Here is a 72,089-nt window from a genome sequence, read left to right on the forward strand (position 1 = left end):
TAACTTCATCTCTATAATTATACTAAAAATCACTATTTTTCTTTTATTTTTAATTAAATAATATTTTTTTATATCTTTATCGTTACATTTTTTCTCTTTCAGTTACAACCACTTTTAAAAATTATTATAAGTTTATAGATTTACTATGCTCCATTCACAACTACTCCATAACTTATAGAAAATGCACTCAAAGTTATATATTTACGGAGGAGGAGTTGTTGTAAATGCTCTAATAAACCTATGAATTAAAAAACAAGTTATAAAAACATAACCTGTAATCTATTATAGTATGGTTTTTACCAGGGGCGGATCCAGCATACAAACGGGTGGTTCCCCGGAACCACCCGAGTTTCGAAATAATAGTGTACGGATATATAGAAGACGCGTAGGAACCACCTTATAAATTAAGAGGGAACCACCTAAAAAAATTCCTGGATCCGCCACTGGTTTTTACCACTTTTATAAGGTGTGGATTCAAAGTTTTAAACCATTACAAATGCAAATATGCAAGGTTAAGTGGTCAATCAAAAACAAAGTAATAAAATACAACAGAATAAAATGAGCCAGCCCAATAACTAACATGGACCGAAGATGTCATCAAACGGCCCCCACACATCCTCTTATAATTTATAAATGGTACTTTGATAGTTTGATCCATTAAATAGTAACAAATTGTAATATACCATTTAATGTTCATATATATAGGTGCATAAAACCGGATTTTCGGTCAAACCGGATCGATTTTGAAATCGTTCTATATTGAGTTAATATAGTACACACCAAACCGACGAAAACTAGCTCGCATTAGAAACAACTCCATGAAGGATAAAACGTGTTTGGATTTAAATTGATTTGAAATTGGTTCCATTTGGTTTTATTGTTTCGATGTAATCACTACGTTCAGGTTAACTTTTGGGCTGTGAAGTGCAGGCCGGTAGCCCAAGTACCGATTCCGGCCCAATATAACTCAATCAAATCTTCAAAAGATGAACCAAAGCAAAGTTATACTACTCATGAACCCAAAAGTCCATTAAATACTACTACCAAATATAATAAACTTCATACAAAAACAAAACCCTTAATTTATTATTTGGAAATCCAACAACACCTATTCATTCTAGGTCTCTTCGCCGTCACTTTGCGCTTTTTGCTTCGATCAACTTCTTTGCGAAAGAAGGCAGACTGAAAGCAGCCGTGTGGATCTATAAAATGCAAAAATAATCAATAAAACATCCAAAAAACGAAACTTTATTAAGATTATTACCTCTTTGTTGTAGAACTTCAATGGCCCTATAGATTTGCCTCTGTTGCCATTTTCGTCTATTGGGTTGATCGGGTTCTTGAAATCAACCTCGGGTCCCTCAGTCGAACACAACATGAACCCAATAACACCACTGCATTCGTATTATGACACACAAATTTTTAATTAAAATATGACTTCGTTTCAAAAACGTATGTAGCACAAGATTACCTAGGATATGTAGGAACGGTTGTCCACGCGTAATTAACAGACCCTTTAAACACCTGGTGACAATTTTGCAACAATATCTTCAATTATGTGCATATGAAGCCATATGCTCTCGGCCTGCGTGCACATAACACCACCGGGTCGAAGCGCTTTAGCAACCGACTCAAAAAACGGCTTCTCAAAAAGTTCTTGTGCGGGACCTGAAGATAGTTGTCATGTCAGCGTATTGAATTAGTTACATAGAGCAGGTGGGCCCGAGTGTGCATACCAACGGGGTCAGAAGAATCAACTATAACCGCATCGTAGCTTCCTTCAGGAGCAGCCTTCAAGAATGCAACTCCTAAAAGAATTAATAATAATAATAATAATAATAATAATAATAATAACAATTCCTACAAGAATTAATAATATTACATAATAATAATGATAATAATAATAATATTATTATTAAATAATAATAATAATAATTCCTACAATAATTAATAATAATAATAATAATAAACACAAAACTTTTAGAAAAGGTATTAAATATGAGAATAATAACAAAAGGTTAAGTATTGTATAAACCATCGCCTATGTGAAGTTTGACGCGCGGATCTTCAAAACCGACAGCTACACCAGGAAAAAACTCTTTAGACACCTGAAAATTGGGAAGAAGTATTTTACATTAGTCGTCTATTTTGAACGGTGTGTCCATATTAAGTTATCAAAAATTTTGAACATAATGAAATTAATTTTTTTTTTTTAAATCATGATTACTCACATCAACGACCATCTTATCGATCTCACAAATATCTATGTGTTCAACAGAAGAATGACGAGCTACTTCACGCAATACACCACCGTCTCCTCCTCCAACAACCAAGACCTACAATTATCATAAAGACAGTCAAGTTTGAAACTTTTGAATTCGTTGACGGTTACAAACAAACACGCATGATTAACGTGACGTTATTATCCATTAAAGATTCAAGTAAATAGTTGTAAACAAAAAAACCGAACCTTTTTAGGGTTTGGGATTGAACAAAGAGGAAGATGAGTAATCATTTCTTGATACGCGCATTCATCTCTCTCGGTAAGTTGAATTACGCCATCCAAAACAAGAACTTTCCCATACGTTGCAGACTGAAACAAAAATCCACATCATTTATACTAAAATGACGAATGAAAAAAAAAGAGCGAAAAAAAGAATGATAAATTAAATACCTGAAATACCATAACTTTCTGGTAATCAGACTTGCCTTCAAACAACACTTTTTCCACCTTCAAAGAGTGTGCTTCTCCTGCAATATCATTAGTTTGTACATTATAACTACTGGATTCATACCATAATATTAAAATCTAAAAAGAAAAAAGTCAAACAGCCATAAAGGAAAAGGTACAATCCCATATTTCATTATTATTGTCCACCTTTTGACTTATGAGTATCAAATGAGAATGCTTTTGAACTTAAATTTTGGGGAGATATGTAATGGTTATGCACTATACAAACCAGACACCGCGTCTAATCTATAAGAGTCGGATACAGGTCATATAGGCACCTACACGAGCCATTTAGCCCTATATGAATCGTATAACACTTATTTTTAAGTTTTATAATTAAAAATTATAACTTTTTAATAGGATTTCAAAACAAAAGTCTAAAAAAAACATAACCTTATTTTTTTTATTTTTATACAATAACTGGCGTCCATACAACTCATAGGCCTATGCACCTTGTATCCTTGTATAGGCGTAACTAACATAGTAGGTATGACACCTCTATACCTATACGAGTCATATATGCCTTGACAAGCTAGTGTCTAGGAAATGGGGCAGGTGTCCGAATATAACATCCCTTTCAAAAAATACCTTAACCCAAAAACCAAGAATCAACAAACCCTCATTAAAAAATGATTTTTTTTTTCAAATTAACCAAATAAACCCCTATAAAGAATCAACCCATGAAGTAAATTAACCACCTTTACATCCTCAAATGATCTAACAATGAAAAGGGTAGTCACTATTAACTCCCAATTCAACATCAAATGAATAAAAATAATAAAATTACATTGTGTAGCTTAACCAAAAAACCAAGAATCAACAAACCCTCATTAAAAGAATGATTTTTTTTTTCAAATAACCAAATAAACCCCTATAAAGAATCAACCCATGAGCTAAATTAACCACCTTTAAATCCCAATTGAAGATCAAATTAATATAAAATGATAATGAATTAAGAAGAATAGTGTTACCAGGCCACATTGGGCTAATTTCTGAAAACCATCCAGAAATAATTGACGGCATATCACCACCGTTGTCGTCCTCTTCTCTCGGCCTCTTCACGGCGGCGCCGGTGGTTTGTTCAGCCATTTTACGTCTGTCTCTGTGTTTGTTAAATCCTGGGGACCAACACCTCAAAATTGAAAGTGTGTGAACAACAAAAACAAGCATATCGATATATACACGATTTTTTTTTCAATTATTAATTTACACTTCATTACCACTATTATCTTCTTACTACAATATGCTCCTTTATATTCCACTAGCCTCAAACTTGCCTTACGAGAGCATCCACAACAACAAACCTAAAAAAACCGTCTTGTCATTCCACGGCAGATTCCAAAGTTTTCTTAAAAACCTACACAAACCTCATTAAAAAAATATTAAAGTTGTGTATATATTATGTGTGTTTGTTTATGTGAGAGAAACGACCACATCATCAGTTTGTTTCTAGTTTGCTTATAGCATCTACAACAACAAAACTCAAGCAAACCGTCATATCAATTCCAAATTTTTCTAAAAAATCTTATTTTATTCCACAACAACAAACCTCATTAAAATATATTAAATGTGTTTATGTGTGTGTGTGTGTGTGAGTATGAGAGAGGGGGTTGCTACATCAGCAGTCTGCTGCAAGTTTGCAGCAACAGACATTCCATGGCGGACTTGGCTTCGCAATGGTGGAGTTTGTTATGTTGTTGTCTGCTGTAGGGCCACCTCACCCGGACCTCAGGGAGTGGTGCATGTTGTGGTTGCTCTTATGCAGACTTTGTAAACAAACTCCACATCCACAACAAGGAGATTTGTGACCAAAATGTATGTCTCTTCAACATGGATTCATATATTGGGCTTTCTGCCCCATTATAGTTGCTCCAATATAAACGTTAAATGAGCATAAGCTCATGTCGAGCTCTTGCAATATCGTAAATGAGCATAAGCTTGGTTGTGCAATATAAATTTAATACATAAAAACATAACAGAGGTAAAAACTTAAAAATATACAACGCTTGTTAAGGCTTGACGAGCCTCTCATACAAGGCTCGAGCTTGATAACTAAACGAGCTTAATTTGATGATCTAACTCCTCGTTTCGAGCTTTTTATTAATCTGAGCTTAAAATACACAAGGCTGGTTAAGACTCCTTGATCATATACGAGCTGCCCATAAAAGCTTTATATGTAGCTCAAGATTTGCCGTTTCAAGCTTTTTTCAAACCGGGCTCTCAAGTTCATGAGCGGCTTGGCGCGTTTGCACACCTAATATCATGTTTGATCACAAATGTATAAAATTGAAATGATATCATGACTATATGTTTTTGGAAATATGTTAATAAACGGTTTATAACAAATTAAATCATAATCATTTAAATTTGAATTGTATATTCGATTTTGGGTTTACTGAATTCAGTTCGGGTTAAACCAAGAAACCCGAATTAAATAGTATTTTCTCTTTAGTGGTTAAATAAATATAATAAATATGCATGTGTGTAACAAGTAGTAATATTATGTATGTGTGTAAGTTAAGAATCAACACTTGTTGGGTTGCAATTAGAATTAGGGTGTAGTTTAGGGGGGCGTAATAAACTAAAGCCATAATCACATTATAATTTTCTCCTAATTGAAGACTTGTAAAGGTTTCATATTCTCACGCCAATTAAAGTAGTCATCATTTATTTAAAGTTACTTTTTTTCTTTAATAATCTAATAATTATGAATAAGCGTGTGTCAAAATCATATAATCATCTTTAACTCTTCTTTTTCTACCTTTTTTTAAATACTTAACATATTTTTTGTTTCTAGTAATCATTACTGATTTGCTATATATTTTAAAATGTTGTTATGGTTTGGTTTTTAAATATAAAAGATATGTTTTAAACTCTATTGTTTGTACCTAAAACAACATTTTATGTGTCTTGTATAAAAATGTGTTATACATAAATAACACGTGCTTGTTTATGTTTGTTTATGTTGTCTATCATTCATTTTGTGTTGTTTACATGACTTTTTAAAATTATTCATTACTTATTAGCAATGTCTATCACACGACTCATCACCCATGTTTATTTACATTCGTTTAGAATATATAAACGAACAAACATAACGAATGAACATGACTGAGATAACCAGATCATTTAATATAATATGTTTTAATTTGTTTAGATAAAGTTATATGAACGAGATGAACAGTCATTTTTTACTTTGTTAGAATCGTATAAAATTTGCAGTTTTCGTCGTTATATTTTCGAAAAGAAACTCTCGACGTGCTTGATACCGGAACTCCTTGTAAAACTTGGTGCAATTCCAACTTAAAGAACTAGACCGGTTAATATGAAAAGTATAAGAGTGCTATGAAAGATCTCAAGAGGCGGTTGGTGGTGATCTAAAGTTCAGGAACCAAAGATGATTTCTTGGTGCCTAAATTTAACTAACGAACATGAACATACGCTTTGTTTGTTCATTTATGTTCATAAAAATCCATTTATGTTTGTTTGTTTATTTACGTTCGCCTTTTGTTTTAATAAATGCATGAGTAGTTATATGTATATAAATAAAAACATAAAAGGGGCTCTTTAAATTATATGTGTGTATGTACATATACTTGGTTATGTTTGGTAATTTATGTTCATTTGTATTCGTGTACATACGTTGATCATAGAAAAAAAACATTTATATTCAATTATCCGTGTGCATATATTAACAACATAAGCTTTAGAAAACAATCCACTACTGTATTTATGATAGATGTGGATAGCAACATAGCATAAGTATTTTGTTACAGTATTAGTATACAATCTTTTTCTTAATATAGAGACTAGACCATGTTTAATGAAGCCTTTGGTGTTAGAGATCCGTCTCGTATAGACATGTCGAGAGCCTTTTCGAGTCCTGCAACCACTTGTTCCATCAACGGCCTTTGTTGCTTAGTCCCGATACACGCAATAGCTAGATTGATCACAAACTCAAACGCCTTCAACGGGTAATCCCCTTTAAGTTTTGGATCCGCAAACTCTGTCATACTCCCACCCTTCGTTAATGTCCTCGCCTAATCATTATTAGGGGGGGGGGGTTAGTTAACAATAATACTTATAAACTTGAATGAGGTAAAACTTATACCATTTTTCCAATAGGCATTGGTCTTTGTAAGTCTATATTTATCACTCGTTGACCCGAAAGAAGCTGTAAAAGCACGATTCCAAAGCTATAAACGTCACCAGACGGGTTGACCCGACTGTTCTTTTGATACTCAGGGTCAACATACCCGAACGTTCCTCTCACTTCCGAGCTAACATGAGATAGACCCGTGTCGATAATCTTTGATAGTCCAAAGTCAGCTAGCTTTGCTTGAAAGTTCATATTTAGAAGAATATTCGTCGGCTGCCAATATTATAAGCGTCAAAAACACGATAGATGTTCAAAAACCAACACTAAAACGGGTTAAACTTATAAACTACCTTTATATCGCGATGAACTATGCATCCTCCAGGGTATGTATGAAGAAACCATAGTCCCCGAGCACAATCTATGGCGATTTGAAGACGTTGTATCCATGTTATAACTTTATCTTTACTAAACAACCATTCCGAAAGGTTTCCCCAATGACAAAGCTCGTAAACAAGAAAACATTCGCCTTCACCTTCACAATGATCCAACAATCTAACAAGATTCGGATGTTTTACGTGAGACAAACTTGTGATCTCCCTAACAAATGTTTCCTTTTCACCATCATTCACAATGTGCTTGATCGCAACATTCTGCCCGTTCGATAGTACGCCTTTATACACTTTCCCTAAACACATCAAAACCATTGTATTCTATAATGTTAGGAAAACACTTATCTATAGAATAATGAAAACCCTGTAAAGTGTAATGTATTATTAATCAACTATATATAGGAGTACAGTATTTATCTTACTGTACTCCTATAAAAGACTGTATTTATCTTACTGTACTCTTATATCAATTGATTGATTGATATAGGAGTACAATAATGAAAACCCCATAATTAGGAGACTGTACTTATCTTATTGTACTCCTATATCAATTGATTAATTGATATAGGAGTACAATAAGATAAGTACAGTCTCCTAATTATGGTAACACTATAATAATAAAACTATAATAATATATTCTCTAATATTATTATATTCTTACCCGCGTTTCCTTCACCGATAAAGTTTGATACTTTGAGATCATTAGTAGCCGCGTAAATGTCCTTAACCATTAGCTTAGTAGTTAATTCTTTCGGGAACGGTGAATCCAACGCACATATACCGTCTTTGCAGCCCTTTGACTTTCCTTTGACCGATTTTCGAAAGAAAATCCACAACGTTGTGATGATTATGATCGTTATTCCTACTAGACCTCCGATCAGAATCCATATTCCTGAAAGTAACCCGTTGTTAGCTTTTTGATGACATGAAAAATACGTTGAAAGTTGGGACTTTCTAAAACATTTCTTAAATAATATTAATCCTGACCAGTAAGTCAAAGTTGAGATTATTAAAATCCAAAATCCTATAAGTTATAACACATCAACACTTACATATAACATATGTAATCAAGTTAACTCACCTATGCACATTTTTTTCTTGCGTTCATGATGACCATCTTCAGCAGTCTGGGATTGAACACTTTGATTCCGACCAAGACACTGATAAACCGCTCGAGCCCATTTCACATGTGAAATCTTTCTATTCACCAACGAAACAAGAACCGCAAATCTACAAATTTCAATTTCTTCCACACTACTATTCTTACTCAAACCACCAATCTTTAACCACCTTTGGTAACAAGAACCACAACCATTTCTTGACTCCACAAGCTCACAATCTTGTTCAAGACCGGTTAACGAGCTTTCTAGCTTATTATCAACATCGGTCAATGAAAAGTCCAAGCAGCTGCCAGAACCGGCTGCTAGCTTTTCAACACCGCAGCTCAAAAGATTTCTTCCGTTGCTACCTTCTAACGATGACCGACAACTCTTTTGTTGACTTGAATTCAAGAAAATCGGTCTGGTTTGGTTCGAATGTTTTGCTAATGCCAATAGATATTCTTCAAAGACTGATTCACAACATCCATAGCCAAGAAATCCATCCCAATTCCCGCTTTCGCAACTTGAAGATGATTGTATATCGAGAACACATTCATTCGTTGAATTTGCAGCCAAAACACTTGACACGAACATGAACATGAACATGAACACGAATATTATACGAAACATTTGAGTATGAATATGAAGAAATGTTTGATGAACTGCAAATTTTATATTTTGGACAGGATATATATTTATGAAAATTTGATTTTTATGGTAATATTTTTGTAATATTCGATGAGGTTAGAAGGTATATATACATAAGAAACTACACAAATGTACAGACTGTTTGATTATATTTGGTTGGATTTATATTTTATTATCAAAGTATGTAATATTTAATGTAGAGTTGATGTGTCAAAACTTTAAAGACAATTGCCGGCCATTTCAGTATGAAAAGGTCTCAATATCCTTTGTTAAGATACAAGTTGGTAAAAAATTGAATTTGTTTATGTAGGAACACTAACAGTGACAGTTTAATATGAACTAAATATGAAGAAAATAAAACTACAGTGAAGTTAGAATCGATATAAAGTAAAAGTGATGATTCGTGTTTGATACATGTTTATGTTTCTTAAAACAGAATGTGCGTCTTACTTCTTTAAAGAGCGTGTTTGATATAATAGTTGAAACAATGTGTATTTAGCGAGAAGTTCGTTATGCTCGTTTATGTTCATTTACATGTCAAATATGTTCATTTGTGTTTGTATAATTATATTTATATACGTTCGTTTATGTTTGGAACTGTTCGTTTAAGATTTTAAATGAACAAACAAACATGAACACAAACATGCTCATTTTTTAAAAGAACGAACATGAACTCAAATATTTATCCGATTAAGTGTTCATGTCCACGTCCGTTTAAAATTAAATGAACAAACATAAACATGCACTTGTTCATATTCGCTCGGTTTGTTTACAGGCGTCAGAAAACCTGCGTCCTTGTGTTTGTTTTAGAGAATGCTAAAAAGGAATTTCAGCTAAGTTGAATAGTTGGTAGTCACAATAAAACAAGTCAATTATTTATCATACTTTACATACATGAAAATGACGGTATTTTTATAAAACAAAAAAAAAAGATTTTTTTAATTTTTAAATCAAAATATATTAAGATGAACCTGTGTGTGGGACAAATTATATGAGAACAAATTAAAGGGATACAATGATATTGTTTTTTTCTCCTCAAGCATATTTCAATTTAGCTTAGCTTTGTATTTAAGGTCTACTTTGACTAGCTTGACTCCTTGTTGTTTATGTATATATTTTGTTTGATGTTGTCTTGTGATTCTTATGCCAAAATCTTATTTACAGATTCCTTGGTATTTTGGTAGGGTGCTACTCTATGTATTGCTAAGTGTCTTTGCTTGTAGGATGTATGTTTACTCTGTTTACCTGTATGTAGCTTTATGAGCCGAGGGTCCCTCTGGAAGCAGCATCTCTATTCTCACGGATAGAGGAAAGACTTGCCTACATCCTACCCTCCCCTGACCCTACCGATAACATGCTATGCGGTGGAATATACAGCGCTTGATTGATTGATTGATTGAAGCATATTTCAACTTAACTTATGCTAAATTTAGGCTAGCCAGAAATTGTTTGGATTGTTGTACACTTGTACTAGGACATTTAATTTGTAAGCAAACTAATTACAACCTATATGTAGCAACCTTTAGTAGAACCATAAGTTTACCAACAAGATTTGCTTGCATTTGATATTGAGTGACAGATCCAGAAATTTACGTGAGGAATGTTGGGATAAAGATAACAACAGTATAAAACAATTTCAGTTCAGCGACAACACACTTGTCTACCCATATATATTAGTATAGTTATGGTATACTTCCATGCAATCTTTGGTTAAGTGCTTCATGGATTTAAGCATCAAGCTATAGGTGTACAAATTTCGGTTTTTCCCCAAACTGGTTCGGTTTGGAATCGGCTATGTTTTGGTTTAACAAAAGTCAGAACCGGTTTAAGTTGGAATTGGGCAGCCCTTTTGAATGGGCTAACCATAAGAAGTCTTTACTTAATTTATGGGCAGCCCATTTGAAGTCTATTTATTATTTTGTATTAAGATTAAATTCAAATATGATTTATCATCCCGGTTTTATTTCATCTAGTGTATCTTATGTGTTTAAGAGGTTCTGTTATCTATAATTGAACTTTTAAAATAACTAAAGAAACAAGAAACATAGATGTGTAACAATTTTACATCTTTAAATTACCAAAATATCATTCCTTATATGTAGATCTTAAAAAGTAGCAAATTCAAAAATTTACGTGTAAATGTGTTTTCAATAATATAAACGGGTTGAGTTTGCGGGTTAGGCTGAAGTATAACATGAGCATATATTAGCTTGTAAAAAAGAAATGATTTAAGAGTCATGAAAATTTAAATAGATAACATGGTAAAAAACTGGAAATAAAAAATATATTATATATATATATATGTCATTATTTTCTGAATATATTATTTTAATGTTATTAAGAGTATATTATCATTTATACGATGGATATGGACCAACTAGAAGATCACAATCATTTTTATAATACTAAAAGCTAACCATTAATCTACAAATAAAAAAAGTATTAACAATTTAGATGTGCCGATTAGAGCATAATATATTACAATTTACTAAATAATATTTTAATAAGATCAAGTATTATATACTTTGTGACCTCCTTTTCTTCCGGTATACTTAATGGTTTCTTGTCTTGGAATGCTAACCATTTACGAGTACGCTAAAAGAAAGATCCCTCCACTTATGCTTGATTTCTAACCTGTCTTCTAACATGGTTGTAGAAATCGTTAGATACTAACAGATCAGTCGATTGTAAAATGGCAAATAATCTAAAAGTATTGATTTATACAACACTAATCTTCAACATGTTAAATGACATTGAATCATTGATGACGACACATGAAACATGAAAGGATGATGTTTTGTGCATATGCTCATGTTTATTGAAAATTTCAATAATATTTTTAATTATGAAATCTTTTATTGTTTCACAAATTTGTAAAACCATATTTAAATACACGTGTTTCATGGTAAAGGTTAAATTAAATAAATGAAACAAGAATATCCATATAAGTATGTCGAAAAGTCAATGTAAATTGGCAATAATGTTAACAAGTGGATGAGTTTGTAACGTGTAATAATAATATGCCACAAATTTTAGTGTTTTGCGTACGAAAAATGTTGAGCAAGATGATTAATTGCTTTATATTTTGATTTTTTGTAGGTTTGATCCATGATTAACATTAACGAAAAAGGAACAAAGAAATAAAAATTATATACATGTCTGTTAGAATATATTGAAGATCATGTATAATTGTAAGATCATTGTTGATACAAAAGGAGGGATTGCGATAATATTTACACGTCCATAAATAACATAATCAAAAAGTACAAGAAATAAGTTGAATAAAAATATACAAAGAAAAAGAAAAGATAAAGATTAGTGGTTGAATTTAAATAGTTCATTTATATAGAAGATAATTGCTAGAGTTAGAGCTATATCTATATTAATTGTGTGTTTAGTATTATTAGGAATTAAAGTTAGAATATAAATAGCATACAAGTTAAGTTTAATGAAAACAAATGAGAACTATAAAAAATTAGTAAATTGAATAAAAAGTTTAAAGGAAAAAAAAAGAAGTTCTTAAAACGACCCATTTTAGGAGTGAGAGTCTAAACATGTAACTTCCAAAATGGCACATCCCAACTTCATCGTCACGTTTAAATTCAAGAGTCAACGATTAGTTTCAAAAACCAATAAAAAAATAACACGTAAACATCCAAACTCATCTTCACAATGAGTTTTGCCCTTAAACTCATTTTCCACATTAAGTTTGTACATCACATGTCATCCTGTCATCGGTAGATGAATCTCCTCGCCCGACACATAACTCTCGTCACCACAATTAAATTGGGACTAACTAACTTGGAATTAAGCAAAATCACGAGTCAAAATGAGAATCTCTCTCCTGACGGAAAAAGAAAAGCTTGAAATAAGCCAAACTTAAAATTAAATTCTCGTAACCATAAGTCAAAACAAGCCAAACTCGAACGTAAGTCAAAACAAGCCAAACTCGAATCCAGATCAACTCGTTAATAATAATATCCAATGAGATATGAAAAACGTGATCCCGGTTGGCAAACGTGCATTTATCATTAACAATAAAAAAAGTAATAATAATAATAACCAACACCCATCTGCTTACTCAACCCACCAATCTCCGGCGATCATGACCACCACCACTTCCTCCGACGAGACCGTCATCCTCCTCCCAAAACCCACCTCCAAAACCTCACAAGACTCCTACCACTTAGCCTACATAACCTACTTCATCCTCGGCGCCGGCTACTTAATCCCCTGGAACGCCTTCATCACCGCCGTCGACTACTTCTCCTACCTCTACCCCTCCGCCTCCGTCGACCGCCTCTTCGCCGTCGTCTACATGCTCATCGGCCTCGTCTCACTCCTCTTCATCGTCTTCTACTCTCACAAATCCAACGCCTTTGTCAGAATCAACGTGGGTCTGTGTCTCTTTGTCGTTTCATTGCTTGTGGTGCCTGTAATGGATGTTGCTTACATCAAAGGTGAAGTTGGACTGTACGGTGGGTTTTATGTGACGGTGGCTGCCGTGGGTTTGTCCGGTGTGGCGGATGCGTTGGTTCAAGGTGGGGTTATTGGGGCTGCCGGTGAAATGCCCGAGAGGTATATGCAGGCGGTTGTTGCCGGTACTGCGGCTTCGGGTAATTTGATCTCATCAAGAGTTTAAATTTATGATTTTTAGTATTGGGTAATTGGAGGTTTTGGTTGCTTTGATCTATAATTGAATTGGGGATAATGTATATTACATACAATTTGATCACCAAATGGCGAATTATATTTGGGTTTAGTTAGGGGTGTAAACGAGCCGAGCGGAACCTGAGATCGGTCGGTTGACTTACGGAGTTAGGGGAGCTCGAGCTTAGGTCGGCTCATTTCAAGCACTTATTTTAAAGATCAAGCTTGGCCCGTGATTTGTTTTTTTGAAGCTCGGGCTCTGCTCATCTTTTTTTATTATTTATTAATTAATTTATATACATTTTTTTTAATTATTTTTATATACTTTGGGTAATTCGGGATTTTGGTTGATCTAATTGAACCGGGGATTATACATACAATTTGATCACCGAATGGCGAGTTATATTAGTTTGGTGTAAACGAGACAAGCAGAACCCGAGTTGACTTACGAGAGCTCTAGCTTAGTTCGGCTCGTTTTAAGATCTTATTCTGAAGCTCGGGCTTGGTTCATGAGTTGTTTTTTTCAAGCTTGGGTTTTGCTCGTTTATTATTTATGAATTAATTTATATGCATTTTTAATAATCTTATATATTTTGAGAAAAAACCTTAAGCGAGGCTAGAGCGCGTTCAGTGCCTTAAACGAGCCAAAGGCCGGCTCGTGTTTTGACTTACGAGAGCTTGAGCTTTGCTCTAAAGCTCGTGTTCGGCTCCTGAGCTGTTTTTTCAAGCTTGGGCTTGGCTTGTTTATAATTCATTAATTAGTTTACATATTATTTAGTTATTTTTATATATTTTGTGAAAACCTTAAAGTTAGGCTCGAGCTTGACTATGCAGTGTTAAATTAATACATTATACATAAAAGTCCAAAAGAGGTAAAAGATTCGACAAGCCTAAACGAGCTTCCCATACAAGGCTTGAGCTTGGGCTTGATAACTAAACGAGCTTTAAATTCTAGAAATTAAATTCCCCATAAATTGTGTTTAGATCGTTGACCGGTTTCTGGTTAATTACAGGAGTCTTGATATCACTTCTAAGAATCTTTACCAAAGCAGTATACTCACAAGACGAAATTGGGCTAAGAAAAAGCGCTAATCTTTACTTCATTGTCAGCATAGTTGTGATGATCATATGCATCGTGTTACATAATATAGCTCACAGACTCCCGGTTATCAAACATTACAATGATTTAAAAATCGAAGCTGTGAACAATGAAAAAGAAGAAAAAGGTGTTCTTTATGATGCTCTAGGGAAATCTACGTTATGGGACGTTGTCGGGACAGTTAAATGGTACGGTCTTGGTACTGTTATGATATACGTCGTCACGTTAGCCATTTTCCCTGGTTATATTACAGAAGACATGCATTCTCAAATTCTTCAAGACTGGTATCCGATCATCCTTATTGCAAGTTACAACGTGTTTGACTTAGTTGGAAAAAGTTTGACCTCCGTTTATGTTATTGAGAATTCTAAGGTGGCTATCGGTGCATCGTTTGCACGACTTCTGTTTTTCCCGGTTTACTTGGCTTGTTTACATGGTCCTGTGTTTCTAAGAACCGAGATCCCGGTTACCATTGTGACTTGTCTTTTGGGACTCACGAACGGCTACTTGACTAGCTGTTTGATGATGGTGGCTCCTAAAACCGTTCCACTTCAGCACTCGGAGTTGGCTGGGATCGTGCTTGTGCTGTTCTTGGTTGTTGGGTTGGCGATTGGTTCGGTTGTTAGTTGGTTTTGGGTCATTTGATTATTGTTGTAAACTGTGTATTTGGTTAACTGTAGACATTCTTAACAGTTAAATGTGTGAAGTAATTTTTCAGTTCATGTGAATAAATGATGCATCTTTTGGTACATACATAATATTATATGCTATAAACTATGAACAGATACAAATACATGAGATTCTGACATCATTATGCACATACTAATTAGATTAAAAGGCACAGTATCACATTACAGAAGACATAATACCAAAACAAACACTAATACAAATCCATGAGACTTTGGATATCAATATGCATACTAGTTAAGATACAACGACAACAACTTACACCGTCACAGTCACCATGAATGTGGTATCAAAGATTCGGTATCTTCTACTAGCCCAAACGTCTTTCTCGTCAATGTTGTAAGAATTTAAGCACAACTCTACCCACGGTGGATTTCTTGGTTTTTCACTATTGGTTTCTTCAATCCCAAGCAACGCCTTATGCATTTTTATCAACGCATCAATCGATGGATCGCCTCCAAAAAACTTCACCTAATATTAAAATTATATATCACACACTGCATTTTGCAATACAATGACAAAAAAATTAAACTTGTGTTGTAAATAAACATACCCCATCTTCTGCATATAAATATGCATGAATTCTGGCAGTAGGATCTTCAAGAGTAAGCCTAAGCCTGTATGTGCCACATGAAGCACGAAACTCGCTTGGATGACCTGGCATTGTTGCCACTACCAGAACCACACACTTGAATTTACCAATTACCTGTAATTTTCACACACACACACACGTGTTTAATATTTTCATTTATTCCACTATTCAAAAAAAAGGCTCAGAGTTTCCAAAATTTGTTATGGTTATACCAATACCTCGGGATGGCACAGGACATCCATCAGAGTAACAAGAGGCGCATCGTTATGGTCAGTATCTGCATATATAATAAACATAAAACAGTGTATTATTATTATTATCAGTATAGAACAAATAAGGTTTATGTTTAGGATTTAGAGTTGAACATATTATGTCAGAAGGCGAAGGGATGCATGACAATGGCATTCGCTTCGAATTCCCTCTCGCACGTTCTTCATATGTCCTAAATCACACGATAACAATAACATACATGAATTTATTTTACTATTTTTCAGTCAAAATGATTTACAAGAGGCTGGACATATGTATGTTAGCTGAACCTTAGGCGCTGCAATACAAGGTCATCTTCATTGGACAAGTAACTGAACTTCGATGTTGGCAACAGAATTCCATACCAAAGACCACCCTGGACTTCGAAACTAATATTCTTAAACTGAACCCATTTATCAACTACCGCCTTTAGTGACTGAAGTCTAAGCTTCTGATGGCGGTTAGATATCATCCGTAGAACGTTTCCAACAGTTGAGAATTTACACAAAACATCTCTTGATAAAGGAGACGGTTCTAACAGAAGCGGTATAGAGTTTTCATACTCGTCTTCAATCCTATATACAAGAAAAAAATTTATTCTTGGACCTGAACATCACTATTTATGTACAAGTCAGCATGCGTGTTTGACCATGAAAGATGAACCGACACTCACTTTGTATTAATACTCAAAGGCATAGCATCAGTTCCGTCCCATACGAAAAGCATCCACTCACCTTGTTTGACTTCACATACATGAAGAACCTGCAAATCATGTAACGAAATTAAATGACTTCAAGAAACAATCTTTAGAACGACAAACATAAGAAATAATAGATAATCCTTTCATATAACCTTAACTTACTCTAACCTACCATATTATTAAAGAACACACACAATTCATAGCACTGAAGAGAGTATTTCGTCTCTTGAGTTACCTTACAAATCAAGTTGAGTGTCTGTCCTTCCATGATCCGTTCTTCGTCAATGTCTTTCAGCAAAAAGCAATCACCTGACGCTGTGAATTGCATATATATTCGTAAGAAATAATGAATGACACAAGCCACAAGGTTTACTAACCTAAGGGGTGCAAACGAGCCGAGCTGCTCGCCGCTACTAGAAACAAGCTGAGCTTTTTCAAACTTGAGCCTCGAATAAAGCTCGTTTAGTTATCGAGCCTTGACTATTTTTAAGTTTGACCTTTTGGACTTGTATGTATTAATTTACACTACACAACTGAGCTCGAGCTGAGCTTTGGCTTGTTTAAGGTTTTTCTCAAAATATATAAAAATAAATAAAAACGTATATAAATTAAATGATAAATAATAAACGAGTCGAGCTCGACCTCTCTTAGGTCAAAAAAATCCGAGCTCAAGCCTAGTCAAGCTCGGGCTCAGCTCAGCTTGTTTACATTATTAAACTTCGGTTGTATTAATTAATTAATTAATTTATTTATTTATTTTTGTTTATAACGCTTACCAGCAATATCTGGGTCGGGTGGGCGACTAACAGCCCACTTTCTCAAGCCCTCTATAAAGATATCGTCTTGCTTTTTAACACGAAACTTAGACGAAACTTGATAAGGTACCAAATTAGAACCATCTTTTCCTTCATATAATCCAAAAGCTGAATACTTTTTGTCAACAACAGCATTAGTCCCGGCATCGACCCCTAACACATAGCTTCTGATCTGCCAATAAAATGAACCAGTTAGCTACATACTTAGCAGCTCAATACAACCAGCATTGCATTATATAATCATAAAGCAGTACCGCAGCACCGAATATCTGAATGATATCACCGGCTGACGCAATTTGCGGTAGCTTTTCAAAAGTTTCATAAAAAAAGTTGATTGAGATTCCGGTTGTCGGGCTTGTTTCATCCACGATCCTTAATGTGCAGAAACAATCTACACAATAACAAAGCAATTACAAATTTACAACGAAAAACGATAAAATTATAATGACAATCAAGAATTAACACATGTAGGGCAGTAAACGAACCAAACCGAACAAGGCGGTGTTCAGAACGGTTCACAAACACCTAAATTACCGAAATTATTCGTGTTTGTTCGTTAACAAAATGAGCTTTTTGTGAACGGCTCATGAACACAACTCAACATAAACAATGTTTTATTTGATTTAGCTAACCGAGATCAGTTAATGTCAACGGTTCAGTTCGATCCGGCTACCAAATTTACCAAGTTTGTGTTGGTGTTTATTTAACATATATATTCATATACATAAGTTAATTTACATATAAATTAATCACACAATACTCATACATATGTTTTTATATTTGCTTCAGTGTTCAAAAACCGGTTCAAACAGGCCGGTTGAACTGGTTAGACCGAATTTCGCACACCAAACCGGTATTTTAAGCCCGGTTTTTTCTAAAATACCGTTTTTTTCAGCAATCCGGTTTTATGTTCCATAAACTTTTGATATTTGTGGTCCATTTTTTTCAAAATTACTTTTAACCCAACAATTAACATTGAAAGGTGTTTTTTTTTAAAAAAACTATTTTTTTAAAAATCGAGTGAATTTGTATTATTTTTTTAATATGAATTTGGCGAACAGTTAGTGTCAATTGTCCGGTCCGGCTACCAAGTTTGTGTTATCATTTTTCAACATTCATATTCATATGTTAATTTACCTTAAAAATATACTCACATATATTTTTGTTTGATAGTTAATATCCAATAAGAAAAATACAAAAACCTTTTTAAGTAAAAACCAAAAAACATTAACTAACATAAACGAACTTCCAGACGAACAGTTCACCAAACGTTGGATTCGTTTACTTATTACTGTTAGTGTAATCTTGCGTAAGTGCGGGGACCTAGTTGTCGTACTTACAAACCTAGGGGTTATTGAGTTAGTTTTCCTCCTATTCTTGTCTAACAAGTAATTGTATGGTTATAAATAGGGGTTATTTGTAATCAAGTATCATAACAACTTATCAATCAATACAATAAATAAAGGTTTAGACTTGAATCTTATTGTCTTCAATTGGCATCAGAGCCTAAATATCGATCAAGAAGCTTCGGCGGCGCAAGGCATCTACGATCGAAGGTGAGTCCGGCGAGGAAGGCAATCACATCTGGTTGCAAGACCTCTGCGACGGGTTCTAAGATCGATCGAAGATCAAGAGCGGCAACCGGAGAGAAGAGTCTGAGTTTAGTCGATCATCTTCATCATCGCTAAGGGTTTCCTAATCAAGATAAGTCCTAACATAGTCAATCAAATCTTGATTGAAGGTTTGTATGGCGGGTTAAGTTGATTCAAGAACCAAGAAGTGGTTAATTGGAGGCAACCTCAGAATTCGCGCTCAGGTTATTGAAATTGTTTCGAAGTTGTTACTTTATTCCTTGGAATACAAGAGTTGTTGGTCGGCGGAAAGAAAAGGTAACAAAAGTCAAGTTTACAAATTCTTTTAAATTGGAGATTGTGATTTAATACAAAACACACAAAAGTCAGAAGGGTTTGACTTATTTGGGTGGACACGAAAGTTTATAGAAAAGCAAACAAGATTTTCTTTTGTTTGGTTTTTTTTAAGTCACCGCCAAGTTTTAGTTCTGTTAATCAAGGTTTGGTTTAAAGTACCAACGAACAAGAAAAGATGGGTGATCAACCAAATAATCAAGTCGTAGGGCCAAGTAATCAAGTCGGTTTTCCCAAAGAACCGAGTTCCCTCTCGATTCAGTTTCCGATTCTTATGTCCACCAATTACACGATTTGGACGGTAAAAATCAAGGCTATCTTCAAGGTTCAAGGGTTGTTGGAGGCTATCGAACCAAGAACGGGAACGGTGGTTGACCCGAAGATAGATGGGTTGGCGATTGTGTATCTTTATCAAGGCATGCCGGAAGCTTTGGTGATGCAAGTGGCTCACCTTTCTACCGCTAAAGAGATTTGGGATGCACTAAAGACTCGTTTCTTTGGGGTTGATAGGGTTCGAGAAGCACGTATTGAGTCTCTTCAACATGAGTTCGATGTACTCAAGATGAAAGAAACTGACACGATTGATGACTTCTCGACCAAAATTAGCCAAATAGCTTCCAAAGCAAGCAATCTTGGAGAACCGTTTGAAGAAAAGACCCTTGTGAGAAAGCTTTTAAAGTCCGTTCCGAGAAAGAGGTATATAGCGATTGTTGCTACTATTGAACAGTTTGCAGATATAAAGACCATGACGTTCCATGAAGCAGTTGGACGCCTAAAAGCGTTTGAGGAACGATCTGGAGATGAAGACAAACCCATGTCCGGTAAGCAAGAACAACTCCTATATACATATAAAGAATGGAAAGCTAAAAGCAATCAAGAAAGGCGTCATGGGAAAGGCAAGATGGGAACCGAATCAAGTCAAAAGAACAAGGAAAAGGGTAAGGTTGTGGATCGGGAAAAGAAAGAATCCCGGGTGAAGAAGGATCGGTCAAAGATTAAATGTTATCGGTGTGATGAACTATGACACTTTGCCACGTCATGTCCTAACCGAAACAAGGAGACGGACGATCAAAGTAACCTCGCTCAAGATGGCGGACCGGTTCTAAACATGATGACGGTAGCTCGGAGTAAGGAAGATGTCGTTTTTCTAAAAGAAGACCGGGTTGATCCGAAGCAATACGCTTCAACCCCATGTGATAAAAACACATGGATTCTTGATAACGGGGCGAGCAACGGTATGACGGGAAATCCGGAATGGTTTTCCAACATCGATCGTAGCAAGACTGGTAAAGTAAGTTTCGGTGATGGTTCGTGTGTTGAAATCGAAGGTCGGGGCACGATAGTAGTTGAAGGTCAAAGGGGAGAACAACGAGCATTGAGTGACGTTTACTTTATTCCATCTCTCAAAAATAATATTATAAGTCTTGGGCAATTAGACGAAGGAGGATGCAAGATCGGGATCCAAGACGGTATCTTATGGATATTCGAACAAGATGGAAGACTTCTAATCAAGGTACCTCGTTCCTTTAACCGGGTTTTTAAATTTAATTTAAAGGTTGTTTCTCTGGTCTGCTTACAAGTCAATTTGCATAATGTTGCATGGATATGGCATGCTCGATTGGGGCATTTGAATTTCGATGCCCTTCGGGGTCTCTCGAAACTCGCGGATGGAGTGCCAAGAATCGAACACCCGATGCAAATTTGTGATGCATGTATGCTAGGCAAACAAACAAGATTGGATATCCCGAATGAATCTAATTATCGTGCAAAGGTACCGCTCGAGCTCGTTTATGCCGATGTTTGTGGCGCGATTTCTCCCGAGACACACGGTGGCAACCGATACTTTTTGCTTGTTGTTGACGACTACACCCGCTACATGTGGGTTTTCACGATAAAGACAAAAGACCAAGTTGCGGGCTTACTCATAGATTTCGTGAAAAATGTGGAAAACGAACCGGGCAAGAAATTCAAATCCATACGAACCGACAATGGGGGTGAGTTTACATCCCATGTGTTGGAAGATTACTTGTCAAGTATAGGTGTGGCACATCAGTTTACGGCCCCGTACACCCCACATCAAAACATAGTGGTTGAAAGAAGAAACCGAACCATACTTGGTACGACTCGAAGTTTGTTAAAGGCGATGTCACTACCACAAGACCTATGGGGAGAAGCGGTTCATCACTCGGTTTATTTAATAAACCGGTCACCAGCAAAATCTTTAAGGGATTCGACTCCGTACGAGCGTTTTAAAGGAAGAAAACCGAACCTTTCACACGTTAAAGTGTTCGGATGCACGGGGTATGTAAAAGTCCTTGGTACCGGTCAAAAGAAATTGGACGATCGAAGCATGGTGATGATTCACTTAGGTACTCAACCTGGAACAAAAGCCTACCGTATGTTTGATTCGATCAAAAGGCGAGTACACGTTACGCGGGATGCCAAGTTTGACGAGTGTAAAAGGCACTCGTGGGTTGATCTTGAAAAACAAGAGGGCGAAAAGGGTCCTGAATGGACCGAGTTTATTGTTAGGTGTGATATTGAACCCGAATCGGAGCAGGTGACATCCGGATTTGACACCGGGTCCGTAGACCGACATGATAGCGGTGAGTTGGTTCGTATCAGAAACGGAAATGATTCATCAAGTTCAAAAGGTGGCGGCTCACCTGCAAGCCCGACTAGGCCGAACACTAGCCTAAACGAAGAACCGTTACAAGTTATTCAGCCGCGTCGAACTACTCGAAAGACGGTTTTACCAAAGAAATTTAGCGACTTTCTGGTTGAAGGTATATCGACACGCGCCTAGCAAGACCCGACAACCGAAGAGGTAAATCTACTATTATTATTCGATGATGAACCGGTAAATTTTCGAGAAGCGAATAATGAAAAACATTGGAGAAAAGCAATGGAAGCGGAGATTGAGTCGATTGAAAGAAATAAGACATGACGGTTAGTCGAAGCACCACCCAAAGTAAAACCGATAGGTTTAAAGTGGGTCTATAAAATCAAAAGAGATGAAGCCGGGAAAATAACCAAGTACAAGGCCCGACTCGTAGCTAAGGGGTATGTTCATAAATATGGGATCGATTTCGAAGAGGTATTCGCACCAGTGGCGAGAATCGAAACCGTTCGACTTTTACTCGCGTTAGCAGCAAACCGAGGTTGGGAAGTTCATCACTTGGATGTAAAATCCGCGTTTCTTCATGGTGATTTGAAAGAAGGGGTGCACGTATTTCAACCGGATAGGTTCATTAAGAAAGGTGAAGAAAGAAAAGTGTACAAGTTGGCTAAAGCGTTATACGGTCTACGCCAATCTCCAAGGGCGTGGAATACTAAACTAGACGGGTCGTTAACGGACTCGGTTTCACTCGATGTAAACAAGAACAATCGGTTTACAAACGGTGTTCCGGTCAAAGGCTACTACTCGTTGGAGTTTACGTTGATGATTTGATAGTCACGGGTACAAGTGTGAAAGAAATTGCAAATTTCAAAAGACAAATGGAGTCAAGGTTCGAGATGAGTGACCTCGGCTTGTTGCATTACTATCTCGGGATCGAAGTGAAGCAAAGCGATCGTGGGATAACGTTAAAGCAAAGTGGTTATGCAACGAAGATCCTAAAAGAAGCAAGTCTTTGGAAGTGCAACTCGACTCAATTTCCTATGGAACCAGGCTTAAAATTGTCAAAGGAAGATGTCAATACGAAGGTAGATCCGACGGGTTATAGAAAGATAATCGGAAGCTTGCGGTATTTAACTCACACGAGACCCGATTTGAGCTACTCGGTTGGTTATGCAAGTCGGTTCATGCAATCACCAACTCAAGCTCATGCTCAAGCGGTTAAATATATTCTCCGATATCTAAGAGGTTCACTAGACTTTGGTATTACTTACTCGAGAGGCGGACACAGTATGTTTCACGGGTATAGTGATAGTAGTCATGCAGTGGATATGGATGATGGTCGGAGCACCTCAGGTTTGATTTTCTACTATGGTACATCACCGATATCATGGGTTTCTCAGAAACAAGGAACGGTGGCGTTATCATCATGTGAGGCTGAATTTATGGCAGCTATATCGGCTGCATGTCAAGCCTTATGGCTTCGGGGTTTGTTGTCAGAGATGACCGGAGAAAAGGAAGAAATCGTGACGTTGAAGGTGGATAATTCATCGGCTATTTCCTTAATGAAGAATCCTGTTTTTCACGGGAGAAGCAAGCACATCAACACACGTTACCATTTCATTCGGGAGTGCATCGAGAGAGAACAAATCAAGGCGGAGCATGTCAGTGGAGATTTACAAAGAGCAGACATCCTTACGAATGCGTTGCCACGGTTGAAGTTTAACGAGATGCGAAGCTTCGTCGGTGTCACAAGATTAGGGGTGATTGTTAGTGTAATCTTGCGTAAGTGCGGGGACGTAGTTGTCGTACTTACAAACTTAGGGGGTTATTGAGTTAGTTTTCCTCCTATTCTTGTCTAACAAGTAATTGTATGGTTATATATAGGGGTTATTTGTAATCAAGTATCACAACAACTTATCAATCAATACAATAAATAAAGGTTTAGACTTGAATCTTATTGTCTTCAATTACTTACCGGTGCCTCTGGTCTGTTTGGGTAAACCGATCTCAGTGACGACACCGATGAGGTTAACTCTTTGGTTGATTCTATTATTGTTCATGGCATCTGCAATACCAACAAAATGGCCTTTCGAAGAAGAAGACATTGTATTTGTTTGTTTACAAACCCTAAGCCAATGAATGGTTGCGTTATTATGACTAATTTCTAAATGGATCTCCCAAATCCCCTGTATTATTATGGAGCAGTGTAATAATAATAATAGTAATATCACTGTGTTCTGAAACAACTACTCAAATGATAATGACTATAACTTTTCAGTTTTCACTCACTAGTCACTAGTCACGCCTTTTGATTAATAGTTTTTTTCATTTTTTAATATCTATTAATCACGTGTAAACCGCTAGGATGCAAACGAGCCGAGCTGAGCGCGGGCTTGGCTAGGCTCGAGTTTGGCTCATTTAATTACACAGAGATTAAGTTCGGTTTGTTTTGAGCTTCATTTCTAAAGCTTGAGCTTCACACATGAGTATTTTTTTCAAGCTTGAACTCAGCTTGGCTCGGCTTGTTTTTTATTTGTTAATTGATTTTTTATATGTTTATAATTATTTTTAGATATATTTTTTAATTATACTATTATGGACATAATATATATTATTTGGTTATTTTTATAACATTATATATATTAATTAATTCTATGTTTTTTACATTAGCTCTAACCTTAGTATATATATATATTATAAAAGAAATGTAAATAACGTACTTGTATAGGTTTACGAGCTGGCTTGAGCTCGATAAGTGAAGCTCGGGTTCTGACTCATTTATTAAACGAACTTACTTTTAGGCTCGAGCTTGGCTTTAGACACTCAATCGAGCTTTTTCACAAATCGATCTCAAGTAACTCGCGAGCAGCTTAGTTCGCTTACACTCCTAGTAAACCGAGCTCAACTCCTTTTGACTTACGAGTTTGGCTCGTTTCAAGCTCTTTTTTCTAAAGTTCAAGTTCAGCCTCTTTTTACAAACGCATTTTTATAAACTAAAAAAGTTTTTATACCCAATAATAATAATAAAAGTTCAAAATGTAATTTGAGAATAAATCTTCTAAGTTGTGTTCTAATTTGTCCACACTTCTTGAACTGTTTTGTAAGACTTCTTGCTATCACACAGCCGTTTTTAACGCTCATGCATTCGCCAAACCACCATCACCAAAGGGCGTTAGTTTCATCAGCGGAGTCCACTTCTCTCCACCAATCACATGCAAACACACACTAGTTTAATTATTTTTTTTCTTTTTTTTATTATTTAATATTAGTTAAACCACGGCGTGATAGTAAAAGGGTGAGCTGTCTACGTGCCCAATGCATTACGGGCGGGTAATCTAAGAATGCACAAACATGACACCCAAAAAAAATCCCATTTATGAAATGAATGTGTCATATACTCATATAAACCAAGAGCAGCAGTACAAGATATCTAAAAACATGATCAAACAATATTATTTGACACACTTAATTTTTCACTCATGAATCATCATCTCACACATTAATCATCACTCAAGGATTCTTCATTTTAATCCTCAATTTCCTAGCAATTTGCGTTGCTTTCTGATGCACCGGTCTCTTACAAGATATCTAAAAACTCAAACAATATTATTTGACACACTTAATTTTTCACTCATGAATCATCATCTCACACATTAATCATCACTCAAGGATTCTTCATTTTAATCCTCAATTTCCTAGCAATTTGCGTTGCTTTCGGATGCACCGGTCTCTTACTCGAATCACATTGTTCAACTTCAACCCAATTAATCACCTTCAATATAAGTGACTGCGGAACTTTTTTATCCTTTTCCATAGTTTTCTTCATACCCTTTTCCAATGCCTTCTCCAAAAACTCCATAAACCAATTCCCAGCTTCGGTTTCTATCTGCATTCCCAATGTTATCGTATTACTTAAACTGCAACAAGGATTCTTATTCTCATCATTGTCAAACGCTTTCGCCTTTTGATTCGTTGGTGGTCTCATTTGCTTCATTAAACTCGTTGACTTTTGATCGTTTCTTTCGGGAAACGCTGCGATTGACTTGTATAGAGCGGCTCGTCTTTTGGAAGCATTGTTTGAATCTAAATTATTATTATTGTTGTTGTTGTTCGTGATATCATGTTGCGTGTTTTCAGGAGGAGTTTGAGCTGTTGCGGCTTTAATGGATGTCATTTCGGCGACTGCTTGCGTGATTTGACTATGGAAGTCAAGAAACTGGTCGAAACAGTCGGTTGGACTTTCGGGTTTTGCTGATTTGCTCAAACCGGATAGATTCCTGTTTAAAATTTGATGTTAGACTTATTAACAAAATAAAAAACGTTGACATAAGAAAACTAAAAAGTTATTCATACTTGAGAGACCGGACAAGAGTTTCGGTAGCAGAAGCCTCTCTAAGTGCTTGAAGAGCGATTTTCTGAGCGGTTTCGCGTTGCTGGATGGCTTCCTGAAGTGATATTGTTAAAAAAATCACTTAAAACTTAATATAAATTTATTTATTTTTATTTATATCATAATTCTAACAGTTTCTCATATTTAACACCTATAAAATTTGATTAACACGAAAACCGAATGGATGAGCTGTTGAAGGTATACCTTTCCCAAAAGGCCAAGTTTTCCTGGTAAATTAAATGATGAGGCATTGTCCCCATATGGAGAATCTTGTTGTGAAGCCATCTGTGAATTTGAATAACTCTTTGTCTCCGAACCAACAGTTGGAGAGGACGACACTCGCGCGTTCCTTAAATTTGGAGGCGGTGTTGTGCTTTTCTTTTCCTGCAATAACATAATTGCAATATATTCATGATCAACTAAATTTTATCACTCTTAAAATAATTTGCAGAAATTTCACGTCTAAGTAGTAGTAAGTACTATATAAACATATTCACTATGGTGTAAACAAGCGAGCCAAGCTTGAGCTTTAAAAAAGTAGCTTGAAACAAGCAGAGCTTGAGCCTAGTTGTTTTTTCAAGCTCGGCTCGGGCTTGACTCATTATTCATTACTTATTAATTAATTTATATACGTTCTATATATTTTTAGAAAAAAAAAACCTTAAACGAGCTTAAGCTCGTTCAAGCTCATTTAGTAAACGGTCAAACAAGCCAAAGCCCGGCTCAAGCCAAAGCTCAAGCTCGGCTAGTGAGTTGTTTTTTTAAGCTTGGGCCCGGCCTCTACTAGTTCCTTATTTATTAATTAATTTATATACATTTTTTATATATTTTGAGAAAAACGTTAAACGAGTTTCAGCTTTGCTCAAGCTCGTGTAGTACCTTAAACGAGCCAAAGTCCGGCTCAAGCTCGGCTGTGCAGTGTGAAATTCATGCATAGAAGTCCAAAAGATATAAAAGTTAAAAATGCATAATGCTCGTTAAGGATCGATAAGCCTAAATGAGCTCGTTTCGAGCTTTTTATCGATCCAAGCTCGAGTAGCTCGCTAACAGTTTGGTTCATTTGCACCACCTAATTTACATTAGTAAACTACAGTTGTAAGTTCTTAAATCAGGAATATATCACATAGTTTCAGCTTATAGATTATGTCAATTCAACATTATTATTTATTAACAACAATATCAAAGAGAACAATGTACCTACAGTTATATTTAAAGGACTTCTTAACACCTTCGCATCCCGGTCACAAATCGTACTCTTACTCCTCGAATACTTCATCACCGACCCATTAACCGCACAGCTCTTTCTCGTCACAGGACTCTCCATCATCTTCGACAACAACGCTCCACCCGCAGACCCTCTAACCCCATCCTTGTCACCCACCCGACTCCTCACCATCGGCGACATACCAATATTCGCCCCCCTCATCACCGACCGCGACTTCACAGGCGTACAATGATCAAAATCCAACGGACACGGTTTCAACACCATCGGCGACGCACACGCCCCGTCTTGCCCGGTTCCCCAAGACCCCCTCCTCGGAGCCGAACATTTCGTATTCGAGTTAAAAATCGTCTTTTTTTCACACTTTTCCCCTTTTTCTCTCAAACCCATTAACGGTTCGGGCGTGCCAATAAACGGGTGTCGGCCCGGGAGGGGTTTTGCGCCTTTCGCTATGGGAACGGGTGACCCGGGTTCTAGATTATCGACATATATAAACTGACCGAGCTGCATTTTGTTGCTGAGAACAAGATCATCTTGTTCAAAAGGTAAACTGACATAGATCGAGTGAGACGAGTCGGATACTTTGATGTAAAACCCGTGTTTCGGCCAGAGATCCTTTTCGTCGAGTTCAGCTGGGACGATATCGGTTACTTGTAAAAGTGAACTCCTGTGTTCACTTGTGGGTTTCACTCCTGAATTCATACAATTCAGAAGCTTTAACAAGATCCCGGGTGCCAATGCCGCCATATCGAGTAATTCAACAGCGAAAAAAATCAAGAAAAAACTAGGGTTTTGATCATACACCTCGATTCAATTGGCGAATTGGGTCAAGAAAAGATTAGGGTTTTGATTGGTGAGTGAATTGAGGAAATGGGTTTGTGTGGAATATAGGGTTTATGATGATAACGGTCAGTGAATTTAAAAATGAAATTAATTTTGTGAACGTTATGGAATGAATATAGATGGCCAACGGTCATATTTTTGTGCCGTTGAGAAGGCGGCTATGTTCATAAAATGGTATTTAATGACTTTAGAGAGTAAATTGTTTTGGGAAATTTAATTATTTTTATTCTGATTTGAGTACATTTTGGAGCTTTAAAAGGCATTTAATATGATTCCTTTTTCTTTTGATTTTCAGATTTATGACAAAACATTTTGAAAAACAAATGCCCCTAGTAAAATAAAAGGAAGAAAAACATAATCTTTTCTGAATACGTATATTCATATAAATTTAGCTTATTTGGTACGTGTATTTATAAAAATTTTAGAATTTTGGTATTCGATACTTACGAGTACTGATACATGTATTTCAGTATTTGATACTCTTGAAGAATGCGGATGTTTTAATGGGAGCTTCCATAAAAATAGGTTTTATTTTTGGTTTGGTGTTATTATGTTTTATTTTCCGTATTATGGTTTATTGAATGTCACATGTGTCAATTTGGTATCCTTAACAATTTAGTTTATATGTTATTTGTACGGGCACAAGTGCCAAGATCATTAGAGGCTTGAAAAGAAAAAAAAAGCAATACAAAACGGGCATAGTAAATAAATATCGACTAATTATGTATTTTCTTTAAGCCTGCTAAGGCCCAAAAGACCGAATTAGATTACAAATTTACAATCAAATGACTAAATCAAACTAAACAGGATTGTTATGGTTGTAAATTTTTTTTTTTACTATAATGAAGTGAAACTAATATATATATATATATTTTTGTTTTTAAGAGACAAAAAAAAAACAAAAAAAGAAATTATTCACTACCATTACATGATCTTATTTGAGTTTATTTCTTATTTTGTTAGGGTCTATTTGATATGAGGTAATGGAATAAACAAGAAAAGAAATTATTCACTACCATTACATGATCTTATTTGATTACCTCATGAGAATAAAATGAATAACTGTGTAATGTCTCTTCTATTTGGTTACCTATAGACCATTGGGTGAGGGAGTAGGATGGCCAACATCTTTATGTCTTTTTCACAAGCGATAGGTTCTCTCATCTCTCATTATCACATCCTCTGTTTACACGCTCTCTTTTGTAAAAAGGATTTATTTGTCTCTCTTTTGTTCATTTTTCTTTCTTCCACATAGATAAGTGACCACCACATGTTTTAGGGGGATGTTTGAGATTTCTTATTTTACTTCCTTATAACTTTTCATTAAGTTAATAAGATACAAAGTGTAACTTATAGAACTTTTCATCTCACAATATAAGCAATCCCAAACACTTTATTACTTCTTAAAAAGTTTATAAGTTATAAGTTGGTGAAAATAAGCAATCCCAGACACCCCCTTACGGGCGGTAGTCAGAAGGCGACAATGGACTTTGAGTTCAGGTTGGGGAAAGTGAACGACTGTTTGGTTTTAAATACCATTTTTTTGTTTATGTTATTAGGTTATAAAATTCATGAAAGTTATACACTTTAAGTTAAAAATATGCTTTAAGTCCTCACTTCTTCAACCTTCAAATCTAGCAATCGAAAATTAATACTTTTATTAGTTTTATTATTATTATTATTATTATTTTACTTACAAGCTTAATTTTATTTATATTAAATGCTTATATATGTATTTATGCGGACTGATGGCTTCTAGAGTTTTACATGATTTTAATATAGAATGGATGTATCCGTTCACATCAATGCAACGATGAACATGATACCAATACTTGGGTACGTTCATGTTTACCCACTTTCTGTCATTTTCTGTTTTTAAATGTTTTTGGTAGTCAACGTCCAATACTCCACGGACTTCACTATTTTCACAATTTCTTGAAACTTTGACTTAACGACAAATCTAGTTCATCAACTATTTTTCAATATACTCTTTAACCCTCTCATATATATATTTTTTCTTTCTGTTTTTACACTTTTAATTAACATTTAGAACTGCTTCATAAAATGCGTAGTTTTGACATACATATGATACATCTTTGATTTTATTCAATAACCCGATAAATAAAAGAAGCTATCGTCTATTTTCAACTTCTGTTTTTAACTTGTTTTATGTAAAGTAATTTTATTAAAATATAGACCGTGGTGAGTCAACCACCGTGATCTTGCTCTTGTTCGTTCGAACTCGTTAAAACCAACAACGCAACAACCAATCTTAGATTCAATTGTCCTTCAAATTGCAAAAAGTTGCTAAAAAGACACCTTTTTCTATATATTTTATTGTCATATGTGAAGAAATTTGACTCAACTGTCACATGTTTAAACTCAAGGTGCATGAAGCTGTTTATAATAAGTCCACGTCACCAACGTGATTGCATGTTTTCCTTTATTATCTATCATAGTAGTTAAGAAATAATGGGTTAAGTGGTGTCCCCACTACCCAAGTAGTCAGTAGGTTGTTGAGCTTTTTATGGCTTCCTTTTACTATTTATATATTAATGGGTGAACAGTTTCATTGTACGATCAATTTAAAGTAATCAAAATTCCTTGAGTTCTCAATTGTTCTTGTGTTCAATCCTTGATATTCCAACAGTTTTGGTATCAGAGCCAGCACCGTCTCTCGATCAATCGTGTTACTTCCATTCAAAAAAAAAAAACCCTTTCGTCCCAAACCATGGCTGATAACTGTTCCCTCCCAAACCCTCTGTCTGTTGTTTCGATCCCTGTGTTTATAGGGGATGGCTACGAACATTGGAGCATCAGGATGAAGACCATTCTCAAGTCTCGTGAATTATGGGACGTGGTCTATCTTGGTGTCATGGCCATCACTGATGCCACTCCTGATCGTAGAGAAACTAAGAAAAGAGATGCCATAGCTATGTAAATCATTCAACAAGGCTCTCCACGTTGCCCATGATCAGGCCAAAGCCATTCGTGGTCGAGGTCGGGGACGTGGAACTCCACGTGGACGAGGAACTGGCAGGGGTCGTGGCACTTTTGACCGGAGTAAAGTACCTCTCTGTCATGTGTGTAAGAAATATGGGCACTTTAAAAAGGATTGCTGGTACAATGTAGAAGAACCGCAAGTCAACTTAGCCGAAAATGATGAAAACCCTGAAGTGCAAGAAGATGAAATACCACACCTGTTATTTACTCTCCATGAAGAACCACATGATCAATTAGCCTTAATGACGGTAGCTGAGCAATCTAGCAACAAGGCGCATCTATGGATCATTGATTCAGGATGTTCAAACCACATGACTGGGTTACGATCGAGCTTCATGATGTTGGATGAAAGTTTCAAGGTCGGTGTGCAACTCGGTGACCGAAAAAGGCTATCTGTTGAAGGCAAGGGGACCGTCAAGATGCATGTTGGCCATAATATGTACAACACACTTGAAAATGTCTACTATGCACCCAAGTTGGAGTACAACTTATTAAGTGTGGGGCAACTTATGAGAAAAGGTTACTTGCTTTTCTTTGATGATGGTAAGTGCACGGTGAGGAATAAGGCTCCTGGGAGTACTGTCATGGAGATTGCTGTTGCTACTAATAATATGTTTGTGGTAAATGCTATGAACCTGCTCACTGCAATTGAAAGCACCAAGCCAACACATGATGTAGAAGCTCTAACATGGCATCGCAGGTTTGGTCATTTAAACTTTGAAAGTTTGAAACAGTTACATAACAAAGAGATGGTAAAGGGTCTTCCCAAAATCAAGTCTAGCCTACATTGTGAGGCTTGTCTACTTGGGAAGCAAGCTAGGAAACCATTTAACTCAAGTTCATGGCGTGCAAAGGCCAAACTAGAACTTGTGCACACTGATTTGTGTGGACCAATGCAAACACCTAGCTTGGGAAACAACTTGTATTATCTCCTATTGGTTGATGACCTCACACGCATGTGTTGGGTGTACTTCTTGAATAAGAAAAGTGAGGCCTTTGAGAAATTTAAACTTTTCAAGGCAATGATTGAAAACGAATGTAACAAAACCATCAAGGTTCTTCGTTCTGACAAAGGCGGAGAATTTTGCTCACAAGAATTTAATAAATTTTGTGAACTTGCTGGGATCAAAAGAGAAGTTACCGTGCCATACACCCCTCAACATAACGGGGTGGTGGAACGGAAAAACCGGACAATTATGAATCTTGCAAGGAGCATGCTTAGAGAAAAAGAGCTACCAAATTATCTATGGGCTGAAGCAGTCTCAACTGCAGTCTATACGATGAACAGGTCCCCTACCAAGGCTCTAGTTAATCAAACTCCTCTCCATGCTTGGTCAGGTATTAAACCTTCTGTTGACCATATGAAATTTTTGGGTCTATTGTCTTTGGTACAGTTCCTTCCCAATAGAGAAGAAAATTAGACAGCAGATCAGAAAAATCTATTTTTATAGGGTATTCAAATGATGTTGATGGGATCTATCGGGTCTACTGTCCAACCACAAAGAAGTTTGGTATGAAGAGAGATGTGAAAGTCTTGGAGGAAACAAAATGGGATTGGAGTACAAAAAAGGCAAGTACTATCTCTGACCCTACTTAACAATTCATTGACCCATTTCCCATTGAAATGACTACACCTAATCCTAGTCCTAATGAAAACAACTCTTCTCATGCAAACACCAACAGTATCCTTGTACCATCATCCCAATCCACACCAAATTCACCTATACCCACTCAAACCACTATTAGACAAGACTCTACACCTAACTCACCTATACCCACTCAAAATATTACCCACGTACAAATCCATGCAACACCCTCTTCCAATCTCTCACTAACTCAAACCATTCATACAAAGAGGAGTATAAAAGCTCCACTTTGGCTCCAGGATTACACCAGTGGAGAAGGCCTCTCAGAGAGTGATAATGAACTCCTTACTTGCCAATTACACCAGTGGAGAAGGCCTTTCAGCTTATGTATTCTCTGTGGGAAGTGGGGTTGTGTCTTGGAGCTCAAAAAAACAACCCACAGTAGCTCTATCAAGCACAGAAGCAGAGTATATCACTGCTGCAGGTGCCACATGTCAAGCCATCTGGTTGCGTCGTATTCTTGAAGATATGGGTCTGAGGAACCATCTACTGTGATAACAAGTCAGCTATCAGTTTGTCAAAAAATCATGTTCATCACAGCCGATCAAAGCATATTGAATTGAAGTATCATTTCATTAAGGAAATGGTAGAAGAGCAAGTGGTGTCCTTGGAATTCTGTGGAACTCATGATCAAGTTGCAGACGTACTTACCAAGTCTCTGACAATGGAAACGTTTGTTTATTTCAGATGGCTTCTTGGAATGCGATAGCTTGACGCAAGAGGGGATGAAGAAATTTGACTCAACTGTCACATGTTTAAACTCAAGGTGCATGAAGCTGTTTATAATAAGTCCACGTCACCCACGTGATTGCATGTTTTCCTTTATTATCTATCATAGTAGTTAAGAAATAATGTGTTAAGTGGTGTCCCCACTACCCAAGTAGTCAGTAGGTTGCTGAGCTTTTTATGGCTTCCTTTTACTATTTATATGTTAATGGGTGAACAGTTTCATTGTACGATCAATTCAAAGTAATCAAAAATTCCTTGAGTTCTCAATTGTTCTTGTGTTCAATCCTTGATATTCCAACAATATGCAAATATGCAGTTATAACTTCACAACCCACAACTCCATTCATTTTATTAAACTATATAAATATAAAGATGTAATAATGGTTTTTATTATATAAACGTGAATCTAAGTATCATAGAAGGGGGTTAGTTAACGAAATATGCCGTCAGGTCACTACCACATATGCGAAGGAGGGTTAACTAGCTTAGCTCTTATATAGGTGGTATTGATTTAACAAAAAGAAAACAATCATTTTTTAATATTCTTTTTAATAGAAATGTGAGTTGAGTATTTAATCGATGGATTTGTATAGGAAGAAAAGATATTTGGAGATATGTATTCTTGTATAATCCCTTTTGATTCCATATTAAGAAAACCAACTATAAAAAATTTAAACCGCTAGGGGTGCATAATTAAATTTGACACCATGTTTGGCGGTTTGGCCTCTAAAATAAAAAAATATGATGTGGACAAAAGTGACGGCACCCTTGCATCCATAACACGTAATATAGAAAGACTTGATAATAATTTTGTAGTGGACCACCTGTGCTTGGCAATTGGCATAGCCCACAATTGTTGATTTAGTTTCAATCAATCATCATGTGTGTTTATTGTTACTTTTTTGTTCGATCTATAAAATTCTAATAGAGTGATAAAACATATAAGGTCGAGTATAGTGGGGCTCGAGTTTGGGCGAAATAGGGCGAGAAGGGGCGCGAACACCGCCTCTCCAGGCGATAAATGGGCGAAAAGGGGCGGGGGCGGGGGCGGGGAGTTCTTCTCGCCCTCATGTCTGTGTTGTTTGCATATATATATTATTATATATATGTTGTGTAAGATATATATATATATATATATATATATATATATATATATATTATATTACTATTGTAGCCCCTACACCATTACACCCTAAAATCAAATTCTCATCCCTTGCTGACTGGACGCCACACGGCGCAAAACGGCCCAATTTGTAGCCCATCCACTACGCATAGCCTGAGGTGTTACTTGTTTTAATCACTCATATAGTCATATTAACTTTTAAAATAATTAAAATTAAATGACAAATAGGAAATAAATAATATCACAATTTGTGTATTCGCCAATAATAATTGCATCTTAAAAAAATCCTTGCTAACGATCAAACTTTCCGGCTATTTTTCTCTCAACGGACCTCCGTTAAAAAACAGTTAAGTTCGTTAAGTGTTTTTCCGAACTTCAAACCGATGTTTTAGGGCTATTGATCTTAAAAAAAAATACGATTCGACTGATGTAAAACTTATCTTGAAATGGTGATTCAAATGATTTGATTATTGTTAATTGGAAATTCAAACACCTAAATTAGAACATTGTTTCTTTATTTAATCACCATTCGAAACGGTGATTTAAATTGCTTGATTTTTGTTAATTGAAAATTCAAACAACCGAATTTAAACATTGTTTCGTTGTTTGAATCACAATTTCAAGATAATTTTTACATCAGTCGTCTCGTATCATTCTTCCGGTCAAAAACCCTAAAACATCGGTTTGAAATTCGAAAAGATACTTAAAGACGTTAAGTGTTTTTTAACGGAGGTCAATTAAGAGAAAAATAGTCGAAAAGTTAGACCGTTGACAAAGTTTTTTAAAGATGTGATTATTATCAACCAATACACAAATTAGCAAAATTAAATCAAATAATTCACAAATATAGGAGATTCTATAACTAACCAAAAAGGTAAACTATGTCATTTCCCAAATTAATATACAAGGACCTCTTTTCAATTTACTCATTTTATGAGGGGTGAAGTAGCTTGTCACATTATAAATTTGCAAAATCCATTACATCCACTACTTTTTTTTTCTAGAAAAGTATTCTGAATTTTATCTTTGAAGGTGAAGGCATGGCAATATCATGAATATGGTAGTGGTGATGTACTAAAGTTGGCTACCGATGTTGCGGTTCCGGATATTAATGATGAACAAGTCTTGGTTAAGGTTGTTGCTGCTGCTCTTAACCCGGTTGATTTCAAAAGGAGGCTTGGATACTTTAAAGCTATCGATTCGCCTTTGCCGGTAAGCTTTATAGTAACGATTGTTTGTAAATATAGTATGAAAAATAAATATTGGATTTTAATAGTCCTAACTACGACTTATAGCCCGATAATAATTCATACTTACATTTTACCAATAATAGTTCAAGCTTTCTCTTTTGTTGACTAGAACAATTTCATCATATATTTGTATTTGTATTTGATTTTCACTCGATTTTCTCCATAATAATAAATATTAACAAAAATGGAGAGACATAGAAGTTAAATCAAGAATAAATCAAATAATAATAAGTGTATAGTCTATGATGATTATGTTACCGGGATTGCTCTTGGCAACAAAAGTGAAAATTATAATTATCATTGGTTAAACTATGAGTATAAATTATTATCGACTACTAGATACTAGTTTGAATTATTAACATCCAAACTTTTTAAGAGAAGAAAAATACCAAAATTATGTCCATTTTACTAGCTTTTTTCTATAGTGTCATCCTTAATCTCTTCGACCGCACACTTTCTAATCATTAGCTGATAATTAAATAGACATTAGTGTGGAAATTTTAGAATTAAAATGGTCAAATAGGCAATTTAAATATTGATGTCTTTATCATTTCCAACCACTCTTTCAATTGCCAATTGCTAATTCTTATTATTTTATTTTGAAACGAAATTGCATTTGCAAAAGTACAATGAATTTGACTTAGAATCTGCATCTATGCATTACATAATCAGTATTAATAACTTAGTTATACTATATCATCTACAATAATTAGAAGATACCGGCCAATTAATTACGAAACCTTTGTAATTATAATAATTGTTTTTTTATTAGGTGAACTTTCTAATCAGTTGTAATTATCTCTAGTTGACTAGTTCTCTGACATAATTAGAAGATATGATTTGATTACGTTTCATTTGTAGTTCTCTTAATTTTTTTTTATTGTGACAGATAACTCCAGGATACGACGTGTCGGGCATCGTTGTGAAGGTTGGAAGTCAGGTAAAAACACTTAAAGAAGGAGATGAAGTATATGGAGATATAAATGAGAAGGCTCTTGATGGTCCAAACAACTTGGAACATTAGCTGAGTACACAGCTGTTGAAGAAAAACTATTAGCCTTAAAGCCCAAGAATTTGGATTTTGTACAAGCTGCCGCTTTGCCTCTCGCAATTGAGACCGCTTATGAAGGTCTAGAAAGGGCTAAGTTTAGTGAAGGCAAAACAATCCTTGTGTTGAATGGTGCTGGTGGAGTTGGATCGTTCGTAATTCAGGTATTTTAATTCGTTAAGACTGTATATATTATATTAACAGAATGCATAAGTTGGTTGCTAATCATAGCTATAAGTTGTTAATACAGCTTGCAAAACATGTGTTTGGTGCTTCGAAAGTAGCAGCCACATCTAGTACTGGAAAACTGGAGTTGCTTAAGAGTCTAGGTGCCGATGTAGCAATCGACTACACGAAAGAGAATTTTGAAGATCTACCAGATAAATATGACGTGGTGTATGATGCAATTGGTAAGAATATTATTAGACGAATAGACGTGTCGACAAGTTGCGGCGCAGCTTGTTGCCCGTTTGCCTGCCACTTTATTGTAATCCTGAAAATCAATAAACAAGAACAAAGATTAGACTACAAAAAAAATAAAAAAAAAAATTTACGTATCATGGTATATTCGGTTTGTGCTTTAGTTTATGATAAGCAAGTTAAATAAAAAAATTGGGATTATTACCAATACTCTAAAATACAAATCCATTTTAATCATTGATGTCTCTCATGGTTGTTATGGCTGGCAAATCATGTGTGAAAGCATCTTTAAATAAAAAATAAATAAACTTTCTTATAAGAAATTCTAGATGATCACTAAAATAATATAGTTTTGGGCCAACCTCTTTAAATAAAATCATGTTTAAAACACTAATTATTTAATTTTAAGAATATCTTCTAGGAAAAAAAAATCCATTACCAAAAACAACATATTTTAGGATTTATAAAGATATGTCAATATGTTTGCTTCTTCACTTACAAGGATGATACAATGTTGTAGGACTACCGGAGAAAGCAGTGAAGGCAGTCAACGAAACTGGTGTCGCGGTGTCTATAACCGGGCCAATTCCACCACCAGGGTTCGGCTTTGTTCTCACATCTGATGGCTCCATTTTGACAAAACTAAACCCTTATCTTGAGAATGGAAAGATCAAAGTGATAGTTGACCCTAAAAGTCCATTCCCTTTTGACAAAGTTAAGGAAGCTTATGCTTACCTTGAGACACACCGGGCTACCGGGAAGGTAGTCATATACCTGATTCCTTAAGGTTTGTTTCGGATTCCAACGTATGGTTTATTCGAACACCATTAATAAATAGCATGGCTTGCTTTTTGAAACAGTGGGAATAATAATATGGTGTGCAAAGAGTGTTGGTTATAATATTTGATCTATGTGGTTTGTGTTTTATAATCTTTGGGCTATAGCTTTGCTTTTTTGTTTGTTTTCATGGGTAATGGCAACCACTAAGATAGAAAGAAAGAAAGATTAAAAAAAAAACTAGTTGTTCAACATAGCGAGTCTAATTTCGCATTTTGGATTCATTGTTGTTGTGGACAACATACCACTAATTAAGATGGACGCAGAAGGCCAACAAAGACAGAAATGTCATTTGCGCCAAAACCAAATTGAGAATGGTCCAACTCCGTGATCAAATGCAAGGTTGTCTCTGAGAATACATGAAACCTTGAGGACCATGTACAAGTAAAAATAATGAGACCCTGCCCTGGTCAGATGCTTTTTCCATAGTCTATTATGAAAAACATTGCAAGTTCTTTTGACGACTTTTAACTAATTATTTAAAAGTTATAATAAGCTTAGCCCACATGAAGTGTTGGACCGGACAATGAAACTAATTATTTATTTTCATTAAGCCTACTAAGGCCCAAAAGACCGAATTAGATTACAATCAAATGACTAAATCAAACTAAACAGGATTGTTATGGTTGTAAATGAAATAACTAGATCTTATTTTGTTAGGGTCTATTTGGTATGAGGTGGAATGAACAAGAAAAGAAATTGTTCACTATCATTTCATACTCTTGTTTGATCATGAGAATGAAATGAATCACTTTGTAATGTTTCTTATCTTTGGTTACGTATAGACCATTGGGCGAGGGAGTAGGATGACCAACATCTTTATGTCTTTTTCACAAGCGATAGTTTCTCTCTTCTCTCATTATCGCGTCCTCTGTTTAGGCGCTCTCTTTTGCAAAATGATTTCTTTTCTTTGTCTCTCTTTGGTTCATTTTTCTTTCTTCCACATTAGAAAAGTGACCACAACAGGTTTTAATGATAGAGATCAGTGGCGGATCCAGAAATTCCTTTTATGTGGTTATAAATTTTTGAGGGCTGGAAATTTATCGTTATAAGCGTATGTAACTTTTTTTTCCAATCAAATCGTGTCACGTCTGGTTTTTAGAAAATAATAATAGAAATTTAATATCATTACGTGGTGGTTTTTAGTTTTATCAAACCTAGCTATTACTAAACACAGCAAACAAGTTTGATTCTATTACATAAGTAAATGGCTGACCTTAAACTAAAAATACACACATTAATATAAACTACAATTGTAACAACTCGGATTTTTTTCGTTTACTTTATCAATGTCTAATACCCGACCCGTTTTCGTTTTCAGGTAATTTAATCATTAAAACATTCAGTTATTTATATTATATTTTTCCTTTCTTTATTTACTAATTTTAACTTTGATAAAAATACAAAATGCACCCAACAAACTGCAATTCAACCAACTGATTGTGTTTCGGCCGTGGTTGGGTTTCTCGTCGTTCGCTATCAATTTCGCAATGATTCTGGTAATTATTATATGTATTATGATTGTTGTTAGTCATCAATCAATAACCCTAACATTAGTTAACCTATAATTTAACGGATTGACGAATTGGTAAATCTAGGGTTTTTAGGGAATTGGGGATAAACCAGTTATTGCATATAATATTTTGTTTCCATAGACTATTCAACTAATACCCCAGCTTAACTAGTGGTGTGTTTGTGTTCAAGTCTTGAGAGCCGGCCACCAAGCGCGGGTTCGAGTTAGGGCTGGCCGTTTTGGCTTTTTATTTTTAAATCTTGATTTATTTTTTGTAATTTCAATTAAACTATAATTTATAATAAACATCGACACTCCTAAACTAACGTATTCTTGTCGTTAATTCTCCTTGCAAACTTTTTATGAATGTGTTTTATGTATATATATTATTTATATAATATATAAAGGTTTATGTACTTGTTTTATATAAAGTCTATAACCAATCCAATTTTAATGAAACGTGTTAAATATATTTGTTACATTTCAAATTAAATATTTATATAAATATTATTATATGTATACTTACATATTATAATTATTTATATAAATATTTATATATTTTTGTTTTATTTATTCAAATAATTATAAGTATATTATGTATTAAAATTATTTATTTAAATTGTGTATTTACAAGTTTAACTATATGATAAGTAATGGTGATTCTATAAAATAATAAAGGTAATAATTCTTTAAAATGACAATCAATAATCTTTGAAATAATAATCACTACAGAAATCAATCGATCAATCAATAACCACTATAATCACAACATAATTCAATTCACATCGAAATCTTAAATCCACTATTCGTGTTATATCTTTTATAATTAATTTATATTATTATATTTAACTAGCAATCCTTGTCGGTGCATCCCGAAAAGGTTTAACTGTTTATTTTCTCACTTTATCACTTAATCCTTTGTTCATCCGTTAAGGTAAGTAATCACTCCCCTTTTTACTTATTTTAAACCTTTTGGGGACATATATGTATTTACGATATTTACATATTATCTAGTATCCACAGTTGCAACTGTTTAATCTTTGTGTGTATATCAGTTTAACGCCTAACTTGCTATGTGCTTATTTGCTTATTTCAACGTATTCGGAGAGGTCCAACATATTTTAGTATGATCATACGATCGTCGTAATGACCGATGTCCAATCACATGACAATGGTTTCACCGACAACTCATTTTTGGTAACCAATGCCCGATTCGCGTGGCAAAGGTTGCGCCCATTCTTTATTATATGTTTGAATTGTGTACGTGATATGGCTTGATTGTTATCTCACAGGAACAGTTTGTGTTTTCTTTTATATATTATTATATTGTATGCAAATTAACTGGTGTTTTACTTACTCAATATGTGTTGTTGACAAAACTATTTCTATTTTATACGCATATGCAGATTATCGTGTGAATTGATATCAGGACTTGTTGAAGAATTTCGGATTGCTATGCTAGAAGACATATAATCAAGACTTAGATTTGTATTTATTGTTTTGTGTAATGAGTTGTACTTTGTTATTTGAATATTAAATTAAATTAAATAAACATTGTCACATTTAATTATTTCATGATAGTATTTTGAGTGATGTGAGCAATCAGCTCACGCCCCAACATTTATGCCTTAAGTTGGAGCGTGACAACAATGATATTCAAAATCTACAAAATAATCATGAAAATAACCACATAATTAAGCAAATAATAACTAACATAATCAAATTTTGTCAACTATTAAGCAAATGATCAAATATTAAAGTATAGTTTTTAGGAAAATTTTAAGGAAAAAAACGACAAAAATTCAGGTTGCTTGGATTGGGGTTGAATGCAGTAGCTGACGGGCGAGTGAATATGTTTATTTAGTTTTAGGTGATGGCGACAATGGACGCCAGACGATCGACGACGAGGGTCGAGGGCAGAAGCCGGAAGGCAGCAATGGACTTTGAGTTCAGGTTGGGGAAAGCGAACGACTGTTTGGGGGTGAATACCATTTTTTTTTTGTTTATGTTATTAAATTATAAATTTCATGGGACTTATACAGTTTTAAGTTAAAAATGTGCTTTAAATCCTCACTTCTTCAACCTTTAAATCCAGCAATCGAAAATTAATACTTTTATTTGAGCTTAGTTTTTTTGTTTTGTTTTTTGCTTACTTACTTACAAGCTTAATTATTTATATTTAATGCTTATAATGTATTTAAGCGGACTAAGTTATGTACATTATATGTTTATATTTATAAACTTTTAGGTTCTAACTTAGTTTTTCATAATATTATTCTTATTTATATTCAAAATAATTTTTTGTTATGAGGTGCGGATGAAATCATGGCTTCTAGAGTTTTATATGATTTTAATATAGGATGTATGTATGGTTCACATAAATGCAACGAGGAACATGATACAAATGCTCCGGCACGTTCATGTTTACCCACTTTATGTCTGTTTTTAAGATTATTTGGTAGTCAATGTCCTTGTCCACTTCATGTCACATTGTTTTTAAAGATTATTTGATATATTAATTAAAGCTATAGTCTATTTTCAACTTCAGTTTTTTATCTTGTTTTATGTACAATAATTATATATAAATAGAGACCGTGCTGAGTCAATCACCGTGATCTTGTTCTTGTTCGTTCGAGCTCATTAAAACCACCAACAACCAATCTTAGATTCAATTGCTCTTCAAATTGCATAACGTTGCTAAAAAGACAAACCTTGTTCGTTCGAGCTCATTAAAACCACCAACAACCAATCTTAGATTCAATTGCTCTTCAAATTGCATAACGTTGCTAAAAAGACAAACCTAATTTTGTATTTTATATTTTGTCATATGCACTTTTAACTTCACAGCCCGCAACTCCATTCATTTAATTAAACTATATAAATATAAAGATTTAATAATGGTTTTTACTGTGTAAACGTGAATCTAAGTATCGTAGAAGGGGTTAGTTAACGAAATGTGTCGCCAGGTCACTACCACGTATACAATGGGGGGTAACTAACTAAGCTCTCATATGAATAGTATTGGTTTTAAGGCTGTCACTTTTACCCGAAACCCGAAACCCAACCCGAAAAAACACGTACCCGAACCCGAACTAACCCAACCCGAAAAACCCGAACCCGAGAAAAGGCTAACCCGAACCCGAACCGAAGTAATTCGGGTTGGTTCTCGGGTTTGATTTATAAGTTTCGGGTTAACCCGAATAACCCGAATAAACTTTTAGTTTTGAAATTAAATATATTCTTAGGTATAATTGGCTTAGTCTTAGCCACTAACATTATCAGAATTTGGTCCTAATCGATTATTATCATTACAACTATTAAAGATCGATTGTTTATTGTTAATTTATGTTTTCCATTTATTATTGATAGCAACCAAATCACGCCCGATTGAAGACTATTATGGTTCCCATTAATTTTACTCTTCTTTTGGATTGCTTTATCAAGTTATGTTGGTTTTTTATTTGATTATTTGTTTACGAGCAAAGAATAATTGTTGTTTTAATTTTAGCATTATAGTTTTTTTATTTTATTTTTGTTTTTTGTTTTGTTTTCTCGGATACTCGAAACCCGATTAACCCAACCCGAAAAAACCCGAACCCGAATTACCTGAACCTGAAAAACCCGTGAGAGATTTAGGTTGGGTTTCGGGTCAACATTTAAAACTTTGAAACCCGAACAACCCGACCCGAAAAACCCGAAAAACGAACCCGAAGAACACCCCTAATTGGTTTAACAAAAAAAAAATTATTTTTTAATCAACCTTTTTAATAGAAGAGTATTTAGTTGGTGGATTTGTAAAGGAGGAAAAGATATTCGGAGTATATGTGTTTTCTTAAATGAGTTTCTCTTTCTTAGTATATTCCCTTGTGTATCTTTTCCTTGAACCACATAAATACTACTTATTTATATGACTTGTTTGTCAATCTACTCATTTATGGGGAGTGAAGTAGTTTTGTCACATTATAAATACTACTCGCCAATCACAAACCATATGCAAAATCCATTACATCCACTACTTTTTTTTTCTAGAAAAGTATTCTGAATTTTATCTTTGAAGATGAAGGCATGGCAATATCATGAATATGGTAGTGGTGATGTACTAAAGTTGGCTACCGATGTTGCGGTTCCGGATATTAATGATGAACAAGTCTTGGTTAAGGTTGTTGCTGCTGCTCTTAACCCGGTTGATTTCAAAAGAAGGCTTGGACACTTTATCGATGCGCCTTTGCCGGTAAGCTTTCCAGTGACGATTTGCTTGTAAATATCGTAAGAAAAAAGAATATCGGATTTTAATAGTCCTGACTACGGCTTATAGCCCGATAATAATTCATACTCACATTTTGCCAATGATAGTTTAAACTTTCTCTTTTGTTGACAAGAACAATTTCATCTCAAACTTGTATTTGATTTTTTCACTTGATTTTTTCCATAATAATAGTTATGAACAAAATGGAGAAACATAGAAGTTAAATCAAGAATAAATCAAATGATAATAAGTGTATAATCTATGATGATTATGTTACCGAGATTACTTTTGGCAACAAAAGTGAAAATTATAATTATCATTGGTTAACCTATGAGTATAATTTATTATTGGCTACTTGATAATAGTTTGAATTATTAACATTAAATTTTTCTAAGATTTATATGAGAAAAAGAAAAATACCAAAATAATGTCCATATGACTAGCTTTTTTCTACCGTGTTCATCCTTAATCTTATCGACCCCCACATTTTTTTAGTCACTAGGTGAAAATCAATTAGCTGAAAATTAAATAGACATTAGTGTGAACATTTTATGAATAAATGGTCAAATAGACAATTTAAAATCTATTCATGTCTTTTTCATTTACAACCATTCTTTCAATCGCCAATTGCTGATTATTATTATTATTATTATTATTTATTATTATTATTATTATTATTATTTTCATTATTATTATTTTGATGATGATGATGATGATGATGATGATGAAAACCAAATTGCATTTACAAAGTACATTGAATTTGACTTGGAATCAGGATCAGGATCAGGATCTATGCATTACATAATCAGTATCAATAACTTAGTTATAATATATTATCTACCATAATTAGAAGATACCAGTTAATTATGAAACCTTTGTGCCGTTCAAAAAAATAAATAAATTATGAAACCTTTGTAATTATGATAATTGTTTTTTTTATTAGGTGAACTTTCTAATCAATTGTAATTATCTCTAGTTGACTAGTTCTCTGACATAATTAGAAGATATAATTTGATCAAGTTTCATTTGTAGTTCTCTTAAATATATATTTATTGTGACAGATAACCCCAGGACACGACGTCTCGGGCGTCTGTTGTAAAGGTTGGAAGCCAAGTAAAAACACTAAAAGAAGGAGATGAAGTATATGGATAATGAGATGGCTTTTGATGGACCCAACCAACTTGGAACATTAGCTGAGTACACAGCTGTTAAAGAAAAACTATTAGCATTAAAACCCAAGAATCTGGATTTTGTACAAGCTGCCACTTTGCCTGTCACAATTGAGACCGCTCATGAAGTGCATGGAGATATAAATGAGAAGGCTCTTGATGGACCCGACCAACTTGGAACATTAGCTGAGTACACAGCTGTTAAAGAAAAATTATTAGCATTAAAACCCAAGAATCTAGATTTTGTACAAGCTGCCGCTTTGCCTGTCGCAGTTGAGACCGCTTATGAAGGTCTAGAAAGGGCCAAGTTTAGTGAAGGCAAAACAATCCTTGTGTTGAATGGTGCTGGTGGAGTTGGATCTTTCGTAATTCTGGTATTTTAATCCGTTAAGATTGTGTATATTATATTAAGAGTAATGCATAAGTTGGTTGCTAATCATAGCTATAAGTTGTTAATACAGCTTGCAAAACATGTGTATGGTGCTTCGAAAGTAGCAGCCACATCTAGTACTGGAAAAATCGAGTTGCTGAAGAGTCTAGGTGCCGATGTAGCAATCGACTACAAAAAAGAAAATTTTGAAGATCTACCAGATAAATATGACGACGTGTATGATGCAATTGGTAAGAATAAGAATATTATTAGGCACGTCGACAGTTTTGACTCTATTACTTATGGTATATTCGGCTTGTGCTTTAGTTTATAATAAACATGTTAGAAAAAATGGGATTATTATCAATATTCTAAAATTTAAATCCATTTTTTCAACCCTAAGAACATACTTTTTAAGAACATACTTTTGCTTCTTCACTTACAAGGATGATACAATGTTGTAGGACTACCGGAGAAAGCAGTGAAGGCAGTTAATGAAACTGGTGTCGCGGTGTCTATAACCGGCCCAATTCCACCACCAGGGTTCGGCTTTGTTCTCACATCTGATGGATCCATTTTGACAAAACTAAACCCTTATCTTGAAAGTGGAAAGATCAAAGTGATAGTTGACCCTAAAAGTCCATACCCATTTGACAAAGTTAAGGAAGCTTATGCTTACCTTGAGACACACCGGGCTACCGGGAAGGTAGTTATATACCCGATTCCTTAAGGTTTGTTTCCGATTCCAACACATGGTTTATTCGAATACCATTAGTAAATAGCATGGCTTGCTTTGTGAGTCGATATGATAAATAAACAGTTGGAATATATAATAATATTTGATCTATGAGGTTTCTGTTTTATATTCTCATGCTTGATAAATGTTGCCATTATCTTTGGACTATAATTTTGCTTTTTTTTTTGTTTGTTTTCATGGGTAATGCCAACTATTAAGAAAGAAAGAAAGATAAAAAAACAATTAAAAAAGAAAAGAAAAGGAAAAAAAACTAGGTGTTCAACACAGTGTGTCTAATTTCGCATTTTCGATTCATTGTTGTTGTTGTGGACCACAAACCACTAATTAAGATGGACGCGGAAGGCCATGAAAGACAGAAAGCTTATTTGCTTCAAAACCAAATTGAGAATGGTCCAAGTCAGCGATCAAATGCAAGGTCGTCTCTAAAAATGCAGGATACCTCGAGGACCTTATGCAAATAAAAATAACGAGCCCCCTAATTTTTTTAAAAAATGAAACCAAAAGATGGTCTCTAATCATTCTATATGGGCTAATATACAGATATGTTTTATTCTTTATAAATTATCTAAAACTAAATAGGCTTTTATTTCACAATTTGTTAAAAAAACTATATAAAAAAACCTAAATTGTCCTGCTTGCGGTGCGCGCATATAATGTATATATGTGTGAACCATCGGGCGGGCAAAAGTAAAATTGCACTAATTTTGACATTATTTTACTAATCTCGTGAAAATAACATTAAAAGTGGCGAAAGGTTAATCAAGCATCATGTGGTGGCGTTGATAGCCAAAAGACAAGGTACGTGCACCAATCAGCCGGTGTCCCGATGATTGAGTGATATGTGCCTTATGTCCAAGGCTTGATGCAAAACTACTATGGAGCCAGGGGTCTTACCGGAAGCAACCTCTCTATCCTTATGGGGTATACTGAGTACGATGATGATGATGATGATGATGATAAAAATACCTAAATATGAAAAAAGAAATTAACATGAACATCACAACTAATAAAAAGAAAGGAAAAGGAAATTTTGGTATAAAACAGGAGTAAATGTTAATAGTCCTACCCTTTACAAGCAGTGTTAAGTGTGTAACCAACCAATTGAGCAACATGACATTTTTATCTTTCATGCATTTGTTTATAACTTATGCATGCATTATGTATATATCCAACTTGTTTTTTTTTATTTTATTTTGGGGCCCTAACACCTTTGGGCTTAATGTGGTGGCACAACCCACACATGCTACAGGCCGACCCTGGTCAGATGCTTTTCCAAAGTCTATTATGAACATTGCAAATTTTTCTGGCAACTTTAACTATGGCAAAAATCTCATTGAGAATCAATGGCCATCCAGAATGTATCTGCCCGAAATATATGCCGTCGATGAGCTACTTATCACCGTCCCTACTACTCTTTTGATTTTGAATCAATCGTGTTACAAGTCAAACAGAAGAACTCAACCCAAAAGATTAGTATGATGAGTGAGAAAACCCATTTTACTTATAAGCCTCACATCAGTTGCCCATACAACTTATGTGGGACAAGTCCCATACATTGCAATGGTTTCGGTTTGTAACACAAACTAATCTTTCGATGCAAAACGTTGAAAGGGACATGTGACATACACATTTTATTAAACTTTCAGATCATCTATTTATATTTACTATATGTAGTTAACATATTTTAACTTTAGAACATATGAATAACATTGTTTTACTTAAAACATATGATTACGTGTTCATAAAAAAACAACCATGAAGATGATATCAATATTTGGTAATTTACTCATTTCATTTTGTTAAACATATAGTTAATAACTTACCAAACACGCCCTTAGATACTGATAGTTAAATATTGCAAGACTACAAGGGCGTGTTTGGTAATTTACTCGTTTCTGTTTTATTATGTTATGGAAGTAGTTTGTCTCAATATAAATAGCAGTAGCACACTGGCACATTAAACTCTTCATAAGTAGCAAAATTTAAATACTCTTCATAAGAATCACTAACAATAATAATCATCAAAGATGAAGGCATGGCAGTATGATGAATATGGCAGTGTTGATGTACTAAAACTGGCTACCGATGTTGCGATTCCTAATATTAATGATGATCAGGTCTTGGTTAAGGTTGTTGCTGCTGCTCTTAACCCTGTGGATTACAAAAGGAGGTTTGGATACTTTAAAGCTACCGATTCTCCATTCCCGGTACGGTTTCTATTAACAAATGTTGATTTGATCGCTTATTTCGGTTTGTTTTTGTTATATTTTGGTAAGTTTTGGTTCAACTCTACATATAATCTAACAATCGTAAGTCGAACCATCTAAGGTTTTGTTAGTTATGTAACAACTAGGGGTGTGCATAAGTCGGACTAGTTTGGATTCAGGCTAAATATAACAAAAAACCGGAATTTCAATTTCTGAGTTTATAATTTGGTTTCGGTTTTTATTTAGGTTCGATTTGGTTTCGGATTTTTCGGTCTTGCCATTTGGGCTTTGAAAATTTTGAGCTGAAAAGAAAATTCTTGCCAGAAATAAGGAACTTAGGCCGTTTTTTTTGCTTGTTAATAATTTATTAGATTATTATACATTTTGGCTATAATATATTGGTTAAACTATATATTGAATTATTATAAATTACTTGAAGTCCAAAATAAAAAATGATAATCTTTAAGTTCTGCTCGCTTCGGTTTGGTTTTTTCCGGTTTTAATGACATGTAAAATCAAAACCAAACCGAAAGTTTGGTTATTACGAAAACATGAAAACAAATTGTCATTTTTTATTTTTTTCTGTGTTTTTTGGTTTTAATTACATGCAATGGCACAAAGCCGAAACCAAACCAAAAGTTTGTTTTAAAAAAATATTCGGTTTCATGCACACCCCTATAACTAACTAACTAACTAAATAAACAAAAAGTTGTAATTCCATTCTGTTTTTGTAACAGGTTATTCCGGGATACGACGTGGCTGGAGTAGTAGTGAAGGTTGGAAGCCAAGTAAAAGAACTTAAAGAAGGAGATGAAGTATATGGAGATATACATGAGTATGGCCTTGATGCACCTAAGCAGTTTGGAACATTAGCCGAGTACACAGCTGTTGAAGAAAAACTATTAGCATTAAAACCCAAGAATCTGGATTTTGTACAAGCTGCTGCTTTGCCTCTCGCAATTGAGACCGCTTATGAAGGTCTAGAAAAGGCTGGCTTTAGTGAAGGCAAATCAATCCTTGTGTTGAATGGTGCTGGTGGAGTTGGATCATTTGTAATTCAGGTATTCTTTTCTCTTTCAATTGCATATATTTTTTCGCCATATTAGGAATGTAAACGACTAAACGAGCTCGGCTTATTTAGTTTCAGAGAATTAAGTTTCTAATGCTCGAGCTCGACTGATGAGTAGTTTTTACAAGCTTGATAACTAGAATTTGTCATAATTTATATATTATGATGCAAGTAAATATTTTGTGTATAGCTCGTGAGCGACGAGCCTAGTCAAACTCGATATGTATAGTTCGGGCTCGTTTATTAAATAAGTTGTTGATTAGAGATTTTTCTATAATTTTTTAAATTTAGTTAGCCACCATGAAAAGTAATATTGAATTGGAAATTGGTAATATATATTTATAAAATTTCAATGAGTGATGCTAGTAGTAGCTTTAGGTAATATGTATCAATCAATTTTCTTAAATAAACCAGCTTTATACTTAAATATACTTAGTGGCCGGTTTGTAGTGTTGATTAAATATTCAGTTTTGTAATTTTGTTTTTTTTTAATAGATTCTTTACCAGCTTATGGTTAGCATTTTCTTTGTTAAATTTGCTTTATAAATGTCTTAGTGTTTGTAGAAAATATAATATGTTATCTTTATAATATGAGCCATCAAATTAAGCTTTTACTAGAAAACAAACAAGATAACATAGATGTTTGTATTATCACACTTTTTGTTAATACAGCTTGCAAAGCATGTGTTTGGTGCTTCAAAAGTAGCAGCCACATCTAGTACTGGAAAACTAGAGTTGCTTAAGAGTCTTGGGGCTGATGTAGCAATTGACTACACGAAAGAGAATGTTGAAGATCTACCGGATAAATATGACGTTGTGTATGATGCAATTGGTAAGAATAATACCAAAATGGTTAAATAAAAGTGGGTATATTCGGTGTACGTTTTAGTTTATCTTAAATGGTTAAATATAAAGTGGGATAATTAGCAAAAATTTCACACTTATACCAGTAAGAGTATAGCACCATATTTTAATAACTACTAGAAATTACAATATTAATTCGTTCTGTATTAATCACAACAGCATATTTCTCAAGCAACTTAAGGTATCTCATGGTTACATTGATTATAAGTAACAAAATAGTAATATGTTACTATTTTAAAATATCATAAAACGATAAGTCATTTTTTTCAAACAACTAAATTGCTACCAAAATAATATAATTTTGCTTCTATGACATGCTATGTGTCACAATCTATTTATTTTTTAGAAAGTATTTAAAAAATGTGTTTTGGGCCACCCAATCTATTTGATCATTGCCAAAGCCTAAGCCCTAAAGCCATTTAACTCATGAAACCTTATAAAAGATTTCATTAAAAAATATATTATTACTAAAATGATGTAGATTTAAAATCATAGTTAACACAACTATTTATGTACTATTGTTTGTTGAAGTACAAGGATGATACAATGTTGTAGGACAACCGGAGAGAGCCGTGAAGGTTGTTAATGAAATTGGCGTTGCAGTGTCTATAACCGGGCCAATTTCAGCACCGGGGTTCTGCTTCCTTCTCACATCTAGTGGCTCCTTTTTGAAAAAACTAAGCCCTTACCTAGAAAGTGGAAAGATCAAAGTGTTGCTTGACCCTAAAAGTCCATTCTCTTTTGACAAAGTTAATGAAGCTTACATACCTTGAGAGTCACCGGGCAACTGGTAAGGTTATATACCCGATTCCTTAAGGTTTGATTCGGATTTAATTGTTACGTTTTTTTTCTAATGCATGGTGTGACTTGCTTTGTGAAACAATGAGAATAAACGCGGTGTGCATTGTAATATTTGATCCATGTGGTTTCATTTATCTATTGATAAAAAAGGTTAAGTGACAATGGTGTCTTCTATTTATACCTAGCAAGTTAATCAAATACAATTTTGTTACATTAACTGATAAAAAGCAAACATATTGCAGTCTATTGGTATCAAGTATCCCTCTCCAAGAGGTAGATGGTTCAAGTGCAATGGACAATGTAAATTTAGTATTAGAATTAGTGCGTGTGAGTTAGTCGGTTAGAGTTTTATTTATGATGATATGTAATTTATTACATGTAATTATGTATACATACACATATTTAGTTTAATGTATATACATGCTAAAGCCTGCTAAAGCCTGCTATGATGATATGTAATTTATTACATGTAATTAGAAGGGCTGAAACGAAGAAGGTGGAGAAACATGCTAAAGCCTGCGAAGAGAACCAACATGTTTTTGTCCCTCTGGCTTTTGATACATTTGGCTCCTTGGCACCGGAAGCTATCCGTTTTCTAACCAGGGTCCAACAGGTTGTGCATAGCAATGTGTCGACTCCAAAGGGGCAGGGGTATGTCTTTAGCAGGTTAGGGTTTGCAATTCAGAAAGGGGTGGCGGCGCAGCTTGTTGCCCGCCGACCTGCTATATTGATGTAATATCTATGTTTCATCAGTAGAAATAAATAAAATTTTATTTTTATCTGGTTAAAAAAAAAAAAAAAATGTATATACGGAACCAAAACCAAACAGAAAAAATAACAAAACCAAACCGAAATTAATCAAAAAGCAAATTAATTGACAATCAGTAATCAATTTTCCTTTTTATCCTTAATGAACTGAAATCAAAACCTCCATTTCATGTATTTCATGCTTTATACCCATTCGTATATACCTTCATTTTATGTATTTCTAAGCAAAATTTTAGCCGAAGTTAATTTAATTTTAGTTGTTAATCGAAATTAGCTTAACTAAACCGAAAAGTGATAGGATACTAAAGTAGATTAACCGATGACTTTGGATTTGGATGATGCTAATAACCAACTCGCTCACACCTCTAGTAAAAAATGCTTTCATTTGAAAAGAAAGAGTATAGTAACTGATGAAGATTTTTGCCTTTTTTATTTGTATGATGTTATTTGTTTTGCCTTTTTTAGGAAGTAAATAACTAAAGAAGATTTTTTTATCAAGTCCTGAAAAAGTGAAACATAAAGTTTGTGTCACGTGATTATTGATTTTTTACTTATTGCTACAGTTTGGCGATTTTAAAATTTTAAACTACCTTCACAAATCTTGAAAGCATCCAAGATAGCTTCACTAATTCAAGACTTGTTACAAGCAGGTTTTACTTGTTTTAATCATCATGTGTGTTTATTGTCACCTTTTTGTTCAATATATACAAATTTTAATACTATTAAACTAACAATATGGTTTTACTTGTTTTAATCACTCATATAGTCATATTAATTTTAATATACTTAAAATTAAATAATAAATGGAAATAAATAATCTAACCTATTGTGTGTTGGTCGATATTAATCTCAGTTTTAATAATCTTTGTCGACGGTCTAACCTTTCAACTATTTTTCTCTCAACGGACCTCCGTTAAAAAACAGTTAACGTCGTTAAGTGTTTCGTCGAACTTCAAACCGATATTTTAGTGCTTATGATCGTAAGAAAGATGCGAGTAGACCGAAAAAAACTTACCTCGAAATGGTGATTTAAATGGTTTAATTTTATCAATTGAAAATTCAGACACCTGATTGAAACACTGTTTCGTTGTTTGGATTACCATTTGGAGATACGTTATACATCAGTCGACTCGTATCCTTATTCCGATCAAAAGCCCTGAAACGATCAAAAGCCCTAAAACATTGGTTTGAAGTTTGAAAAAACACTTAATGACGTAAACTGTTTTTAACAGAGGTCAATTGAGAGAAAAATAGTCGAAATATTATATCGTTGACAGAGATTTTTAAAAGTAAGATTATTACCATACAATACACAAAATGTTAGATTATTTATTTCCAATTTGCAATATTAAATAATCTTACTAATATATTAAAGCAATACATATGTTTCACATGACATCTTCTAGGGCCTCTACATATGATGCCACCTAAATGCCATGTGTGTAGTTTCCTATTTAATCAATGTTTCCTTTAAACTATAAAAAAAGCACGGACCCATTTATATTTCTTATAACCCATGACCCGATTTAAATATAAGAATAAACACATGATATTTTTCAAATACAACCATCATCATATTTGAACCAAAATAATAAAACCCTAGCATTCAATCAAACATTATCCTCTTATTCTCCCTCTGGCAACAAACAGATTCCAGGAACCCAAATCAAACACAGCCGGTAGCATGTTATGGTCGTAACTAAGGGTTGTGTTTAGGGTTTATTTGCCTAAAGCAAACGATTTTGGTCGTCTTTATCGGACCACAATAGGTATGCACTAATTACGACCTGATTCTTTCAGTATCATGAGTCTCAATTTTTAACCTAACCTTTGTAGTTGATGATTTGTTGCTGAATATTTTGCATTAAAATATTATGATTGATTGAATGCAATCTTCGGATGGGATCAATAAAACGGTGTTTGGAGGTCAAGTAACCGATGAAGAATTTGAGAGCTTAAACAAAAGGTCCGAGATCTGTTCATTCTATATCGAACTCGTTGTTGCTGTTATTGATTTTCATTTTTGTTTTTGTTAACAAAGCTGTATAATATTAGTTTTTTTTTTTAATTTTGATTGATATGCTATCTTAGAGTTAATTGCAGATCTCTTTTTCTTTTATCATTTGATCTTTAAAAGTTGATATTTGCATTTTACATTTTTTATTACAGCTTGAGGTTCAATCATTTCTATGACTTGAGATCATGGCTACCTAATTTACATATTTTGTGGCTTTAACTTTGATAAAAGCTTTTTAAATATTTGATGTTATGTGAATGGATTTTAGACAATCACAGTGACACAAATTTATCCAATAGGTATGCAAAATTTATCATAATTTGATTAGCGTTTGTATTTTTAACTCTAATTTATCATTCATGGTTGCAACCAAAATTTATCAAAATTTATCATTCAGCTTGAGGTTCAATCGTTTATATTTTTAACTCTAATTTATGATAACCAAAATTTATCATAATTATGTGGTTGCACTTTGAGGTATGTAAAATCATTCATGGTTACACTAGCTACAACATGCGATAAAAAAAACTTAGGCCCATGTACTCTGATTTTTCAAAACCCTGAATTGACAAACTCGATGTGAAGGATTAAATATATTGTTTTAACCTTACACCATCAGTTTTTTTATTTTATTATTAAATAGCCACAAATCTACCGCTAAAATCCGTGTTACATACCGTTTCAATAACTTTTCAAATAATATATCAGTTTAATATATGAAATCGTAACAATTGACAAAATTATGAATCTATATTTAAAATTTAAACACTCTATATCAATAACGAATTGATTACTGATTTCCAGTATTAATTATATTAGTATATTTGGAAACTATTAAATATAATTTATACATTTGTAAATAATACTTTTAAAAGTCAAAAGTGCTTCTTGGAACAATCTTTTAAAATTTTTGTATACATATTTATAAACATTAAAGTTACCCGTTGTAATTGTCTTCTACAATGAACATAATCAACTTATCAATTTTCAAAATATTAAGTTATCATACTCTTAATGTTTTTTATTTCAATGAAGTTCACGTCATAATAACTATATTTATACAATATAATATAACTAAAATTTCGTAACTAATACAATTATAATAATATTTACAACTTAAATCTAATCTACCTGTACTATAAAATAAATATTTTCTTATAATAAAATGAAAACTTTCATTACTATTCATTCAAAATTATTTATATAAATTAATAAAATCAAAATATATTAAAACAACTTCTATATGTTATCTAATTAACAAAAAATATTTAATCTTACTAAAAAAATGTGACAACATTTTGTTCTAAAAATCATTTTTATACACATAAAATTATATTAATATTCGTATGAATGTTTTGTTTTAAAATAAATTAAACACCAAGGTTTGGTTTGCAAATTATAATTTTTAATTAATAGTGTATAAATATATCAAAAACTTATTATAAAAGTCATAAATAAAAATCATTATATAATATAACTCAATTTGCGTATTACATGCAATATATTTTTTATTTTTATTATAACTTTCATCCGTGTGTAACACGGGCTTTCATTATTAAACATGTTATTATTTTAATGGTATATTTAATTTGGATGATATTGTTTTTTTTAAATTTTTAGGTGGTGAAGCAAAATGAGTTTCTTTTGTTATAATACTTGAAGAAGTTGATGGTGATTTAATATGAAAGAACGTGTTTAGGTCTTTTGTTGATGTTTTTTGATGGTTTGGTGTACACTAACTTATTGTAACTTTAAACTTTAACATCTAGACATTGTAAATGGTTAACGTTTTAATCCGAAAGTTGAAAAAGTTTTGTGTTACTTGAATTTGTTATTTAAATTTATTATGTCTGTTGACATGTTTTTTCACCCGTGTGTAACACGGGTCTATACCCTAGTTCACAAATATAAGAGATTCTAAAAAAAACGGACCAAAAAAGTAAACTATGTCATTTCCCAAATTAATATACAAGCACATGTTTTTCAATATTATAACAAAAGAAACTCATTTTTTTTTTCCCATAAAATTTATGACTTTTATAGTAAGTTTATGGGGAGTGAAGTAGCTTGTCACATTATAAATACTACTCGTCAACCACAAACCAAATGCAAAATCTATTACATCCACTACTCTTTTTTTTCCCAGAAAATTATTTAGAATTGTATCTTTGAAGATGAAGGCATGGCAGTATCATGAATATGGTAGCGGTGATGTACTGAAGTTGGCTACCGATGTTGCGGTTCCGGATATTAATGATGAACAAGTCTTGGTTAAGGTTGTTGCTGCTGCTCTTAACCCGGTTGATTTCAAAAGAAGGCTTGGACACTTTAAGGCTATCGATTCGCCTTAGCCGGTAAGCTTTCCAGTAACGGTTGTTTGCAGATATCGTAAGAAAAAAAAATATTGGATTTTAATAGTCCTTACTACGACTTATAGCCTGATAATAATTCATACTTACAGTTTACCAATGATAGTTCAAACTTTCTCTTTTGTTGACAAAAACAATTTCATCACAAACTTGTATTTGATTTTCACTCGAATTTTTTCATAATAATAATTATGAACAAAATGAAGAAACATAGAAGTTAAATCAAGAATATATCAAAATGATAATAAGTGTAAAATCTATGATGATTATGTTACAGACTTAAAGGGATTGCTCTTGGCCAGGGCTGGCTCCGAGAACGCAATAAAATTTTGGGTTGAAGTCGAAATTTTTTGGGCCTTAAGTAGGAGTATTTTGTTGGGGTTTAAACAATTTAATTTTTATATGAGCTTACTTGATTATAATATGGGTTGTGTAAAAAACTTTTGTATAAAAATAGATTTAAACATGTATTAAATGAGACTAGAACTCGATCATAACCTTTTGCTTGAGAGTAACACCGACTTGTCACTAGACTAAACTAGTGGTTATGTAACTGAGTTTAAACACTAAATACTAAATATACATGTTGTTTTAATAAAAATACATTTAACTTAAAAAAAATCGGGCCTAGCGGGGTGTCGGACATGTGATCGTCGACCCTTGCCACACCTTATGGCCGGCCTTGCTCTTGGCAACAAAAGTAAAAATTATAATTATCATTAGTTAAAACTATAAGTATAAATTATTATCGGCTACTAATAATAGTTTGAATATTAACATCCAATTTTTCTAAGAAAAAAGAAAAATACCAAACTAATGTACATTTGACTAGTTTTTTTATGTAGTATCCATCCTTAATCTTATCGAACCCGCACTTTTTTTAGTTGCTAGGTGACAATCAATTAGCTGACAATTAAATAGACATTAGTGTGGACATATTAGAATAAAATGGTCAAATAGATATTTAAAATCTATTCATGTCTTTATCATATCCAAGTTCCAACCACTCTTTCAATTGCCAATTGCTGATTATTATTATTTTATATTCAAAACCAAATTGCATTTACAAAAGTACTATGAATTTGACATAGAATCAGGATCTATGCATTACCTATAATCAGTATCAATAAATTAGTTATAATATATCATCTAAAATATTGTAATTACTAGGTTAGTACCCGTGTTACACATGGGTTGACATTAGATATGTAACAAAATATATCTAAAACTACCATACAATATCATAATATATATATATATATATATATATATATAAACAACCATAATATATCATCAAATTTATAACCCAAAAGATATAATATTTATCTATATTGGAGATATAGATAATAAGATAGTCTACATAAACAGTTAATAATTACACAAATTTAAGTTTATAATATATAAAAGTCATTACAACTAATTAGATGTTAACGTTGCTACACAAACATGATAGTCAAAATTTGCAACTTCAAACAAAATCATCAGTACCTAAAACCTGAAAAAGAAAAACAAAATATGGAAGTCAATTAACTATTTAACTCAAATATGACTAACATATATCATAGAGACTTCATGTAAACATAAATATGTAAATACTTTTGTTGTAACACACAACAAATGTTTATATGTAAAACAAGTTTGTATAAATAACAAAATAAATAAAACTTGTTATAAAAAATTGAAGACTTTTAAAACTATCATATTATTGAAAGAATCATACTAACCATAAACTCAAACAAAAGAAGATATAAACATGTGAGGTAAACTTACCAACCATCAGCTTCATCAACAATCCAACAAAAAACCAAAATGCCATCACAACCTACGGCACCAAAAAAGCGATTTTAACAGTTTATTGTACGTTTTTATATATTAATGTAATAACATAAACAAACAAACATTGCAATCAATAAACTAAAGAATTAAACTAATTAAGTAAATAAACACATTATTGAATAATTGTCACCTTAAACTTCAACATCAGATTCAAAGGAACTATGAAGATCATCAAAATCGGATTCGTAGTTTTGACACTCTAAAAGCCATTTAACCTTCTCACCGACCTCCTCTTCCAAATCAAAATGTGCCCTGTGTTTTCTCTCATTCGAAAGCTTCAACTGATCCAAATCTCTTAAAAGATAAAGATCATTTGATTGCAATATTGATCTTGGCTTCACAGTTTTCTGTTGCCCATTCACATACTTTATAACAACCAAATTCTGAAAAGGATAAAAAAACCATTGACTCACATTGACAACCGGAAGATCCTCTTGATCATGTTGTACAATATCCTCTCGAATAGCATTCATCAGTGAGTTCTCTTCATCAGATAGAACAACTTTTCGATTCCCGGCTGCGTATATTTGATACTTTTCGAGAATATCAAAAGACAAAACAGAGTAGATGTTATGCTTGTGAATTACCGAGCGATCACTGATAATGAACTCATATCTATTGTTATCGGAGCAAAACTTCCAGTTAACAATTGTCGACATTGTGGACGAAAATGAAAAACTGATTGTGTTTGATTGTCTGATTGAAGAAATTAGGGTGTGATTGTTCATCTTCAAAAACCGTATAAATTAATCAAAAATAATGGCGGTTATTGAATCCATAAAACTAATTATTAACCCTATATTTTTAGACTGTTTATAAACATTATACCTATATTTTTTTTTCTTTTTTAAATCTGGGAAATATATAAGATATACAATATATATCAAAAAAATTATAATTAAAAACATACATGTTTAATAATTTATACTATAAATACAAGATAAAAAAGATACATAAAAAATGTATATAAACTACCATACAATATCATAATATATATATATATATATATAAACAAAAATAATATATCATTAAATTTAGAACCAAAAAGATATAATATTTATCTATATTGGAGATATAGTTAGTAAGATAGTCTACATAAACTGTTAATAATTACACAAACTTAAGTTTATAATAAAAGTCATTACAACTAATTAGATGTTAACGTTGCTATACCAACATGATAGGCAAAATTTGCAACCTAAAACAAAATCATCAGTACCTAAAACCGGTTTGATATTAGATATATAACACAATGTATATAAACTAACATACAATATAATAATATATAACAAAATATAAACATTCAAAATATAATAACATATAATGCTATATAAACATTCATAAACATCCACAAAAAGAAGTACACCAAACCATTGTCTAAATAATCACCTAATAGAAACAAACGATTCATTGTCTTATCAACCACATTAAACCATTAGATATTAACATTAATTGAACAGGATGACCTTGAAAACTTCTGTCCAAAACAACAAAACCATGCACCTTAACCACCTGAAAAATATAAAAAAACCATGGAACGTTATTAAGAATTAAACCAAAAAGTTAATGTATATATAATGAATGGATGATATCTACAATATGTAGCTACTATGTTGAGGTCAAAAGAAAATAAAACAATTTTATAACCTAAGTTTATCACCAGAAACATAAAAAAATATTCAAATTGGTAATTACAAATCAAAGTATATTGAAAATATAATATTAGAGAGACAGACATATTAAAAGTAATCACTAATACCAAATAATTAAAAATCTAATATTGTTAATACAATCTTCATGCTAACACAAAATAAATATAAACATAAAAGGTATAATTATGTACATAGAAATATACATCTTTTCAGCATCAAATAATCTCTAAAAACTGCAATTTCTATCTATAACATAGCATAAAAGGCTACTTATCATAATAAAACGTAATTTCAGGTGAAACCAAACCTCAAACGAAGAAACAAGCAAAAAGACGAAGAAAAACAGAAGAAAACATAAGAACAAAGAAACACGCCCCCATCAAACTCCGAATATTTCCGTTTTCACTCGTTGATCATGCGAGTCTGTGGCTTGAGTCCCTCCCACAGGGATCCATTGCTACTTGGGCTGCCATGCAGACCCGATTTCTTGAAAAATACGATCCTCCGGCTAAGGCCGTTCGTTTGCGTAACCAAATTCATTCTTTCCAGATGGAGGACACCGAGAGCTTCTATGAGGCGTGGGAAAGGTTCAAAAATCTACTCGCATTATGTCCAAACCACGGCCTACAAGACTGGCGGTTGTTGAGAAGTTCTACAACGAAGTGACGTACAAAACTCAGAGTATACTCGACACAGCTGCAAAAGGTAACCTACTGACAACGAAGGATACGGATGAGTGCATTGCCTTGTTTAACGGTTTAGCCATGAGTGGATACCAGCGACCACCAGTTAAGAGTACCAAAACCGTCGATTCCCTATCACGCGGCATGCATTCGGTCGACACGAGCACCGCACTTGCGGCACAAGTTGAAGCGTTAGCAAAGATCGTGAAGGACCTGCAGGTGAAAAGTAAGTTATGCGAGATCTGTAGAGGGGGACATGATACTGTTCAGTCCCCCGTAGGTTTCCAGGAGGAGGCAGTCGACTTCGTTAATAATCCAAACCGAAATCAACATTCTTTCAATTCTTATAATTCGGGGTGGAGAGGTAACCAAAATTTCAACTGGAGGAACGGAAATCAGTCCGGCTTCCAGCAACGTCAGAGCCTATTCCAGGATTCCGGTGAGGGACCGAGTAGTGGGGAGAAGAAGCCCACGTTAGAGGAGATGATGGCACAGCAGACACAGATGCTGTCGCAACTCATGACTCGAGAGGACTCCCGTCACAAAGAAACTCAAGAGAAATTCCGGGAGCACGAGTCATTCATGAGAAATCAATGAGCGTCAATTCAAAATCTCGAGCGTCAGATGGGAGAGATAGCAAGTCGTCTAAATGAGAGGTCGCCAGGTACACTTCCAAGTAACACTGAACAAAATCCGAAGGCGTTTGCAAAGGCTGTGACAACAAGGAGCGGTGCAGGGGCACGTAGCGAGCCCGTGATTCAAGAGGCGATGAGAGGAGTCGTTAACGAGCCTGCGGTAGATGTAGAGCAGCAGGTAGACGAGGAGATTCAGTTGGAGTCTCCATCGGCCAAGGTGCATCAGAGGCACAGCCCCGGAAGTTCAGCACAGGCCGAGAACCAACCATTACCCAGCACACCACCGAGAGTCTACAAACCTAGACTCCCATTTCCCGGGAGAGTCCGTAGGGATAGAGACGAGGAGCAGAACTCCAAATTTCTTGATCTTCTGAAGCAACTTCATCTTAATATTCCTTTCCTTGAGGCACTTACGCAAATGCCCAAATACGTAAAGTTTCTTAAGGATATTCTTTCGAACAAAGAGAAGTTAGCCGAAGTCTCTTCCATTCCTCTGAGTGCTGGTTGCTCTGCAGTCTTGCAGAGAAAGTTACCAGAAAAGATGTCCGATCCTGGGAGTTTCACAATTCCCTGCATCTTGAGTGATAATACGGTCGTCCATGCGCTGACAGATCTTGGTGCCAGTAATAATCTCATGCCGTATTCCGTGTATAGCAAGTTGGGACTAGGCGAACCAAGGCCTACCCGTATGAGTATCCAGCTTGCTGATCGTTCTGTGAAATACCCTCGAGGGGTGGTCGAGAACATGCTTGTTCGTGTCGACAAGTTCATCTTCCCGGTGGACTTTGTCATCCTGGACATGAACGATGACGATAGTGTCCCACTCATCTTGGGCCGACCATTCCTTGCCACTGCACAGGCATTGATCGATGTCTGCGAGGGTAAATTAATCTTAAGAGTTGGGGATGAGAACGTCACCTTTGACGTTCGACAGTCACTGAAACACCCCAAGTCTGCTGATGACTCCTTATACTTCATTGATACCATCATGGAGCATGTTGGGGAGTTTCTCAGCAAAATTTGTGGAGGATCTGCCTCCGACACCCAGATCCTCGATAGGGAGATTCCGGAGATTGAAATGGTTGCCGTAACCAATCAGTCCTTAAATGACGACACCGAGTCGCATACCCCTGAATCTGGCATGTCTGCTGAGATCGTACGAGACGATCCGATGGACCGACCTTCAGTCGAGAGTCCTCCTCTCTCCTTAGAGCTTAAGGATTTACCTTCCCACCTTGAGTATGCTTTTTAGATGAAGAGAGGAAGCTTCCGGTTATCATTGCATCTGCGTTGACCGAGGTCGAGAAGGAGAAGTTGTTGAGGGTACTACGAGAGCACAAGGAGGCTATTGCTTGGAAGATTATCGACATCAAGGGTATCAACCCTTCGTTCTGCACTCATAAAATCCTCATGGAGGAAAATTTCAAAACTGTCGTCCAGCCGCAACGGCGGCTTAATCCGAAAATGCAAGAGGTAGTAAAGAAGGAGATCATTAAACTCCTTGATGCGGGGATCATTTTCCCCATTTCTGATAGTGCTTGGGTGAGTCCAGTCCAAGTGGTTCCTAAAAAGGGTGGCATGAGTTTCGTCACCAACGAGAGGAACGAGCTTATTCCCACGAGGACTGTGACAGGATGGCGAGTCTGCATCGACTATCGCTGACTGAATGATGCCACCAGGAAAGACCACTTTCCTCTCCCATTCATTGATCAAATGTTAGAGCGTTTAGCTGGTCAGCAGTACTACTGCTTCCTAGATGGTTTCTCCGGGTACTTCCAGGTTCCGATAGCTCCCGACGACCAGGAGAAAACCACTTTCACCTGCCCTTACGGAACGTTTGCTTATAAACGTATGCCGTTCGGACTTTGTAACGCTCCGGCCACATTCCAGAGGTGTATGGTGGCCATTTTCCATGATATGATCGAGGACTCCATGGAGGTGTTCATGGACGATTTTTCCGTATTTGGGAGTTCCTTCGATCATTGTTTATCAAATCTCGAGAGGATGATGTCCCGCTGCGTTGACACCAACCTAGTCCTTAACTGGGAAAAATGTCATTTCATGGTTCGCGAGGGCATTTTTCTAGGTCATCGAATCTCAAGTGCGGGGATAGAGGTTGACTGTGCAAAGGTCGAGACCATTTCTAATCTTCCCCCGTCTACTTCTGTGAGATCAATTCGTAGCTTTCTAGGTCATGCTGGGTTCTACCGCCGGTTCATCAAAGATTTTTCTAAAATCGCGAGACCCATGACCAAACTTTTGGAGAAGGATGCTCCATTTATTTTTTCTGAGCAGTGTATCGAGGCGTTTGATCTTCTAAAAGACAAACTAGTTAACGCCCCGATCATGGTTGCTCCCGACTGGTCGTTACCATTCGAGTTGATGTGTGACGCGAGCGACTTCGCAGTCGGAGCGGTTCTTGGACAACAGAAGGATAAACATTTCCATCCGATCTACTATGCGAGCCGGACCTTAAATGAGCTATACCACCACCGAAAAAGAGCTTTTAGCTGTGGTGTTCGCTTTCGACAAATTTAGGTCCTATCTGGTTCTGTCCAAAACGATTGTTTATACGGATCATGCCGCTATTAGATATCTTTTCAGCAAGCAGGATGCTAAGCCTCGTCTTATCCGATGGATCCTGTTGCTTCAAGAGTTCGATATAGAGATCCGTGATAAAAGGGGGCCGAGAATGTGGCGGCTGATCATCTTTCACGTCTAGAGGGAGTTGATTCAGGAGATTCGGGAGTTAGGATCGACGATCGTTTTCCGACGGAGAGTCTGATGTTCGTTACTGCACAGGAGGAAGGTTTTCCATGATTTGCTGATTTCGCGAACTATCTTGCTGACGGATACCTCCCAAAGATGCCTTACCAGCAAAAGAAGAAATTCTTTGCTGACATCAAATTTTACCTTTGGGACGATCCATATCTTTTCCGCATTGGTGCTGATCAGCTTATTAGAAGGTGTGTGGATGTCAAGGAAGGATGACAAATTTTGAGCCATTGTCATGTGGGACGACTGGAGGTTACCACGGTGTGAATTCTACGGCAAAGAAAGTCTTTGATTCTGGTTTTTACTGGCCGTCTATCTTTAAGGATGCTCACCTGCTCGTTAAGAGTTGCGATCGTTGCCAGCGTGTCGGCAACATTTCTTCGCGAAACGAAATGCCCCAGAATGTCATTCAAGTTTGTGAGGTTTTTGATATTTGGATTATTGATTTCATGGGACCGTTTCCATCTTCGCGTGGAAACAAATACATACTCGTGGCCGTCGATTACGTGTCTAAGTGGGTTGAGGCAAAAGCTCTACCCACCAATGATGCCCGAGTGGTAGTCCGTTTTCTAAAAAGTCTATTTGCTCGTTTTGGAGTCCCGAAAGCCTTGATCAGTGATCGAGGTACTCACTTTTGCAACTCGCAGATGGATAAGGCGTTGAAGCGTTATGGGGTCACCCATCGGCTTGCGACCGCCTACCACCCACAGACTAGTGGGCAAGTAGAAGTGAGTAATCGGGGAATCAAACGTATTCTCGAGAAAACGGTTGGTTCAAATCGTTGGGATTGGTCCGACAAATTAGATGACGCTCTGTGGGCCTTCCGTACAGCCTACAAGACTCCGACTGGTTCCACACCATTTCGGATGATTTATGGGAAGGCCTGTCATCTTCCTGTTGAATTGGAAAACCGCGCTTCATGGGCCCTTCAAAGGGTTAATCTTGATTTACCCGCCGCAGAGGGTAATCGTTTCCATCAATTACACGAATTAGAAGAGCTCCGGGATCACGCATATGCACAATCATTTCGGTATAAGGAGCATACGAAGGAACTGCATGACAGGAAATTGAAGGGTAATAAGCAGTTCAAGTTTGGGGATAAGGTTTTACTGTATAACTCACGGTTGAGGTTATTCCCGGGAAAGTTGAAATCCCGATGGTCGGGACCGTTCACGGTTACTGAGGTTTTCCCGTATGGCACGATTGAGATACAAGATCGAAGCGGGAAGTTTAAGGTGAACGGCCATAGATTGAAGCACTACATAGGAGAGCCGATAACTGATCAGACAGTCGAGGTGTTCTACCTTGACTCATTCACCGAGGAATAGTCGTGATGGATGCATCACTCGGGAGACAGCTCGAGTTGTAGAGTTTGTATTATGATTCTCCTTATTATCTATTTTTATTTGTTTTATTTTTATTTATATTTATAAAAACATAAAAATACAAAAAAAAATATTTAATAAAAAAAAATTATTAAAAAAATTCAAAAACACAAAAATATGTTTATTTCTTATGTTTCTATTTTCTGTTTTGCACGCCGCTACATGCGAGCGAGTTTGAGTTTTTACAGGTATTATTATGCGCATGGTAGCTCTGATGACGTTTTGGAACTGGTTCACCCGAGGTTGCGGCCGCGAATGAAATGCTATACGGTCGTTCGTTTGAGTCATACACAGCTGATGAAGAATCTGCATCTAAACCAGGGGAGTAACCCGTTCTCTATTTTAATTTCTGTTCTTTCAAGTTTTAATTTTATGCTTTACGTTTTATTTTTATTTTATTTCTTTTCCTTGTTCTCATCGAGCACGATTTCGTTCTAAGTGTGGGGATGGGAATTTATTTTACTTAGTTGTAGAAAAAATAATAATAATAATAATAAAAAATTAAAAATAAAAAAATTTTAAAAATAAAAATTTTTCACCCGTTTTTCGTTTTCGTACGTTGTTCAAGTTTGAAAAAAAAATGTCCCTTATTTTTAGTTTATGTTGCATTAAAGTGGGAGATGATGACATTTATCGGAAATCGGTTTTTCAAACTACTAATAATATGAGATAAATAAAAGAAAACGCACTTAACTTGGGATGTGTCGGTAGGCTCAGCCTTGAAAATGAAAGGGCAAATTTGATAAAACGGTTAAAACGGAAATCTTTTGTGGGTAAAGCGTTTTGTCCGTGGAAAATAAGCAATGAAAGGTCGGGCCATACTCAAGCCTCAAATTTTGGTATGAAAAAAAAATGGAAATTTCATGAGTTTTAAAAATTTGAATACGTTATCATATGATGCTTGGGTAGGTTTAACGTTAGAGTATGCCGTGTAGCCTGTGATATAAATCCTAAACTGCTAGTTTAGTGTTTTACACCTCATTGGCATATGGTTTTATAACCTTAAATCCTGTATTGATGGGATGCTTTGGGTCCGGAGACCATGGGTCTGTATGCAATCTATTTATCTGGGTATTCACAATTCCTAAGTGGGGTTGTGGATATTTAAAATAAAGCCAAAGAGCAAACCCTTATAAGTCTATAAACATGATCACAAAAAGTACAAAAGTACAAATACACTACAGACTTGATCATCCACGCTGTTAGCCATGTGGGGTCTCCTTGCTCGCGTCTCATTACCATTAAGAAACGGACCACAAGGGACACGCTACATGTAAGCCCTACAGATGAAATTTTGCATACTCACCTATGGTGATGGATTTGGGGTATTGCTTGATAACGGGGGTGTGTCATGTTGTGGGGAGCACTAGCTATAAATTAATTGAACCTTAATCATATCTAATGGCTGCTTGGTAGACTTTGATGCTTAAGCTTAGGTGGATAAACAATACCCTTGATCTTCTTAACTATTCATAAATATGGAGCAACAAAGTTTTAATTCTGCTTACTTTGAGGTTTAAGTCAAGTTGGGGTGGTCTGGTCCGGTAAAAGCAGAAAATAAGCGTGTCTTAATTGTGTAAACCACTAAGTAATATTATTGTCGGATCTTATTTGTCCCGGTAAAGATTAAGGCATGGGTTTAGGTGGACAACAATATCGATGATCGCGGTTTTTGCATTTTTCTGAGCTTTAAAATATAACCTATATGTTTGATTTAACTTTGATTTTCCGATTCTGATCCAACTGCAGTCAAATCTTTTTCAGGGACGAAAAAGTCTTAAGTGTGGGGATGTTTGATGTGTAGTGAAACACACTTACTTTTCTTATGAATTTATCATGGTTTTTATGCTTATTTGTTTAATTTATGAAAGTATTGGGGGCTAAGTGCAATAATTTACAAAGTTTAAATGTTAATTGTAGGTTTATGAAAGATTGTGAAAAAAAAAGTCAATTTGGAAGATTCTAAAGGACTTGTTGGTCAAGTTTTGAAGATATAACTCAAGGCCCAACCCAAGCCCACAAGTTAGAAGCCTTTTATAATATTATATGAAGATAATTAATAGAGAATTCAGCCATTATTCAAGCCCTGATCCCGAAAATATAAAACCCTAACTTCCTTCTAACTGTCCGATCGCAACAGCAGCAAGAAAAAGAAGAAAGAAAAAAGAAAGAAAGGCGGCGGATGAGGTGTTTGTGGCGGCTGGAGAGGAAGAGGAACATCAAGGAGGATCTTGTGCAGCTGCTAGGCATCTTATACATCATAAATCTCAGCCATAAACCCTAAGTAATTGATCTTAAACTTTGGTTATTGTTCTAGAACCCTAACTTTGTTGAATTAATCTTTTGCTTTGGATTGTTTTGCAAGTGATTGATAGTTTGACTTGTGATTGATTGTTTTTGAATCTTGAATGAATTTGATCATGTTTAAGTTGATGTTTGTGATGTTTTTCTTAAGTAAGCATGGCTGTCCAAAATCTATGTTAGGCTAAACTTGCTTGTTCTACCTAGGATAGATGATTGTTGAGTAGTTTAGACTTGTATAATGGATTGTTAATGTTCAAGACTTGAATTATTGATGTAAAGTTTAACTAAACCATAAATTAGATTGTGTGTGATGGCTGTGTTTTATGTTTTATTACTTATAATCCTCTTGCATTAGTTAATTGAATTAGTTTTGATTAATTGATTGCTTGTTAGACTCTTGACTTGGTGTTTAGGGTTTATTTGCGGGGTGTACAACCGTAGGGATAAGTGGGTAATATAAATCATCTAAAATCAGTTAAAATACACCTTCTTTGAGAGCGAGAGGTGATAAGAAGTAATATTGTCTCGTTGCTTTTACTTGTTAGAATTAAGACCGCGCGAGAGCGGGTTTTTGTCTTGTCGAGTTTGAGTGTTTATGTGCAATTAGTTGGTTTAATTTGGGATAAGTTAAATTGTTCCTCTATCCTTGGTGAATTTGTCTCCATTAGGATAGTGTGTCGATGAGACCGAGAGGAGAGTCGTCATTTGAACACGTTAATAATTGTTTTTCCGGTTTATTCTTTAAAATCAACTAAGATAAGTTAGAGATTGTTAGAGAGACTGAGAGGTAATTTGACTTTCTTAAACAAGTTTTAGTTGTGTCATCTTTTATAACCGGTGTCATGAATATTTTCAATCTGTTGTCTTGTTATTTCTGTCAACATGATTCATTCCTAGGTAGACGTCTTTATATATTGAATTTAAACCAAAGTTTTCAAAGTTTTGTCAAAAGTTTTCATTTAGTTAAGTTAAGTAGTTAAAATAAATTCTAAAATAAATTAATTAAATATTTTGGTGAGTCTTGGTTAGAGTTTAGTAATTATAAACGTTTTCACGTGTCTTCGAGTTCGATATCCGGACTTTCCTCATCTGTGCTATACGCGATCGGTACACTTGCCGTTTGTGTGAACTAGGATAGATTGTTTGGTTTTTAAGCTTAGTTGCGACTTGTGTTTTATTTATATATATATTTTCGCACATCATTTCTACTTTACGAAATTACTTGCCAACTTAAATTGACATCATTGAGGTGGCGTGACATTAGGAAATGGTGGACTTTAAAATGGGCACATTACCTCTTTAGTGCCAAAGATGCTCACTTAAGGTTTAAGGAGCTATCTATCATATATTGCTACGGCAAGTTTATCACATGTTTAAATATTAATTATCAATGCTAAAATGGAGTGGATTCTTGATCTTAGATGGTAACCTTCGCATAATTGAATAACTCGTTTAGAATTTCTTATCTTGGTCACCTATATATTATATATATATAATTATTTATATTTTATAAAAAGTTCAAAAATTAACCTCAAAATGATTAAAACCTCCGATTGAAGTAAAACAATGATTTAGAAACCTTTGTGTCCACGGATCGATACTTGGTTCTTACCAATAATATTCTACATATACGATAGGTACACTTGCCTATTTTGTGTGTGTTTAGTCTTTGTAGAAATCACTTTTATAAATTTAAAACACGATCTTGTGCAAAAGCTAAATATCCAATCTATCATATTTTATACAAGACGCGCACATGACCATCAAGTTTTTGGCGTCGTTGCCGGGGACACGGTACGTTTCTAAGAACGATCCAAGTTTTAATTCAATCATTGTTTATAGCTGTACAAATTTTTAACTTATATTTCACTTTATTTTTAATTTTTACTAAATACTAAAATATAATTTTACGGCTAGCCTACTTTTTACATTTATTTACCTTAACTTTACTCTAGCTTAATTAAGACCTTAGTTTAGTTTAGTTAAAAATAGCGTAGCATAACTCGTAGTTTAATACTAGACTAAACTTTTAGACTAACTTTAGCTAACTTTTGCTTTAGTGTTTAATTTTGATTTAGTCCCATGTATGTCCTCTACTTTTGAGCCTGAGCTTGTTTCTCCAATTTCTTAACCGGAACGACTCTTTCATCGATGAACTCGTAAACGGACTACAGAAACCGCAGAAGCAATCAAAGACGAATCAGTAGACGCCACCACATCAGGATAAAATCAAACCGAAGAAATGATGGCGGCCCAGAACAATGAGCCGAACATGAGCCAGTATGCCAAGCCAACTCTTGAAGGCTACGGCAATGGAGTGGCTCCACCCGTAATCACCGAAAACTTCGAAATAAAATCTAGCACCATTCATATGGTGGAGAATTCAGTTCAATTTCATGGTCTCCTCGACGAAGACACTCTTTCTCACATATCTCGATTCCTACGAATCTGCGGAACTTTTAAAATCCAAAACTGTTCAGACGATCAAATCAAACTCAAACTCTTTCCTTTCTCTCTAAGGGGCCAAGCCCTAGAATGGATAGAATCTATTTCCTCTGGCTCCATCACCACTTGGGACCAGATGGTTGAACAGTTTCTCCTCAAATATTTTCCGCCCGATAAAACTCCAAATACCGAGCCAGCATTACCGGATTCCGGACCGATGATGATGAGTCGTTACACGCAGCATGGGAAAGATACAAAAGTCTTCTAAGAAGATGTCCACACCATGGACTGAGCGTATGGTTACAAGTTCAAACTTTCTTTGACGCACAATCCAGTCAAAACAAACAGGCTATCGACCAGATCGCTGGTGGAGACCTGGGATCCAAATCACCTAACGAAGCATTTGAAGTCCTGGAGAAGGCCGCAAAGAAGAGTTTCGCTTACAACCCACCAATATCTACACCTACCCATAAAGGAATACACCACGTTGATTCCAACACTCTTGTCACAGCACAGTTTGAAGTTCTTTCTAAAAAATTCGAACAACTTCAAGCCGAGCTATCATAAACTAGACTCACCTGTGAGACATGTGGAGGAAATCATAAGACGAGTGACTGTAAACAAGTCATCATGGCCATGGAAGATGTCGATTTCATCGCTCGACAGAACAACGCTTTCAGTAACAACTACAATCCAGGATGGAGAAACCATCCGAATTTCAGCTGGAAAGACAGAGGTAACACTCAAGATTTACCCGGATTCGAAAAGAGACCGATGAATCAATCCTTCCAGCCTAAACCTCAATTCCAAGATCAAAGTTCTTGTAGCCATCAAAACCCGAGCTACTCAAAGATCGAAGAGATGTTAATCAAACTCATAACCAAAACAAATGAAGCAGAGAAGAAGGCCGACTCTAGAGCTGTTGATATCAGCGGAGTATTATTAAAGCATGAAGCCGACCTCAAAAGTCAACAAGCATCATTATAGAATCTAGAAACTCAAATCAGACAAATTGCCCGACAATTATCCGAAAGACCACCCGGCGCTCTTCCAAGCAACACAATAACAAACCCAAACGTAGCAGCCAACGCTGTTACATTAAGAAGTGGCACAACCACTATTGCCTCACCAACTTCAGAACCAGTTATGGAGAAGGAATCCCCTGAGAAAAGGTAGGAAAGACTGATCCCAACAGGCACCGTACAACCTAAGGAACCAATCCAAACTTATGTTCCACCTATTCCATACCCTGGACGGCTGAAACAGGAGAGATTGGAAGCTCAGTATGGGAAGTTTTTAGAACTCTTCAAACAACTCCACATCAACATCCCTTTCGTCGAAGCCATTGCTCAAATGCCGAACTATGCAAAGTTTCTCAAAGAAGTGCTAACCAACAAAAGGAAGCTGGA

At 34.9% G+C, this 72,089-nt stretch overlaps 4 protein-coding genes and 3 pseudogenes across 6 annotated transcripts; 3 read left to right on the forward strand and 4 right to left on the reverse strand.

Annotated features, from left to right (window-relative positions):
* Nucleotides 1-1,015: 1,015 nt before the first annotated feature.
* LOC143600363 (spermidine synthase 1-like) lies at nucleotides 1,016-3,865 on the reverse strand (annotated as a pseudogene).
* Nucleotides 3,866-6,492: 2,627 nt separating this feature from the next.
* On the reverse strand, nucleotides 6,493-8,736 carry LOC143600364 (proline-rich receptor-like protein kinase PERK3). Its single transcript, XM_077078077.1, has 4 exons — nucleotides 7,881-8,736; nucleotides 7,181-7,515; nucleotides 6,843-7,103; nucleotides 6,493-6,771 (listed from the first exon to the last, which is right to left on the reverse strand). The coding sequence occupies exons 1-4, from the start codon at nucleotides 7,948-7,950 to the stop codon at nucleotides 6,541-6,543; spliced, it is 897 nt and encodes a 298-aa protein (XP_076934192.1). The 5' UTR covers nucleotides 7,951-8,736; the 3' UTR covers nucleotides 6,493-6,540.
* Nucleotides 8,737-13,031: 4,295 nt separating this feature from the next.
* LOC143600367 (equilibrative nucleotide transporter 1-like) lies at nucleotides 13,032-15,465 on the forward strand. The gene is made up of 2 exons (XM_077078080.1): nucleotides 13,032-13,583; nucleotides 14,631-15,465. Exons 1-2 carry the CDS (start codon nucleotides 13,073-13,075, stop codon nucleotides 15,359-15,361), a joined length of 1,242 nt encoding a protein of 413 aa, XP_076934195.1. The 5' UTR covers nucleotides 13,032-13,072; the 3' UTR covers nucleotides 15,362-15,465.
* Nucleotides 15,466-15,661: 196 nt separating this feature from the next.
* LOC143600365 (protection of telomeres protein 1b-like) lies at nucleotides 15,662-24,409 on the reverse strand. Its single transcript, XM_077078078.1, has 10 exons — nucleotides 24,280-24,409; nucleotides 18,014-18,150; nucleotides 17,721-17,931; nucleotides 17,180-17,259; nucleotides 16,918-17,006; nucleotides 16,535-16,819; nucleotides 16,361-16,437; nucleotides 16,214-16,272; nucleotides 15,957-16,109; nucleotides 15,662-15,874 (listed from the first exon to the last, which is right to left on the reverse strand). The coding sequence occupies exons 1-10, from the start codon at nucleotides 24,407-24,409 to the stop codon at nucleotides 15,662-15,664; spliced, it is 1,434 nt and encodes a 477-aa protein (XP_076934193.1).
* A 1,541-nt stretch (nucleotides 24,410-25,950) lies between these two features.
* On the reverse strand, nucleotides 25,951-28,781 carry LOC143600368 (uncharacterized). Its single transcript, XM_077078081.1, has 5 exons — nucleotides 28,081-28,781; nucleotides 27,896-28,050; nucleotides 26,899-27,078; nucleotides 26,658-26,749; nucleotides 25,951-26,581 (listed from the first exon to the last, which is right to left on the reverse strand). Exons 1-5 carry the CDS (start codon nucleotides 28,661-28,663, stop codon nucleotides 25,969-25,971), a joined length of 1,623 nt encoding a protein of 540 aa, XP_076934196.1. The 5' UTR covers nucleotides 28,664-28,781; the 3' UTR covers nucleotides 25,951-25,968.
* A 15,513-nt stretch (nucleotides 28,782-44,294) lies between these two features.
* Nucleotides 44,295-46,935, forward strand: LOC143600371 (2-methylene-furan-3-one reductase-like; annotated as a pseudogene). Its single transcript, XR_013147460.1, has 5 exons — nucleotides 44,295-44,559; nucleotides 45,636-45,733; nucleotides 45,882-46,117; nucleotides 46,205-46,364; nucleotides 46,578-46,935. The product of XR_013147460.1 is annotated as a 2-methylene-furan-3-one reductase-like (transcript).
* A 1,929-nt stretch (nucleotides 46,936-48,864) lies between these two features.
* On the forward strand, nucleotides 48,865-51,852 carry LOC143600369 (2-methylene-furan-3-one reductase-like; annotated as a pseudogene). The gene is made up of 4 exons (XR_013147459.1): nucleotides 48,865-49,077; nucleotides 49,815-50,138; nucleotides 50,819-50,978; nucleotides 51,566-51,852. The product of XR_013147459.1 is annotated as a 2-methylene-furan-3-one reductase-like (transcript).
* The last annotated feature ends 20,237 nt before the right edge of the window (nucleotides 51,853-72,089 follow it).

The sequence above is a fragment of the Bidens hawaiensis genome, unplaced genomic scaffold, assembly GCF_021521415.1.
Source record: "Bidens hawaiensis isolate Kalapana, Puna unplaced genomic scaffold, B.hawaiensis_p1.1 tig00053988_1, whole genome shotgun sequence".
Classification (NCBI taxonomy): Eukaryota; Viridiplantae; Streptophyta; class Magnoliopsida; order Asterales; family Asteraceae; genus Bidens; species Bidens hawaiensis.

What these genes read in the sequence shown, in the direction of transcription:
- LOC143600365 (XM_077078078.1), bottom strand. Translation starts at nt 24,409, where the DNA reads ATGTCTTCTTCTTCGAAAGGCCATTTTGTTGGTATTGCAGATGCCATG. An exon ending in CAAACAGACCAGAGGCACCG is followed by an intron (nt 18,151 to 24,279) that starts GTAAGTAATTGA and finishes GTTATTGTGTAG; the next exon opens with ATTGTTTCTGCACATTAAGG. An exon ending in CTTGTATTGCAGCGCCTAAG is followed by an intron (nt 16,438 to 16,534) that starts GTTCAGCTAACA and finishes CGTGTGATTTAG; the next exon opens with GACATATGAAGAACGTGCGA.
- LOC143600367 (XM_077078080.1), top strand. Translation starts at nt 13,073, where the DNA reads ATGACCACCACCACTTCCTCCGACGAGACCGTCATCCTCCTCCCAAAA. An exon ending in TGCCGGTACTGCGGCTTCGG is followed by an intron (nt 13,584 to 14,630) that starts GTAATTTGATCT and finishes GGTTAATTACAG; the next exon opens with GAGTCTTGATATCACTTCTA.
- LOC143600368 (XM_077078081.1), bottom strand. Translation starts at nt 28,663, where the DNA reads ATGGCGGCATTGGCACCCGGGATCTTGTTAAAGCTTCTGAATTGTATG. An exon ending in TATGTCGCCGATGGTGAGGA is followed by an intron (nt 28,051 to 28,080) that starts GTCGGGTGGGTG and finishes ATGGGGTTAGAG; the next exon opens with GGTCTGCGGGTGGAGCGTTG. An exon ending in GAAGTCCTTTAAATATAACT is followed by an intron (nt 27,079 to 27,895) that starts GTAGGTACATTG and finishes ATGTTATTGCAG; the next exon opens with GAAAAGAAAAGCACAACACC.
- LOC143600364 (XM_077078077.1), bottom strand. Translation starts at nt 7,950, where the DNA reads ATGGTTAAGGACATTTACGCGGCTACTAATGATCTCAAAGTATCAAAC. An exon ending in TATCGGTGAAGGAAACGCGG is followed by an intron (nt 7,516 to 7,880) that starts GTAAGAATATAA and finishes TGATGTGTTTAG; the next exon opens with GGAAAGTGTATAAAGGCGTA. An exon ending in TAGTTCATCGCGATATAAAG is followed by an intron (nt 7,104 to 7,180) that starts GTAGTTTATAAG and finishes TAATATTGGCAG; the next exon opens with CCGACGAATATTCTTCTAAA.